The following is a 71,753-nucleotide window of genomic DNA, read 5'->3' as shown; positions in this document are numbered from 1 at the left end:
TGAGTCCTTGTAATTGGCTTATAACTGGAGAACAGCCAAAGGAAGAACTTACGATGATGCTAATGGAAATTTCCCCACCCGACTACCTCGTCTTCCTCCTCCTTCCTCTTGTATTCCTGTTGTCTCTTGGTTAGCTAGAGGTAGGACGCTAACAATTGGTATCAGATTCCAGAACTCCTGGCTTCGCTTCCTCGTCTGACGAACACAATGGCCGGTTCTACGGAGTCCGGTCTCGCTGGTGCGTTGGAGGCGCAGGCGAAGACTCTGGCCACGCAGGCCAAATTGCTGCAGCAGATTTGTGATCGGCTGGACGCCCAAGACCGCCATTGGGAGTCCTTGGAAAGGTCGGTCGCGACCAACGCTCGTTCCATCGCTTCGTTGTCAACAACGATAGGCGGGTTGGAGGCTGCGACAGTTCAATCAGATGCTGCCAAGGCTCTCTCGATGCAGATTGAGTCTCGTTTGTCCGACATGACGTCGTCGACATGGCAGAGGATTGACGCAGTGGATGCAACATTGTCTGCACGGGTGGTTGCCCTTGAGTCGGCTACGGCGACGCTCGAGGCTTGGAGACCTGGTGTCGAACGCTCGGTGGGCGCAGTTCATGCATCCATGGAAGGGTTGCGTCTAGATGTGGCGAGGCTTGCCGACCGCTTGGATCAAGGACCACGCGCGTCGACTCCACTGCGACCCAGCATCCTCGGTCCATACGCAACGACAGGGGGGCGCCCACCTGCTCCTACGTTCAACGTCGAAGGCCCGCGAGGGCACCGCACCGAACCTTATCGTCGGGGGGGTGGCCATGGGTATGCCTATACCCAAGGTCCACTCCCGAACAATGGTATGTTTGATGGTCCTCCTCCTCCTTTTGTTCCCATGGTGCAGTCCTTTCCACCAGATGGTTTTGGGGATAGCACACGTGACCAATTCGTTCATGGTTTGGGCAACCTTCCCAAGGTCCCATTTCCGGGGTTTGACGGTGACAATCCGAAGTTGTGGCAGCGAAGGTGTCACGATTACTTTACCATGTACTCGGTCGACCCTCGTGTTTGGATCAAAATCTCTACGATGCATTTCACGGGGGCTGCGGCACGCTGGCTTCAGTCAGTAGAATGCCAGTTGAGTCGAATCTCTTGGGTGGAATTTGGCCACATGGTTGTTGATCGCTTCGGCAAAGATCAGCATGCAGTCCTTATTCGACAATTATTTCACATACAACAAACCACTACTGTCACTGATTATGCAGAACGATTTACTCAGCTTATAGATCAGTTACATGCCTATAGTCCACATGCTGACCCACTATATTACACAATGAGATTTATGGATGGTCTTAGGGAGGATGTTAGATCAGTAGTTATGGTGCAACGACCAAGAGATTTGGATACTGCTGTGGTTTTGGCTCAATTGCAGGAAGAAGTCGGCGACAAGAGGCGTGATTCTAAAAAGTATGATGGGTCATATCCTTCCAAAATATATCCAAAATCACCTCTGCCGCTGCCACCGCCTCCCAAGACATCTCAGCAGTCCAAGCCTGATAGTGCATCAAATATTGGTGTGTCCAAGATGGGTTCTACTGATGATAAATTGGCATCTCTGATAGCCTATCGAAAGGCGAAAGGACTGTGCTACAAGTGTGGTCTTCCTTATATACGGGGTCACAGGTGTGCTGATAATGTGCAGCTTCATGTGGTTGAAGAGCTGTGGCAAATATTGCAAGGGCAGGTAACAGAGGAGGACAATTCGTCAGAAGAGATAAATGCCCTATGGTTGTCCCAAGCTGCTGTTAGTGGCAAGGCTGCTCCTAAAACCATGCAGTTTGTTGGACACATTCAGGGAATGGATTTGTTGGTCCTGTTGGATTCGGGCAGCTCACATTCCTTCTTGAGTACACAGGTGGCTGATCATGTGACAGGTCTCTCTATGTTGCCCAAAGCACTGTCAGTAAGAGTGGCAAATGGTTCTCTACTCTCTTGTACACAGGAGTTGTTGGGAGCTGCGTGGTCGCTTTCAGGTTATGAGTTTAAGTCCAACCTGCGGGTGTTACCATTACAAACATATGACTTGATTATAGGCATGGATTGGTTGGAAATGTTTAGCCCTATGTTGGTACACTGGGCTGACAAGTGGCTTGTTATTCCTTATGAGAAAACCTGTCTCAAGCTGTATGGATTACAGTCATCGAAGGGTCAGTGTTCTGTTATTGAGCTGTGTCAGTTACAGGACCTGCCGGAGAAGGACCAGTCGATAATTGCTGGATTGTCAGTCGAGCTGCAGTCACTAGTCCAGAAATTTCAGTCGGTATTTGCCTTGCCCACTGGCTTGCCTCCACAGCGTGATTGTGATCATCACATTCAGTTGTTGCCTGGAGCCCACCCGTTCCACATCAGGCCTTATCGGTATGCGCCAGCACTCAAGACCGAAATAGAACAACAGGTGGAGGAAATGTTGTCCTCAGGCATCATACAAAGGAGCCAAAGTGAATTTTCTTCTCCGGTCATCCTAGTCAAGAAAAAGGACAGCACGTACAGATTTTGTGTTGATTATAGGCACCTCAATGCCCTCACTGTTAAGACTCGTTTTCCTGTGCCAGTCATTGACGAGTTACTAGATGAATTGAATGGTTCAGCTTGGTTCTCTACGTTGGATTTACGTGCTGGATTTCACCAAATACGCATGGCACCACAAGATCAGCATAAGACTGCGTTTCAGACGCATCATGGCCAATTTGAATTTCGCGTCATGTCCTTTGGGCTCACTGGGGCACCTGCAACCTTCCAAGGAGCAATGAATAAGACACTTGCGTCTTTACTAAGAACATGTGTGTTGGTATTTTTCGATGACATATTGGTTTATAGTCCAACCTGGGAGTCTCATTTACAGCACCTAGAAGAGGTTTTGCACTTGCTGTCTCGTGATCGTTGGCAAGTCAAGTTGTCTAAATGCTCATTTGGAAGACAACAGATTGCATATCTTGGCCACATCATCAGTCAAGCTGGAGTGTCCACTGATCCCTCCAAAGTGGCTACCGTGGTGTCTTGGCCAGTCCCTACAACCTGCAAAGAACTGAGGGGGTTCCTTGGCCTGGCAGGGTATTATCGAAAGTTTGTGAAGAACTTTGGAATCGTTGCCAAGCCACTTACTGATTTGCTTAAAAAGAACTCTGTGTTTGTATGGACTTCCACCCATGACACCGCCTTTCAGACTCTTAAGCAGGCACTGTCATCAGCACCAGTTTTGGCACTGCCTAATTTTACCAAACCCCTTTCAATTGAAACCGATGCTTCCGGCAAGGGTATTGGTGCTGTCCTACAGCAAGAGGGCCACCCTTTAGCATTTGTCAGCAAAGCTTTGGGAGCAGCCAGTCTATGATTGTCCACATATGAAAAGGAATATCTGGCCATCTTGTTAGCTGTCAATCAATGGCGCTCGTACCTGCAACATGCTGAGTTCTACATTTTCACTGATCAACGCAGTTTGTCTCATTTGAACGAACAGCGTCTTCATACACCGTGGCAACAAAAAGTCTTTACTAAACTACTTGGGTTGCAGTACAAGGTGATATATAAGAAGGGAACAGACAATAATGCGGGCGACGCATTGTCCAGACGACCACATGGAGCTGATTTGTATGCATTGTCAGCCACTTCTTCGACTTGGTTGCAGGCTGTGATAGATGGATATCAGCAGGATGCAGAAGCACTAAGGTTGCTGACAGAGCTGGCTGTGGCTGAAGTTCCACCTTACAGTTTGCATAATGGTGTGATCCGATACAACAACCGTGTTTGGTTGGGATCTAATGTTCAAGTACAGACTAAAGTCACTACTGCACTTCATTCCAGTGCTATCGGAGGTCATTCTGGGTTTCCTGTCACGTATAGCAGAATTAAGCAGCTCTTTTATTGGCCAGGAATGAAGGCTTTCATCAAGAAGTTTGTAGCTGCCTGTGAAGTGTGTCACAAAGCTAAGCCTGATCGGTCCAGGTATCCGGGTTTGTTGTAGCCGCTGCCTGTGCCTCAGCAAGCTTGGCAGTCTATCTCACTTGATTTCATTGAAGGGCTGCCACGTTCTAACACATATGACACTGTGCTGGTCGTGGTTGATCGTCTGACCAAATATGGCCATTTTATACCTTTGCATCATCCCTTCACTGCTCTCAAGGTCGCTCAACGCTTCATGGATACTGTGTATCGTTTGCATGGTATGCCAGAGTCCATAGTTTCTGACCGTGATCGTGTATTTACAAGTACACTTTGGAAGGAATTGTTCAGATTGTCAGATACACAGCTGCTCATGAGCTCGTCTTATCACCCACAGACGGACGGCCAAACAGAACGGGTTAATCAATGTTTGGAGACATTTTTGCGCTGCTTTGTGCAATCGTGTCCGACCAAGTGGTCCTTGTGGCTGTCAGTGGCGGAATATTGGTATAATTGTTGCTTTCATACATCGCTGGGACGATCACCATTTGAGGTGCTCTATGGCCGTTCTCCTCGACACTTTGGTCTGACAGTTGCAGACTCAGTGTCTCATGCTGATCTGAATTTATGGCTCTCTCAACGTGACCTTATGCTTCGTATGGTCCAACATCATTTGCTTCGGGCACAGCAACGAATGAAGCATCAAGCTGATAAAAACCGATCAGAACGTGTTTTCAATGTTGGTGACATGGTTTATTTGAGGCTGCAGCCCTACGTTCAGACTTCAGTGGCCACCAGAGCTAATCACAAGCTGTCATATAAATACTTTGGGCCATTTCAAATCTTGCAAAAAGTGGGCACCGTCGCTTACAAGTTGCAGTTGCCAGATTCTGCTACGGTTCACCCAGTTTTTCACGTATCCCAGCTGAAATCATCGCCGAGGCCTAACTGTTTGGTCAGTTCAACACTCCCTGATACTGCCATTCAGTATCCTTTACAGGTGCTCCAACACAGGACTATATCACGCGGTGGGCGACAGATTGATCAAGTGTTGATCCGATGGTCTCATTCCGACGCTGCTTTGGATACATGGGAAGATGAAGAGGCGCTCCAACAACGGTTTCCCAAAGCCGCCGCTTGGGGGCAAGCGGCTTCTCAAGAACGGGGGTATGTCAGGAAGCCCAGGTCGCAGGAGCAGAAGCGGCATGTCCAAGTAAATGTGGAGCGTGAGAAGGAAGAAGTGGTTCAAGACAACGATTCGCTGATGGGCCGTGGCCGTCGAGTCCGCAGGCCCAGTGGGCGCTTTCCATCTGATGTGTGGACCAATTGAGTCCTTGTAATTGGCTTATAACTGGAGAACAGCCAAAGGAAGAACTTACGATGATGCTAATGGAAATTTCCCCAGCCGACTACCTCGTCTTCTTCCTCCTTCCTCTTGTATTCCTGTTGTCTCTTGGTTAGCTAGAGGTAGGACGCTAACAGGATTCGGTGGGTTTTGCCAGAATTCCAGTTTTCGCTATGTGGTGGTTTCGAATTCCGGTGACCGGTTAATTTTTTAAATATTAAAAAATATAAAGAAAAATGTATAAAAACCTAGACGTTTTTAGGAGTCCATAAATATATTTTTTATGTGGAAACTCATCTTTTGGTGTAAAAAATAAATTTGTTTAGATCCGTTAACAAAATATTAGAGCTTCAAACAAAAGCACGTGAGTCACGCGACCAAACTCACCCTCTCTCTGTGCTTCACTCCCTCAGCTCTAAAGAAAACAGACGACTTCGACGGCGAGATCAGCTCGGTTGTGCCTCATTCTTGCTGAGAAAGCAACGGATCTCGGTACATTCGGTGAGAAGTGAGGTGACTAGGAGTTCGGTGAGAGCAGTTCGTTTCCGACGGGATCTCCTCATTTCCCGGCGATATTCGCTCGTTTCTCGGTGAACCCGACATGAAAGCCTTGGTTTGTGTTGTTTCACGGTTGTTTTCGCCATTTTTTGGAAAAACCTATCATACATGTTAGTGAGATAGTTGTTAGTTGGTAGTTGTCAGTCGAATTTGTTAGTTAAAAGAATTATTTCACGTTAATTAAATGAGCAGTATATATGTTAGTGCTAGTTTGCTATATGCTTTTTTCGTGGTATTCCTTAGCGGCGGATTTTTGGGTTGTAGATATGTGAGAGATTAGGTTTTTAGGTGGTATTTTGGGTAGCATAACAGACAACAAGTGGACTTATTTCATATTTTCCTTATTATATGGCGTGTCATTATACGAAATGCATTATGACAGCAAGATTTAGTGAAGATTTGTTATGTTAGTGAGGCATCCACAAGAAAGTTGATAGTTTAACATTTGCATTGTTGTATGTAAAATGTCAGACCTAGTGTGGGAGCATGGAGAGAAGATTGGTCAAGGTTTCAGCCTTTCAGGTGCAGGTATTGTTATGCAGGAAAGAGTGGTGGCGGTGCTACTCGTTTCAACGAACATTTAGCACATCGAGGGAAGGATGTCAAGAATTGTTCATCCTCTCCACTTGAAATTAAAAAAATTATTTGCTAGTGAACTAGACCAGACAAAGGAAAAGAAGAGGCATAGAATTTGGTAGAGGCAACGCATAGATGAAGTCGCAAGAACTCAATATGATGAAGAATAAGGTGATGATTATGATGTTGAACTTCAGGGTGCACTACATCAGTCTTGAGAGGAGCATGAGTTCAAACAAAGAGTTGGTGCACGATATGATAGGGATGTTATTTTTCCATATGCTTCTACAGTCTTTTAGGTGTGTTGCTTTTTCAGGTGTGTAAAGCAATTACGGACAATCCGGGCGATTGCTTTATATGACATCTGATGGCGCATTTAATGCACTTATAACTGTTATTGTTGGTTGTTACGATTTCAATCGTTGATGTGCAAGGGCAGACTGTCCGGGCCAAGAGCGCGAACCGTTCACATGTGGAGAAAGTTGGCAAACAGGGGCGGATCCAGGACCGAGGCTGGCGAGGTTGCAGACCCGGTCCAGAAGCCCGGTCCACGTCGAGGAGATGTATTCGTCACCATTTTATGAGGCCTCGTCGAATGATATTTTCAACCACAACCGCAGGGCAGAACCTTGCGCAAATGCACCTCTGCAATCCCATGTCGTCCCACCAATGAATGACAGAATGAGGGGGTGTTGGGGTTGAGAGGGAGGGCCCACTCATGGAGAGGAAGGACACTGATAGAATCACCAGCCGGGGAGAGAGCTCATGTCGCCATGGTAGTGCAGGTATCCAAAATAGGACAAAGGTTGGTCGCGAGACTGGAGTGACCAGTGATCAGCTGAGGGTGGACGCCAGACTAGAGCTTGTTGAGGGTGGCCTCACGAAGTAGGGGAGGAAGCTCTATGTTGTGTTGTTTTCATGGCAACGATGACTAGAATGGGAGATGATCACATCTACTGGTTTCTATATGTAGCTAATCCTGAAATGGCTGCTAGTCGACAACCGAAGCTCATGCACGTCGGCATATAGCTAGGCGACATACAACAACTGATCAGTAGTTCGAGTCGTAACATTTTGCGTCAGATTTGTTAGTGTGATCTGATAGTTTGCGATTCTCGCATCACACGTGTTTGGAATTCGCACATTCTCTTCGTGACGACTCTGTTCAATCATATTATTGTGGTCATCTTCCATCTCTCCAACACATAATTCAGCCCCCCTTTTAATTTGTTTCTGGATCCGCCACTATTGGCAACAAATAGGAAGTGATTAGTGGCTATAAATACAACCCCAACCACCTCCATTAATCACATCTAAGCATTCTATTTATCCACATTTAATACAAGAGCAAACACATCACTCCAAGACACATTCAAAGCTCCCAAACTCTCCAAGTGCCATAATTGTGACTGGTGACATTAGTGATTAGTGTCTTGGAAAGTGTAGAGAGAGTATGATCTTGTGTTTTTTTCTTGTTACTCTTGTTCCTTGGCTTTCTTGATCGTGCTTTCCTCATCTCCTTCTAAACTCTTAGTGACTTGTAAAGCTAGCAAGATACACCTAATTGTGTGGTGATCCTTGCGGGTCTAAGTGACCCTCGAGATTAAGAAGAAGCACTTAACTGGTCTAGGTGACCATTTTAGAGATGGAAAGGATCTAGCCTACATTGCCTACTCAACGGGGAGTAGGTTCTTCGAAATTGAACCTCGGAAAACAAATCATCATGTTCATTTGTGTTGATCATTACTTTACGATCTGTTTCTTCCTCTCCCCTCTCTAAAGTTCTCTTGCTTACTATTTTGAGTTAGCTCCTAAAGTGATCAGTATTGATTGAACAACTCGTGGCAAGAAAAAATCTCTTCCGCACTCCGATTATATTCATACTCGTTCTAACGCTAACCTCGAGCGAAGATTGTGTTCAAAGTTTATATTTTTCAAGTTTCTCCTATTCACCCCCTCTAGGCAACTTTCACTTCCCTATCTGCCAATTCGTCTAGTTGTGCTAAGGACTGACCTATGTGCTCGTGTGTGCTTTTACTGTATTCACTAGAGAATTTGGAAAGCTCTGGTATCCTAGCTGAAAGGGAATTAGGCTTACACCTAGTTCCTAAATAATTTTGGTGGTTGAATTGCCCAACACAAACAATTGGACTAACTAGTTTGCTCTAGTGAATAAGTTATACATGTATCAAAGGTTCACAACAAGCCAATTAAAAGACCAAAGTTGGGTTCAGAGAGCTAAAGGCATCCCGAGAGGCTCTCTGGTCTGGCGCACCGGACTGTCCGGTGGCGCATCGGACAGTGTCCGGTGCACCAGGGGACCTCGCGCAGAACTCCTCAGCCTCGGGAATTTTCAGAAGCCGGCGCGCTATAATTCACCGGACTGTCCGGTGTACACCGTCCAAGAAGACGCGGCTCTGGAACTTGGCAGCCTCGGGAAATCATAACGGCTGCTCCGCTATAATTCACCGGACATGTCCGGTGTACACCGGACTGTCCGGTGTAACAGCGGGGCAACGGCTACTTCGCGCCAACGGTCGCCTGCAACAGCAATTAATGCGCGCCAGAGCGCGCAGGCGTCAGGCACGCCCATGCTGGCGCACCGGACACTCTACAGTACATGTCCGGTGCGCCACCGGACATCCAGGCGGGCCCAAAAGTCAGAACTCCAACGGTCAAATTGTAACGGCTTTGGTGACGTGGCTGGCGCACCGGACTGTCCGGTGCACCATCGAACAGACAGCCTCCACCAAACGGCTAGTTTGGTGGTTGGGGCTATAAATACCCCCAACCACCCCGCATTCAAGTCATCCAAGTTTTCCAGCTTCCAACCACTATACAAGAGCTAGCATTCATTGCAAAGCACACCAAAAGAGATCAAATCATCTCCCAACTCCACACAAAGCCTTAGTGACTAGAGAGAGTGATTTGTAGTGTTCATTTGAGCTCTTGCGCTTGGATCGCTTCTTTTCTTTGGCATTCTTTCTTGTGATAAAACCTTCACTTGTAATTGAGGCAAGAGACACCAATTGTGTGGTGGTCCTTGCGGGAAGTTTGATTCCCAAGTGATTTGAGAAGAGAAGCTCACTCGGTCCTGAGAGCACCTAGAGGGGGGGGTGAATAGGTGATCCTGTAAAAACTTAAACTTATAGCCACAAAACTTAGATTAAGCGTTAGCACAATAATTGCCAAGTGGCTAGAGAGAACTCAAAACACGATAACCACAAGAAAGCAATCACAGAGTTGACACAGTGGTTATCCCGTGGTTCGGCCAAGTACAAAACTTGCCTACTCCACGTTGTGGCGTCCCAACGGACGAGAGTTGCACTCAACTCCTCTCAAGTGATCCAATGATCAACTTGAATACCACGATGTTTTTCTTTCCTTTGATCTTTTCCTGTTTGCGAGGAATCTCCACAACTTGGAGTCTATCGCCCTTACAATTGAGTTCACAAAGAAATACGGAGTAAGGTGGGAATGAGCAACGCACACAAGACTCGAAAATCAGAGCAACAACACGCACACAAGTCGCAACAAGAGCTCGCAACGCAACACAAAGAGTTCACAACTCCACAAGAGCTCTATATGCTATCACAATGAACCGAAGGCGTGAGATTGATGTCTTGGTGCTTAGAAGAGTTGTAGGAATGCTTGGTGTTCTCCTCCATGCGCCTAGGGGTCCCTTTTATAGCCCCAAGGCAGCTAGGAGCCGTTGAGAACACATCTGGAAGGCTATCCTTGCCTTCTGTCGTCGGGCGCACCGGACAGTCCGGTGCACACCGGACACTGTCCGGTGCCCGATTTGTTTCCTTAAACAGCGCATCCGACCGTTGCTGTCTGAGTCAGATCTGCGCACCGTTGGCGCACCGGACATGTCCGGTGCACACCGGACAGTCCGGTGTAGCTTTCCGACCGTTGGCTCGGCCACGTGTCGCGCGCCGATCGCGCGGCCGACCGTTGGCCCGGCCGACCGTTGGCTCACCGGACAGTCCGGTGAATTTTAGCCGAAGTCACCGGAGAAAAACCCGAGAGCGGCTGGTTTGCTCTGTGCTGGTCTGGCGCACCGGACACTGTCCGGTGCACACCGGACAGTCCGGTGCCCCAGTCCGAAGCAGCCTTTGGCTGTACACAGCCACTCTCCACTTCTTTTCTTTTCTTCTTTCTCCTGTTTCTAACACTTAGACAAGATGTTAGTACACAAAACTAATGTACTAAGGCTTAGAAACATACCTTTACTTGTGATTTGCACTTTGTTCATCTATGGGCATATTTTCACATTTAAGCACTTGTGTTTGCACTCAATCACCAAAATACTTAGAAATGGCCCAAGGGCACATTTCCCTTTCAATCTCCCCCTTTTTGGTGATTTATGCCACACAACATAAAGCAACTAGAACAAGTGCAAAATCACTTCAAATAAAAACTGACTTTGAGTTTTATTCAATTTTGGCATATATGGATCATCTTTTGCCACCACTTGGTTTGTTTTTGCAAATCAAACTCAAATCTCTATCTCTAAGTCAAACACACATGTTGAAGCATAAAGAGAGTCATTCCAAAAGAGATTGATCAAAGATTTCAAAAACTCCCCCTATTTCCCATAGTCAAAACTTCTCCCCACAAGAAGCCAACTTTTGACCAAGAGTTTTGAATAAACCAAAAGCTCTATTCTACTATTTTCAAAATCTCTCAAGTGGTAGCTGATCCATTTTTCACTTTAGCCTTTATTTTCTCCCCCTTTGGCATCAAGCACCAAAACGGGATCAATCTTGGCCCTTTTTAACCCCATTGCCTCACCAAAGTCTTCAATTAAGAGCAAATGGCAATAAGATGTCATGAGATGAACTTGGAATAAGTTACCCTCTCATCGGAGTGCAGTGGAAGTCTTTCATGGTCCAAGTCCACCTTTCCCTTTCAATCCACCTTCGAGACTAAATCAAGCAAACTCAAGCAAATGGTTAGTCTCAAAGGGTCAAGTTGTAACACATCTCCCCCTAAACATGTGCATCACTTTGCAACGGACTTGTGAGGTCCAGGGAGTGTTTGTACAACTTGAGCACCACAATAAGCAACAAAATGCAGAATGAACCTGATCAAGGGCATAAACACATGTATGCTACAATTCAATCCAAGTTCCGCGAATCTAAGACATTTAGCTCACTACGCAGCCTGCAAAAGGTCTTCTCATCTAGAGGCTTGGTAAAGATATCGGCTAGCTGGTTCTCGGTGCTAACATGAAACACTTCGATATCTCCCTTTTGCTGGTGGTCTCTCAAAAAGTGATGCCGGATGTCTATGTGCTTTGTGCGGCTGTGCTCAACAGGATTCTCCGCCATGCGGATAGCACTCTCATTGTCACATAGGAGTGGGACTTTGCTCAGATTGCAGCCAAAGTCCCGAAGGGTTTGCCTCATCCAAAGTAGTTGCGCGCAACACTGACCTGCAGCAACGTACTCGGCCTCAGCGGTGGATAGGGCAACGGAGGTTTGTTTCTTAGAGTTCCATGACACCAGGGACCTTCCTAAGAATTGGCACGTCCCCGATGTACTCTTCCTATCGACCTTACATCCGGCATAGTCGGAGTCTGAGTATCCAACTAAGTCAAAGGTAGACCCCTTTGGATACCAGAACCCGAAGCAAGGCGTAGCAACCAAATATCTAAGAATTCGCTTCACCGCCACTAAGTGACACTCCTTAGGATCGGATTGAAATCTAGCACACATGCATACGCTAAGCATAATATCCGGTCTACTAGCACATAAATAAAGTAAAGACCCTATCATTGACCGGTATGCTTTTTGATCAACGGACTTACCTCCTTTGTTGAGGTCTGTGTGTCCGTCGGTTCCCATCGGCGTCTTTGCGGGCTTGGCGTCCTTCATCCCAAACCTCTTTAGCAAGTCTTGCGTGTACTTCGTTTGGGAGATGAAAGTGCCGTCCTTGAGTTGCTTCACTTGGAACCCAAGGAAGTAGTTCAACTCGCCCATCATCGACATCTCGAATTTCTGCGTCATCACCCTGCTAAACTCTTCACAAGACTTTTGGTTAGTAGAACCAAATATTATGTCATCGACATAAATTTGGCACACAAACAAATCACCATCACATGTCTTTGTAAAAAGAGTTGGATCGGCTTTCCCAACCTTGAAAGCATTCTCAATTAAAAAGTCTCTAAGGCATTCATACCATGCTCTTGGGGCTTGCTTAAGTCCATAGAGCGCCTTAGAGAGCTTACACACATGGTCGGGGTACCGTTCATCCTCGAAGCCAGGGGGTTGCTCCACGTACACCTCCTCCTTGATTGGCCCGTTGAGGAAAGCGCTCTTCACATCCATTTGGTACAACCTGAAAGAATGGTGAGCGGCATATGCTAGCAAGATACGAATTGACTCTAGCCTAGCCACAGGAGCAAAAGTCTCCTCAAAGTCCAAACCTGCGACTTGGGCATAACCTTTTGCCACAAGTCGAGCCTTGTTCCTCGTCACCACCCCGTGCTCGTCCTGTTTGTTGCGGAACACCCACTTGGTTCCCACAACATTTTGCTTTGGACGAGGCACCAGTGTCCAAACTTCATTGCGCTTAAAGTTATTGAGTTCCTCCTGCATGGCCAATACCCAGTCCGGATCTAGCAAGGCCTCCTCTACCCTGAAAGGCTCAATAGAAGAGACAACGGAGTAATGCTCACAAAAATTAACTAATCTAGATCGAGTAGTTACTCCCTTGCTAATGTCACCGAGAATTTGGTCGACGGGATGATCCCTTTGAATCATCGCTCGAACTTGGGTTGGAGGTGTCGGTTGCATCTTCCTCCATCACATGATCATCTTGTGCTCCCCCTTGATCAATAGCCTCCACTTGAGGTACCTGTACGTCACCTTCGGTTGGGGGATGCACCATAGTTGAGGAAGAAGGTTGATCTCGTTCATCTTGTTCCTGTGGCCGCACTTCTCCAATCGCCATGGTTCGTATAGCGGCCGTCGGAACATCTTCTTCATCTACATCATCACAATCAACAACTTGCTCTCTTGGAGAGCCATTAGTCTCATCAAATACAACGTCGCTAGAGACTTCAACCAAACCCGATGATTTATTGAAGACTCTATACGCCTTTGTATTTGAGTCATAACCTAACAAAAACCCTTCTACTGCTTTGGGAGCAAACTTAGAATTTCTACCCTTCTTCACTAGAATGTAGCACTTGCTCCCAAATACACGAAAGTAAGATACATTGGGTTTGTTACCGGTTAGTAACTCATACGAAGTCTTCTTGAGGAGGCGATGAAGATAGACCCTGTTGATGGCGTGGCAAGCCGTGTTCACGGCTTCCGACCAGAAACACTCGGGGGTCTTGAATTCTCCAAGCATTGTCCTCGCCATATCGATTAGCGTCCTGTTCTTCCTCTCTACCACACCATTTTGCTGTGGTGTGTAGGGAGCGGAGAACTCGTGCTTGATCCCTTCCTCCTCAAGGAATTCCTCCACTTGAAGGTTCTTGAACTCGGACCCGTTGTCGCTCCTTATCTTCTTCACTTTGAGCTCAAACTCATTTTGAGCTCTCCTGAGGAAGCGCTTGAGGGTTCCTTGGGTTTCAGACTTATCCTGCAAAAAGAATACCCAAGTGAAGCGGGAAAAGTCATCAACAATAACTAAACCATACTTACTCCCTCCTATGCTCAGATAGGCGACGGGTCCGAAGAGGTCCATATACAACAGCTCCAGGGGTCTTGAAGTGGTCATCACGTTCTTGCTGTGATGCGCTCCTCCCACTTGTTTACCTGCTTGACAAGCTGCACAAGGTCTATCTTTTTCGAAATGCACGTTAGTCAAACCTATCACGTGTTCTCCCTTTAGAAGCTTATGAAGGTTCTTCATCCCCACATGTGCTAAGCGGCGATGCCACAGCCAGCCCATGCTAGTCTTAGCTATTAAGCATGCATCTAGACCGGCCTCTTCTTTTGCAAAATCAACTAAATAAAGTTTGCCGTCTAATACACCCTTAAAAGCTAGTGAACCATCACTTCTTCTAAAGACAGACACATCTACATTTGTAAATAGACAGTTATACCCCATATGACATAATTGACTAACGGATAGCAAATTATATCCAAGACTCTCTACTAAAAATACATTAGAGATAGAATGCTCATTAGAAATCGCAATTTTACCTAACCCTTTTACCTTGCCTTGATTCCCATCACCGAATATAATTGAATCTTGGGAATCCTTATTCTTGACGTAGGAGGTGAACATCTTCTTCTCCCCCGTCATATGGTTTGTGCATCCGCTATCAATAATCCAGCTTGAACCCCCGGATGCATAAACCTGCAAGGCAAATTTAGGCTTGGGACTTAGGTACCCAACTCATGTTGGGTCCTACAAGGTTAGTGCAAATATCTTTAGGGACCCAAATGCAAGTTTTGTCTCCCTTGCATTTTGCCCCTAACTTCCTAGCAACAATTTTCTTATTCTTTCTACAAATAACAAAGGAAGCATTTAAGGCACAATAAATTGTAGAAGGTTCATTCACTATTTTCCTAGGAACATGAATAACATTCTTTTTAGAAACAACATTTTTCCTAGTAACATTTCTATTATTCACATAAGAAGAACTAGGAGCAAACATGGCATGAGAATCATAAACATATGAATCAAAAGCATCATAACTCCTATTTGCATTTCTAGTATGTCTTCTATCATGATACAAAAAGGCATGGTTCCTTTTAGCACTAGTAGCCATAGGGGCCTTCCCTTTCTCCTTGGCGGGAATGGGAGCCTTATGGCTTGTTAAGTTCTTGGCTTCCCTCTTGAAGCCAAGTCCATCCTTAATTGAGGGATGTCTACCAACCGTGTAGGCATCCCTAGCAAATTTTAACTTATCAAATTCACTTTTGCTAGTCTTAAGTTGGGCATTAAGACTAGCCACTTCATTATTTAACTTTGCAATAGAAGCTATGTGTTCACTACAAGCATCAATATCAAAGTCTTTACATCTATTGCAAATAACAACATTTTCTACACAAGTTGTTGATTTACTAGCTATTTCTATCTTAGCATTCAACTCATCGTTAATGCTCTTTAATTTTGAAATTGTCTCATGGCATGAAGATAATTCACAAGTAAGCATTTCATTTCTTTTAACTTCTAGAGCATGAGATTTTTGAGCTTCTAAAAATTTATCATGCTCTTCATACAATAAATCCTCTTGTTTCTCTAAGAGTTTATCCTTCTCATTCAATGCATCAATTAATTTATTAATTTTGCCAATCGTAATTCTATCTAGACCTTTAAATAAACTAGAATAGTCTATTTCATCATCGTCACTAGAATCATCATCACTAGAAGAAGCATAAGTAGAGTTTCGGGTACTTACTTTCTTCTCCTTAGCCATGAGACACGTGTGACGCTCGTTGGGGAAGAGGGCCGATTTGTTGAAGGCGGTGGCGGCGAGTCCCTCATTGTCGGAGTCGGAGGAGGAGCAATCCGAATCCCACTCCTTGCCTATATGCGCCTCGCCCTTGGCTTTCTTGTAGTGCTTCTTCTTCTCCCTTTTGTTCCCCTTTTCCTGGTCACTTTCATTATCAGGACAGTTAGCAATAAAATGACCAAGCTTACCGCATTTGAAGCATGATCGCTTCCCCTTGGTCTTAGTCTTGCTCGGCTGTCCATTGCGACTCTTTAGCACCGTCTTGAATCTTTTGATGATGAGGGCCATCTCTTCATCATTAAGACCGACCGCCTCAATTTGCGCCACCTTGCTGGGTAGCGCTTCCTTGCTTCTTGTTGCCTTGAGGGCAATGGGTTGAGGCTCATGGATTGGACCATTCAACGCGTCGTCCACGTACCTTGCCTCCTTGATCATCATTCGCCCACTCACAAATTTTCCAAGAATTTCTTCGGGCGACATCTTGATGTACCTAGGATTTTCACGAATATTGTTCACCAAGTGAGGATCAAGAACGGTAAATGACCTTAGCATTAGGCGGACGACGTCGTGATCCGTCCATCGCGTGCTTCCGTAGCTCCTTATTTTGTTGATAAGGATCTTGAGCCTATTGTATGTTTGTGTCGGCTCCTCGCCCCTTATCATCGCAAATCGTCCGAGCTCGCCCTCCACCAACTCCATCTTGGTGAGTAAGGTGACATCATTCCCCTCATGAGAGATCTTGAGGGTGTCCCAAATCTGCTTGGCATTGTCCAAGCCGCTCACCTTGTGATACTCATCCCTGCACAGAGAGGCTAGCAACACAGTAGTAGCTTGTGCATTTTTATGGATCTGTTCATTAATAAATGAAGGGCTATCCGAGCTATCAAATTTCATTCCACTTTCTACAATCTCCCAAATGCTTGGATGGAGAGAAAATAGGTGAGTACGCATTTTGTGACTCCAAAATCCGTAGTCCTCTCCATCAAAGTGAGGAGGCTTGCCAAGTGGAATGGGGAGCAAATGAGCATTTGAGCTATGTGGAATGCGCGAATAATCAAAAGAAAAGTTTGAGTTAACCGTCTTTTGTTTGTCGTGGTCGTCGTTGTCCTTTTGGGAAGAAGAGGACTCGTCGCTGTCGTAGTAGACGATCTCCTTGATGCGCCTTGTCTTCTTCTTCTTCCCATTTTTGTGCCTGTGACCCGAGCCCGAGTCGTTGTACTTGTCATCCCTTGGCTCGTTGACGAAGGACTCCTTCTCCTTGTCGTTGATCACAATTCCCTTCCCCTTAGGATCCATCTCTTCGGGCGGTTAGTCCCTTTCTTGAAGAGAACGGCTCTGATACCAATTGAGAGCACCTAGAGGGGGGGTGAATAGGTGATCCTGTAAAAACTTAAACTTATAGCCACAAAACTTAGATTAAGCGTTAGCACAATAATTGCCAAGTGGCTAGAGAGAACTCAAAACACGATAACCACAAGAAAGCAATCACAGAGTTGACACAGTGGTTATCCTGTGGTTCGGCCAAGTACAAAACTTGCCTACTCCACGTTGTGGCGTCCCAACGGACGAGAGTTGCACTCAACTCCTCTCAAGTGATCTAATGATCAACTTGAATACCACGGTGTTTTTCTTTCCTTTGATCTTTTCCCGTTTGCGAGGAATCTCCACAACTTGGAGTCTCTCGCCCTTACAATTGAGTTCACAAAGAAATACGGAGTAAGGTGGGAATGAGCAACGCACACAAGACTCGAAAATCAGAGCAACAACACGCACACAAGTCGCAACAAGAGCTCGCAACGCAACACAAAGAGTTCACAACTCCACAAGAGCTCTATATGCTATCACAATGAACCGAAGGCGTGAGATTGATGTCTTGGTGCTTAGAAGAGTTGTAGGAATGCTTGGTGTTCTCCTCCATGCGCCTAGGGGTCCCTTTTATAGCCCCAAGGCAGCTAGGAGCCGTTGAGAACACATCTGGAAGGCTATCCTTGCCTTCTGTCGTCGGGCGCACCGGACAGTCCGGTGCACACCGGACACTGTCCGGTGCCCGATTTGTTTCCTTAAACAGCGCATCCGACCGTTGCTGTCTGAGTCAGATCTGCGCACCGTTGGCGCACCGGACATGTCCGGTGCACACCGGACAGTCCGGTGTAGCTTTCCGACCGTTGGCTCGGCCACGTGTCGCGCGCCGATCGCGCGGCCGACCGTTGGCCCGGCCGACCGTTGGCTCACCGGACAGTCCGGTGCACACCGGACAGTCCGGTGAATTTTAGCCGAAGTCACCGGAGAAAAACCCGAGAGCGGCTAGTTTGCTCTGTGCTGGTCTGGCGCACCGGACACTGTCCGGTGCACACCGGACAGTCCGGTGCCCCAGTCCGAAGCAGCCTTTGGTTGTACACAGCCACTCTCCACTTCTTTTCTTTTCTTCTTTCTCCTGTTTCTAACACTTAGACAAGATGTTAGTACACAAAACTAATGTACTAAGGCTTAGAAACATACCTTTACTTGTGATTTGCACTTTGTTCATCTATGGGCATATTTTCACATTTAAGCACTTGTGTTTGCACTCAATCACCAAAATACTTAGAAATGGCCCAAGGGCACATTTCTCTTTCAGGTCCGAGGGACCGTTTGAGAGAGGGAAGGGTTGAAAGAGACCCGGCCTTTGTGGCCTCCTCAACGGGGAGTAGGTTTGCGAGAACCGAACCTCGGTAAAACAAATCATCGTGTCTCACTTCGCATTTGCTCACGATTTGTTTTGTGACCTCTCTCGCGGACTCTATTATATTTCTAACGCTAACCCGGCTTGTAGTTGTGATTATTTTTGAGAATTTCAGTTTCGTCCTATTCACCCCCCCTCTAGGCGACTTTCAATTGGTATCAGAACCCGGTGCTTCATTAGAGCCTAACTGCTCGAAGTGATGTCGGGAGATCACACCAAGAGGGAGATGGAGGCCGGCGACAAGCCCACTATAAGCCAAGGGAGCACTTCATCGGAAGAGTCCCGCACCAAGAGGAAGGAGAAGAAGAAGGACTCCTCCAAACGGAAGGAGAAAAGATCTTCTTCTTCTCACCACAAAGAGAAGAAGGAAAAGTCTTCTTCCCACAAGTCGCATCGAAAAGGCGACAAGCACAAGAGGATGAGGAAAGTGGTCTACTACGAGACCGACACTTCATCAACATCAACCTCCGACTCCGATGCGCCGTCCATAACTTCTAAGCGCCAAGAGCGCAAGAAGTTTAGTAAGATCCCCTTACACTATCCTCATACATCTAGACATACTCCATTACTTTCCGTTCCATTAGGCAAACCGCCAACCTTTGATGGCGAAGATTATGCTATGTGGAGTGATTTAATCAAATTTCATCTAACCTCTCTCCACAAAAGTATATGGAATGTTGTTGAGTTTGGAGCACAGGTACCATCCATAGGGGATGAAGATTATGATACGGACGAGGTGGCCCAAATCGAGCACCTCAACTCTCAAGCTACAAGCATACTCCTCGCCTCTCTAAGTAAGGAGGAATACAATAAGGTGCAAGGGTTGAAGAATGCAAAGGAGATTTGAGACCTTCTCAAGACCGCGCACGAGGGTGATGAACTCACTAAGATCACCAAGCGGGAAACGATCGAGGGGAGCTCGGTCGCTTCCGTCTTCGCCAAGGGGAGGAGCCACAAGATATGTACAACCGGCTCAAAACCTTGGTGAACCAAGTGCGCAACCTCGGGAGCAATAAATGGGATGATCACGAGGTGGTTAAGGTTATTTTGAGATCACTTATTTTCCTTAACCCCACTCAAGTTCAATTAATTCGTGGTAATCCTAGATACACACTAATGACTCCCGAGGAAGTAATCGGGAATTTTGTGAGCTTTGAATGTATGATTAAAGGATCAAAGAAGATCAACGAGCTTGATGAACCCTCCACGTCCGAAGCACAACCGGTGGCATTTAAGGCGACGGAGGAGAAGAAGGAGGAGTCTACACCGAGTAGACAACCAATTGACGCCTCCAAGCTCGACAATGAGGAGATGGCTTTAATCATCAAAAGCTTTCGCCAAATCCTCAAGAAACGGAAGGGGAAGGACTACAAATCCCGTTCCAAGAAGGTTTGCTACAAGTGTGGTAGGCCCGGTCACTTTATTGCTAAATGTCCATTATCAAGTGACAGTGACAGGGATAACGACAAGAAGGGCAAAAGGAGAGAAAAGAAGAGGTACCATAAGAGGGGTGGTGATGCCCACGTGTGCCGCGAGTGGAACTCCGACGAGAGCTCCACCGACTCCTCCGACGACGACGAGGATGCCGCCAACATCGCCGTCACCAAGGGACTCCTCTTCCCCAACGTCGACCACAAATGTCTCATGGCAAAGGACGGCAAAAAGAAGAAGGTTAAATCCAAATCCTCCACTAAATATGAGTCTTCTAGTGATGATAATGCTAGTGATGAAGAGGATAACTTGCATACCCTTTTTGCCAACCTTAACATGGAACAAAAAGAAAAGTTAAATGAATTGATTAGTGATATTCATGAAAAAGATGACCTTTTGGATTCCCAAGAGGATTTTCTAATTAAAGAAAACAAGAAACATGTTAAGGTTAAGAATGCTTATGCTCTAGAGGTAGAAAAATGTGACAAATTATCTAGTGAGCTAAGCACATGCCATGACACTATTGCCAACCTTAGAAATGAAAATGCTAAATTAATTGCTAAGGTTGATTCTCATGTTTGTATTGATTCAACTTCCAATTCTAGAAATGATAATGTTGATTTGCTTGCTAGGATTGATGAGTTGAATGTTTCTCTTGCTAGCCTTAGAGATGAGAATGAGAAATTGTTTGCTAAGGTTAAAGAATTAGATGCTTGCAATGTTACAATTTCCAATCTTAGAGATAACAATGAAATTTTGCGTGCTAAGATTGTTGAAATTAATTCTTGCAAACCATCTACATCTACTATTGAGCATGTGTCTATTTGTGATAGATGTAGAGATGTTGATATCAATGCTATTCATGATCACATGGTATTAATTAAACAACAAAATGATCATATAGCAAAATTAGATGCAAAAATTGCCGAGCATAACTTAGAAAATGAAAAGTTTAAATTTGCTAGAAGTATGCTCTATAGTGGGAGACGCCCGGGCATCAAGGATGGCATTGGCTACCAAAGGGGAGACAATGTCAAACTTCGTGCCCCTCCTAAAAGATTGTCTAATTTTGTTAAGGGCAAGGCTCCCATGCCTCAGGATAACGAGGGTTACATTTTGTACCCTGTCGGTTATCCCGATAGCAAAATTAGGAAAATTCATTCTAGGAAGTCTCACTCTGGCCCTAATCATGTTTTTATGTATAAGGGTGAGACATCTAGTTCTAGGCAACCAACCCATGCCAAGTTGCCTAAGAAGAAAACTCCTAATGCATCAAATGATCATGACATTTCATTCAAAACTTTTGATGCATCATATGTGCTTACTAACAAATCCGGCAAGGTAGTTGCCAAGTTTGTTGGGGGCAAACACAAGGGCTCCAAAACTTGTGTTTGGGTACCCAAAGTTCTTGTTTCTAATGCCAAAGGACCCAAAACCGTTTGGGTACCTAAAGTCAAGAACTAAAATTGTTTTGTAGGTTTATGCATCCGGGGGCTCAAGTTGGATCATCGACAGCGGGTGCACAAACCACATGACAGGGGAGAAGAAAATGTTCTCCTCCTACGAGAAAAATCAAGATCCCCAAAGAGCGTTCACATTCAGGGATGGAAACCAAGGTTTGGTCAAAGGTCTTGGTAAAATAGCTATATCTCTTGACCATTCCATTTCAAATGTTTTTTGTAGATTCCTTAGATTACAATTTGCTTTCTGTATCTCAATTATGCAAAATGGGCTACAACTGTCTTTTCACTAATGTAGGTGTCACTGTCTTTAGAAGAAGTGATGATTCAATAGCATTTAAGGGAGTATTAGAGGGTCAGCTATACTTGGTAGATTTTGATAGAGCTGAACTCGACACTTGCTTAATTGCTAAGACTAACATGGGCTGGCTCTGGCATCGCCGACTAGCACATGTTGGGATGAAGAATCTTCACAAGCTTCTAAAGGGAGAACACATTTTAGGACTAACAAATGTTCATTTTGAGAAAGACAGGGTTTGTAGCGCATGCCAAGCAGGAAAGCAAGTTGGTGCCCATCATCCACACAAGAACATCATGACGACCGACAGACCGCTTGAGCTACTCCACATGGATCTATTTGGCCTGATTGCCTACATAAGCATCGGCGGGAGTAAGTATTGTCTTGTAATCGTGGATGATTATTCTCGCTTCACTTGGGTGTTCTTTTTGCATGAAAAATCTCAAACCCAAGAAACCTTAAAGGGATTCTTAAGACGAGCTCAAAACGAGTTCGGCTTAAGGATCAAGAAAATTAGAAGCGACAACGGGACGGAGTTCAAGAACTCACAAATCGAAGGCTTCCTTGAGGAGGAGGGCATCAAGCATGAGTTCTCTTCTCCCTACACGCCACAACAAAATGGTGTAGTGGAGAGGAAGAATCGAACTCTATTGGACATGGCAAGGACCATGCTTGATGAGTACAAGACTTCGGATCGGTTTTGGACCGAGGCAGTCAACACCGCCTGCTACGCCATCAACCGGTTATATCTACACCGAATCCTCAAGAAGACATCTTATGAACTCCTAACCGGTAAAAAGCCCAATATTTCATATTTTAGAGTCTTTGGTAGCAAATGCTTTATTGTTGTTGAAAGAGGTAGAAAATCTAAATTTGCTCCTAAAACTGTAGAAGGCTTTTTACTAGGATATGATTCAAACACAAGGGCATATAGAGTCTTTAACAAGTCCTCCGGACAAGTTGAAGTTTCTTGTGACGTTGTGTTTGATGAGACTAACGACTCTCAAGTAGAGCAAGTTGATCTTGATGAGATAGGTGAAGAACAGGCTCCGTGCATCGCACTAAGGAACATGTCCATTGGGGATGTGTGCCCTAAGGAATCCGAAGAGCCTCCACATGCACAAGATCAACCATTCTCCTCCACGCAAGCATCTCCACCAACTCAAAATGAGGACGAGGCTCAAGTTGATGAAGGAGAGGATCAAAGAAATGAGCCACCTCAAGATGACGATAATGATCAAGGGGGAGATGTGAATGATCAAGACAAGGAGGATAAAGAACCAAAGCCACCACACCCAAGAGTCCACCAAGCAATCCAAGGAGATCACCCCGTCGACACCATCCTCGGCGACATTCATAAGGGGGTAACTACTCGATCTCGTGTTGCACATTTTTGTGAGCATTACTCTTTTGTTTCCTCTATTGAGCCACACAGGGTAGAGGAAGCACTCCAAGATTCGGATTGGGTGGTGGCGATGCAAGAGGAGCTCAACAACTTCACGAGGAACGAGGTATGGCATTTAGTTCCACGTCCTAATCAAAATGTTGTTGGAACCAAGTGGGTCTTCCACAACAAGCAAGATGAGCATGGTGTGGTGACAAGGAACAAAGCTCGACTCGTGGCCAAGGGGTATTCACAAGTCGAAGGTTTGGATTTTGGTGAAACCTATGCACCCGTAGCTAGGCTTGAGTCAATTCGTATACTATTGGCCTATGCAACTTACCATGGCTTCAAGCTCTACCAAATGGACGTGAAGAGTGCCTTCCTCAACGGACCGATCAAGGAGGTGGTCTATGTTGAGCAACCTCCCGGCTTTGAAGACAGTGAGTATCCTAACCATGTCTATAGGCTCTCTAAGGCGCTTTATGGGCTCAAGCAAGCCCCAAGAGCATGATATGAATGCCTTAGAGATTTCCTTATTGCTAATGGCTTCAAAGTCGGCAAAGCCGATCCTACTTTATTCACTAAAACTCTTGACAATGATTTGTTTGTATGCCAAATTTATGTTGATGATATCATACTTGGGTCTACTAACGAATCTACTTGTGAAGAATTTAGTAGGATCATGACACATAAATTCGAGATGTCTATGATGGGGGAGTTGAAGTATTTTCTAGGATTCCAAGTCAAGCAACTCCAAGAGGGCACCTTCATTTGCCAAACGAAGTACACTCAAGACATTCTAACCAAGTTTGGAATGAGGGATGCCAAGCCCATCAAGACACCCATGGGAACAAATGGGCATCTCGACCTCGACACGGGAGGTAAATCCGTCGATCAAAAGGTATATCGGTCGATGATTGGTTCATTGCTTTATTTATGTGCATCTCGACCGGACATTATGCTTTCCGTTTGCATGTGTGCAAGATTCCAATCTGACCCTAAGGAATCCCACCTTACGGACGTAAAACGAATCTTGAGATATTTGGCTTATACTCCTAAGTTTGGGCTTTGGTACCCTCGGGGATCCACATTTGATTTGATTGGTTATTCGGATGCCGATTGGGCGGGGTGTAAAATCAATAGGAAGAGCATATCGGGGACTTGCCAGTTCTTGGGAAGATCCTTGGTGTCTTGGGCTTCAAAGAAGCAAAATTCAGTTGCTCTTTCCACCGCCGAAGCCGAGTACATTGCCGCAGGCCATTGTTGCGCGCAATTGCTTTGGATGAGGCAAACCCTGCGGGACTACGGTTTTAAATTAACCAAAGTCCCTTTGATATGTGATAATGAGAGTGCAATCCGCATGGCGGATAATCCCGTTGAGCATAGCCGCACTAAACACATAGTCATTCGGTATCATTTTCTTCGGGATCACCAACAAAAGGGGGATATCGAGATTGCATACATTAACACTAAAGATCAATTAGCCGATATCTTTACCAAGCCACTTGATGAACAATCTTTTACCAAACTTAGGCATGAGCTCAATATTCTTGATTCTAGGAATTTCTTTTGCTAATTTGCACACATAGCTCATACGTATACCTTTGATCATGTCTCTTTTCTATGCTATGACTAATGTGTTTTCAAGTCTATTTCAAACCAAGTCATAGGTGTATTGAAAGGGAATTGGAGTCTTCGGCGAAGACAAAGGCTTCCACTCCGTAACTCATCATTCGCCGTCACTCCAAGCAACTCTCCGTCTTTGGGGGAGAAAAGGACTCCGCCTTTGGTATAATCTTCACTAGTTTATTTATGATCAAAGGGGGAGAGAGTACTTCGAGGGCTCTAATGATTCCGCTTTTGGCGATTCATGCCAAAGGGGGAGAGAGTATGAGCCCAAAGCAAAAGGACCACACCACCACCAATTTCAAAACCTTAGTTTTTCAAAAGAGTATCTTATTGTGTTCAAAAGGGGGAGAAAGTAAGCCCAAAGCAAAAGGACCGCACCACCACCAATTTCAAAACCTTAGTTTTTCAAAAGAATATCTTATTGTGTTCAAAAGGGGGAGAAAGTAGTATTTCAAAATGATATATCAAAACCCTCTTGAACACTAAGAGGAGGATCTCATTTAGGGGGAGTTTTGTTTAGTCAAAGGAAAAACATTTGAAACAGGGGGAGAAAATTTCAAATCCTGAAAATGCTTTGCAAAATCTTATTCATTTACCTTTGACTACTTGCAAAAGAACCTTGAAAAGGATTTACAAAAGAATTTGCAAAAACAAAACATGTGGTGCAAGCGTGGTCCAAAATGTCAAAAACAAAGAAACAATCCATGCATATCTTGTAAGTATTTATATTGGCTCAATTCCAAGCAACCTTTGCACTTACATCATGCAAACTAGTTCAATTATGCATTTCTATACTTGCTTTGGTTTGTGTTGGCATCAATCACCAAAAAGGGGGGGATTGAAAGGGAATTAGGCTTACACCTAGTTCCTAAATAATTTTGGTGGTTGAATTGCCCAACACAAACAATTGGACTAACTAGTTTGCTCTAGTGAATAAGTTATACAGGTATCAAAGGTTCACAACAAGCCAATTAAAAGACCAAAGTTGGGTTCAAAATAGAGAGCTAAAGGCATCCCGAGAGGCTCCCTGGTCTGGCGCACCGGACTGTCCGGTGGCGCACCGGACAGTGTCCGGTGCACCAGGGGACCTCGCGCAGAACTTCTCAGCCTCGGGAATTTTCAGAAGCCGGCGCGCTATAATTTACCGGACTGTCCGGTGCTCCAAGAAGACGCGGCTCTGGAACTTGGCAGCCTCGAGAAATCATAACGGCTGCTCCGCTATAATTCACCGGACATGTCCGGTGTACACCGGACTGTCCGGTGTAACAGCGGGGCAACGGCTACTTCGCGCCAATGGTCGCCTGCAACAGCAATTAATGCGCGCCAGAGCGCGCAGGCGTCAGGCACGCCCATGCTGGCGCACCGGACACTCTACAGTACATGTCCGGTGCACCACCGGACATCCAGACGGGCCCAGAAGTCAGAACTCCAACGGTCAAATTGTAACGGCTTTGGTGACGTGGCTGGCGCACCGGACTGTCCGGTGCACCATCGAACAGACAGCCTCCACCAAACGGCTAGTTTGGTGGTTGGGGCTATAAATACCCCCAACCACCCCATATTCAAGGCATCCAAGTTTTCCAGCTTCCAACCACTATACAAGAGCTAGCATTCATTGCAAAGCACACCAAAAGAGATCAAATCCTCTCCCAACTCCACACAAAACCTTAGTGACTAGAGAGAGTGATTTGTAGTGTTCATTTGAGCTCTTGCGCTTGGATCGCTTCTTTTCTTTGGCATTCTTTCTTGTGATAAAACCTTCACTTGTAATTGAGGCAAGAGACACCAATTGTGTGGTGGTCCTTGCAGGAAGTTTGATTCCCAAGTGATTTGAGAAGAGAAGCTCACTCGGTCCGAGGGACCGTTTGAGAGAGGGAAGGGTTGAAAGAGACCCGGCCTTTGTGGCCTCCTCAACGGGGAGTAGGTTTGCGAGAACCGAACCTCGGTAAAACAAATCATCGTGTCTCACTTCGCATTTGCTCACGATTTGTTTTGCGCCCTCTCTCGCGGACTCTATTATATTTCTAACGCTAACCTGGCTTGTAGTTGTGATTATTTTTGAGAATTTCAGTTTCGTCCTATTCACCCCCCTCTAGGCGACTTTCACTAGCCCCTACGGGTATGCGATAGTGTCGAACCAATGATCATAAGACTTTTGATATAATTATCCCAATCTGGCCACACTTACTCCGAGCCTTTCTCATAACAGTTCAACCATTTCTTCCCTAATTTTTACAGCGTTCAGTGACAGTCCACTCGTCATTGGGATTTGGGGCTCATTTGCCCAATCATTATTATGCCAGCCTTCTTTCCACGACTAATCGAAAACAATGTTCGGCCTGTGATCGCATGGCGCGCTGCGGCATTGATATATAGGGGAAGAAATGTATTGCTGTTGTGGTGCGTAATAAGTTGGTGTGTTGTGTGCAGCAATAGGTTCCACATACTCTCATCCGAACGATCCACCCTAGGTGACCAGACGGTTTGCGTGATGATGGACAACCTGAGTATATACCCGGACCGTATGGTCATGTTTATTACCACTGGGGCACATGGTGGTCTTGGCACAGTTCCGGGCTTTCGCATATCTGACTGTACGTGTTAGGGCTGGACGGTCCAAGATTAGTTGTGGACGGTCCGGTCACATCCAGTGTCGTCGATCTATCAAGTAGGGATAACGGTGGTAGTATTTGTCCTAAATATGAATTCATCGACATATCATACAATGGCTGGGTTGCGAAAATCCCTATTTATTGCCAATGTATTAGGTACAAATATCCTATTACTAGTTTCGTATGACGGGAAATTATGAGCAACATATTTCTCAAATGTGTGTGTTAATTTTGTAATTGTTTGTTCCAACCCCCTATTTCGTTGTTTTATATGATTTTGCTGTTGATCTACATATTGTTTAATAGATTAGTTGTCATCAACTTTACTTACATTGGGGATTTGAAGTGAAGGTAGGAGAGATGCGATCTCGATCTCTCTATGCTTGGTAATCTTCTGGTAGTAATCTATCGTGAATTGTGATAAGAATTTCTCTGCCACCTCCTCTTAAACCTTGGCGAGTTGGTGGCATGCATCCTCTTCCACTTGGCTCATGAGAGTCTAATATTGCTGTTGCTCGTTGACCGACAGATTCTCAACAATTGGCTTAAGGATATTATCTTGGGTTACGTTGGTGCGATCTCTAGAACCGACCATATGTGCCCGATTATAATAGATCTAGAACACACTTGCTCCCAGCGGAGTCGCCAAAAAGTGTGTTCAGGCCGATTTGGTACCAAACACTAGAATGAACCACTTAACGATGCTCTCTGCGAGAGCGCGAACGGTCCGCAATGTAGGACTGAATGGTCCGCGACCTTATTGTAGGAGCTGCTCCTTCTCTATGTGCTTTTGGATGGTCCACGCCTAGAGTCGGACGATCTGCGTTGGCATAATCTTCTTCACAGAAGCTTGAATCTCGCTTCCCGGGGAGGAGAGATCCTAGGGTTGTCTTAGGATCGGTGTTGGTCACTTTGTTTTTGATTACTGTGAACCAAAAACAAGGCAACACAAATGTTAAACGTTAAGAACCTTCGTCCTTCGAAGCATTATCTCCTTTCGATATAATGATCCTCGGACGAAGGTCATGAAGAACAAGTCTTCATCATTCACAAATATAAAAATATACTTGAAAAATGTGATGTCATGTCACATTTATTTCATAATAAATATATAAACATTATCAAAGTTTATATTACATTGATACCTTCGTCTTGTTTGAAGGTGATGACGCGAGGGCAATTACAATCCAGCGTGAACAACACGGGGGTACCGTTCACCTATTTATAGATTTGGGACGCAGCCCAAGTAAAAGTACATCCATGAGCTTTGGTACATACATATTATCCCAATACAAGCAATATAGACTAATTAGTCTTTTTCTTTTTAACTCAACACCATGCTCGACCTTCGTAACCACATTGAGCCAAAGCTATCATCCTTCAGCGCTTTACACATACTTGTAGTAGATTCGACATTTAGTTTTCGTTGCTTATTGCCAATTTCTCCATTCTGGGGACCTTTGGCAGAGAAGGAGATCCCCAACAATCGGCATCCACTCAAGACGCCTCTAGATGATGTTGAGTCGAAGAGATGTGGAGAAAATAGGTCGAGTAAGACTAATACTAGGACTAGATTACTTATACTCCTAATGCATGAAAAGAACAAGACAAATAAGATAAATATGATAAAGTGGTTTGATTAGATCGATCGTGGTGGCGTCAATCAACTGTTTCCCTTTGTTTATATAAGAGGAGGTCTGGACCCATTATAAGTTGGTTCTCAAATAAATCTTGCAAGAAATCAGAAACCTTAGCTGATTCTGTTCTTGCGCGCACCATCCGGACTATCTGGATGTCGTTTTCGGTGCTCAATTGATATCTAAAAGTCACAGTTCTGTAATTCGTCTAGGCAACGTGTGAGAGTCATATCCTATCTAGCCCATACATTCCTCCTTCGCCTCAGCACTGACAGAGCTACATGAATACCAAAAAGAGGGCCATGCTTGCATATTGAAGACTCCCTTAAACTTAGCGATGGCCAATCTTCGTCTCCGCGACAATTTTTTTCTCCACGGGATCCCATAAATGCTTGTAACAGACATTTCTTCTCTATCTTATTTCCCATAGGAATAAATCCCCATCGAAGATCCCTGTTCTCTCTAAAATTATAACTAAAACATACTTTCTTTGTTATCACTGTAAAACATTGTCACTTATACATATTGTCAGATTTAAAAAAATCATTATGTGTACATCAAGTAAACATACTTGTATAACGAGTAATATTTTGGCAAGGTAATTATTTATTTTATCATTAACTATCACATAAAAATATCATCACATGTAAGTTTAACGGGTCCCCGTAGGTGCTTCCCCATACATGTTCCTGATACTACCATGAGAGAATTTTTTCTCGCAGAAGAATTCCATACGAAAAATCGAGAATCGTGCCCATTCCCATCTATACTTGAGCTATCTCTAGAAAATATCTTTTATTTTAAATTTCACTATATAAGCAATATTATCTATAATGCTAAGATCATATACATGATCTACTAGACATAATCTTAGAGGATGTTTTGCTTGACCAACCTATTAATAGTGTGTTTAATTGGATGTATAAGGATAGATGTAAGGGGACGTCACAGTTTCTATAGTGTTTGAAAGAAAGTTAAGTGGAGGTAAGACAAATAACAGAGTAATTTTTTGGTGTCGACGTGATTCCAAAAAATTGAGGAGACGGTTTCGCATTCGTCTCACTGTACTTTGCCAAACACACCCTAACCTCTCCGGTTCTCTATATTTAAATTGTAAAAAACTGAAATTACATACAAATAAGGATTAGTTAGCTTTAAATCTATACATCCACTGTGTGTTTTTCTATATATATATATATATATATATATATATATATATATATATATATATATATATATATATATATATATATATATATATATATATATATAGTTTATATATTAGGAGCCCTGTGCGTCCAATAACTAGAGGAAGCCCAGGTCGGACGGTGCAATCCGGTCGAGTCGGACCACATCCAGACGTCTATAAAACAAGACCCGGAGTGCTAGGGTTCAGTTTTTACGCTCCTCCCCGATTCATTAGCGACACCGCGTGCGACGACTGCGGTTGCCCCAGAGCGTGCGCGACGGTGGATCCCCAGCCGGTGGCCGCAACTCCATGACCTCGACGCACGGTGGCGGAGGTTCCTCGATCCGGAGTAGTGGCGGCAGTTCCCAGGTCGGTGGCGGCGGCTCCCCGATCCAGAGGGCGAGCGACAGCGGGGCCCTTGTGCGGGCAAGCGGCGGCGTCCCCGAGGTCCCGAGGAGGCGGCACTTCCAAGGCCGGCGAGCAAGCGACGCCCGTCGACGTGCGAGTAGCGACGGCGACGCATGAGGCGCGATCTTCGAGCGAGCGACGTCACGGAAGGCCCGAGATGCGCGCAGCGATGATCGCGCGTGACATCCTCTGATCCGGCGCAGTTTTCTTTTCGATTATTGTGTTTTATGCCTATCACATGTATTATTTACGCCAAAAACTGTACGATTTTATGCTTAAACACAGAGTTCGTATATCAGTTTACTGCATGCACATTGGAAAGGCAATTCCTTGATTTATGCTGTTCGTAGTTTGCGCGCATGCAATGGAAACTCTCACGATTTTTGGCATAATTTTTGGATCTGTATAAAAATAGAAACCGCATGCATGCGGCTGCCATATTTTCGGATCTGTCATAAAAATAGGATAGTAATAACAACCTACTAGAGCTATCAACCTCGCACATTGATTCGGTATTTACGCTTATAATTTAGTGATTTTATGCTCAAAACTTAAGGTTTTTACGCTCCATCCGGGGATGCGTCCACCAGTGAACAACATGCCAGATTTTTTACGCAGTGTGACGAATTGCATAAATACCTACACAGCGTGGCATATTTAGTATGAGTATATATCATAAAATGGTTATTACGATCTATCTGCATGGCTGTTGGAGCGATCCTAAATTTATGGAGGAAATAAAGCATTTAAAGTAGAAACCGCCACACATATCTTTCCTAAATTTACGCGCATGCAAGGGAACGTGTTTGACTCATGCATGCATGTTGCCATAATTTTTGGATCTGTATAACCGCATGCATGCGGCTGCCATGTTTTTCGGATCTGCCATAAAAATAGGATCGTAATAACAACCTACTAGAGCTATCAACCTCTCACATTGGCTCGGTACTTACGCTTATAATTGAAGGATCTTATGCTCAAAACTTAAGGTTATTACGCTCCAACCCGGAGATGCGTCCACCAGTGAATAACATGCCAGATTTTTTACGCAGTGTAACGAATTGCATAAATAGCTACACCATGTAGTATAATTTGTATCAATATATATCATAAACTATGTTTAGCTGCATGGCTGTTGGAGGGATCCTATATTTATGAAGGAAATAAAACATTAAATACGATTTTTTGTTTATATGCGTGCAATTTATTTCCTTTCGTTGCACATTATTTTTTATCATAAATTCGTGTGCATACAGCTGGTAACAGATTTTTACGTAGTATACTGAATTGCATAATTATCTACACAGGATAGCATATTTAGTAGCAGTATATAACATAAAATGGTCCTTACTAGTCTAGTTGCATGACTGTTGTAGAGATCCTAAATTTATGGAGGAAATAAAGCATTTAAAAATAGAAATCGTCACATGTATCTTTCCTAAATTTATGCGCATGCAAGGGGATGTGTTTGACTCATGCATGCATTCCTTTTTTTGCGCGCAGAGACGTGGGCGCGGTTGGTGCAATCGACAGCCTGGTCTAGTCGGTGCGCTGGGTTGAACCAGGTTGCAAGGATGATCGACCTGAGCTTTCTTTAACTATTGGAAGCCCAGGGCTCCCGTTATACCTACCATATATATATATATATCCTGTTCTTTATATATCTCTGTGTTTTATACTTGGAAATCATAGCAAAGTATGCGTATTAAGGACGAAATTAATGCCCATACCCCTCTCATTGTCCCATCAAACTCGCTACTGGCCTCGGGCCCGCCCGTCGTGAGGTCCGAGCTCGATGCAGCCGATCCGGCGGCGGCACCGAGGCTTTGCACTCCTCTGTCTCTCCGCCGCCCTCCTCGCTGCCGCCACTCTGCTCCCCGGCGCCGCCGTCGCCGAAGGTGTCACGCCCTCCGAGGCGCGCCGGCTCCGCGACGAGGTAGTGCGGGCCCTCAGATCCGCCGCTCCTAACTCTTCTACGTATTGCTAGTTTTGTGGCTTCGAGCGCCAAGCGAGTGCTTGGTGATTTTAGCGTTTAGCGTGGAGGTGTGAGTAGTATGGTGTTCGATTGCAAGGGTGGAAGTGTCGGCCTGCTTGCTTAGGGAGCTGATTTAGGAATTTAGGTTGATGATTGAGCGAATTTCTAGCTTGCTTAGATTGATTGTCTGTTAATGCCTGATGCGAGTTCGTCAGATCGTGGTTTTATTGTTCTGCTATCGCACATTTGCTTTTGTTCATGCTTGGTATGCTTTACCAATTCTAGTAATGGCGGCTCTGGGCCTGTTTGGTTCAGCTTTTTACGAGGAGCTTTTTTGAGAATCTGGATCTGGCTGTGGAAAGAATCTGAGTATCGTGGAGATTACACACGAAGGAAGATAAAAGAGTCTATAAAGTTTATGACGTAGAAAGTGACGGTTTTCTTCTATCTCAACGACTATGGTTTTGACTAAAGTGATTCTCATAGAAGCTAGGTGTTTGAGAGTCTGTAGCAGACTCTGGTAGCCAGAAGCTAAAAAAAGCTGAAACAAACATGGCCTTACACTTCTACTTGATCATGTGTTAAGCTTGTAGGCGTGTCTCAATTGCATATGTTTCAGTTCACGCTCATTTGAGTAGGCTGCTAGTTACCATGTCTGTGTCACACTGGCTGGTCTTAGCAATCAAGACCAGGATATCAAAGAAGGGCTACTTCGTGGATCTTGAAGCTGATGTTGGCTGGCTGTGGTGGACTTAGTGATTGGCCAAAACTAGGTCAGAAAATTAAGGGAAAATCTATCTATGCTGGCCATCACAAAAATAAAAAAGAGCAGACCTAGTGCCGGAGTGAGTGGGGTCTAGTGAAAAGATAAAATGAGGCAAGCCTTCCCCCGCGAAGGCGGAGAAGCTGCATCGAACCCACGATCTGACTGAGATAGCTCTCACCACTGCATGGCCGTTCTTAGTTGGTGCAGCGATTTGTCTGGCTATCGCAAAAATAAAGGAGAATTTTCCAGTTGAGATGGTAATTGAACTCCATGCTTAGTTATATGGCATGGCCCACAAAACTAAGTAGTTCTTCAAGATTTGCTTCCTTCAAATCTCATGAGTCATGAGCAAAATAAGAAACCAGGACCAAGAGCAAAATAAGAAACCAATGTCACTTCTCTTCATTTTGTAATCCTATTAAAGTTGCTTAAAAAAGATTTCTAATTATACCTCACTAGTTGTTTAATCTAAGTCAATGTGCTAGATCCTTCTGAATATGAAAATAGCCACACGTGAAAACTTACCTGACAATATTAAAATGCTCATCTGCTTGCAAATCGCTTCCTCTGGCAGATGGTAATGTTTACTCAAATAGTCAAGTGCCCAGTGAATGACGATAAGAGTTGAGGTCCAGACGGGTCTGTGGAGGAATGAGCGGCCAAGGGTGGGAAGCTGGGAGCCACTGTTCCCATTCAGCAAACTGGAAGGAGTGAGCCTGGGGTCACACCAGGTGACCTGCCAGGATGCGATGAATGGTGCAGCCAGTGATGCCACGTCGGTGAGCCGGTGAGGGCTGGGATCGAGAGCAGGATAGGTGCCGCCAGGGTTGTTGATTTACTCCTGCCAGCTCTTTGCTAGCTTGGATTGCTATTAGGTAATCCCCGACTCCGATGACGTCATGTGCTCAATCGGAAGGCGAGAGGAGGTGACAGCGAGCCGAGAGTGAGGCAAGAGCTGTGCATGTGACCATGTGTGCCTTGGTATTGAGTCGGTATTGGGCCAGACAGTTAAATGGGCTGCTGGAGTGGTTTATAGCCTGGGAGACTGGGGCCATTAGTTTGGACATGCTGAATTATTGGGGAGGTAACATTTGCTAGCGAAAGACTAGGCCTTGGGCCTAGTGCCTGGTCCCCCCTGTTACCTGGGCTAAAATATGAACCCAAACTACATGGTGCAGCTGCAGTCAGTACAATTCTCTGTGATAAATTCTCCTAAGCAACTTGATTTCCACATAGATTTTTCTTCCACATCAGTCTTTTACGATAGCATGTGTTAATTTGGCAACCGATCATATTCGTAAGCTTGTCTTGGATTGACTCATACCTACAAGGACAAGCTAGCCTTGTTGTTGACCCCTTATTTTATGGCAAGATTTATTTGCTTAAACACTGGCTAAAAAATAGCATCTTTCATGTAGGTGAAAGATATGTTCTATCATGCGTTTGATGGATACATGAAGTATGCTTTCCCACTCGATGAGCTGCGGCCCTTAAGTTGCCAAGGTGAAGACTCCCTTGGTGGTTATGCGCTCACTCTTGTAAGATATTTGTGTGTATTTCATACAATCTGTCACCATTATGGACCTATCACCATTCATGAAATTTGCTTCATTGAACAGATCGATTCTTTGGATACCTTGGCTTTACTGGGTGATAAGGAGAAATTTGGTGCTGCTGTGGAGTGGGTTGGTAAGAATGTCCACTTTGATATTGTAAGTAAACGTGTGGACCATTAAGTGAATTTGGATTTACTAACCAGATATTTCAGACTGGATATTCACTAGAATCAAATAACTGTATTGTATTTGTTTTGCCGATACATGGTCAATTCTTGAGTTTGCATCTAATGTGATGGGTAGATGCTAATTAACAATTATGCATCCATTTGCTAGTCTCTGATTGGCAGCAAGATTGTTAGCTACTAACTGAAACTGAAAGTACTACTGTGTGAATGTGTGATGTAAAACTTAATACAACAGTGAGTTCAAATCTCATTTCCAAATTTGCATGTATTAAAACCTTTGCGGATGTGGTTACACTATCTTACGCACTTTTAGCCAAATACTACCATAATTCTCTCATCTGATAGAAAGTACTTCAGCTCATTTTCAGTATCTCCTGTAGATGTTTGAGAAAAACTCTCTCCTATTGACTGGACAGTTCATAACTTTGCATGTAAGAACTTTTATGCTGTTGGGTCTGTGAAAAATGGTAAATTGGTTTGCTCTATGAGCCATATTTGGCAATTTAGAATATGGTAGTGTAACTGTGCACATTCTTGAAAGTTTGACTTATAGCTTAGGTGAGTCATGATGATTAAGCATATCTGTTGCAGTATATGTTAAATTTTGCATTTCGGAAGCTCTTGATAAATGGTATTTTTGAAATATTATCACTGTAGCTTATAATCTAGTCCCTCCGTTCCAATTGTAAGCCCTTTTAGCTTTGTACTAAGTCAAACTTGTCTAATTGCAACCAAGTTTATAGGAAAATATATCAACATCTACAATATAAAATAAATGTAGTACCAAAATACATTTCTTGATGCATCTAATGAATCTAGTTTGACGTCGAAGATGTTTGTGCATCTTTTGGTAAATTTGGTCAAAGCCAAACAAGTTTGACTTAGGACAAAGCTAAAATGACTTACAATTTGGAAAGGAGGGAGTCCTCAAATAAACTGCCTTGTATGTTGCTGAGAAAATTTAAGTATGTGCCATCGAATACCGTTTGAAAGATTCTCTTGGTAATTTCAATTTTTATGTGTCGTTTCTTCTGTATTGAAACTTGTACTAAGCATGCTATTATATTTATGTAAATATTCTATTGTTTTGGTATTTAGTTTTATGCAATGTAGCTGTTTTACTACTTGATTAAAGGTTGTGTATAGGTTAGAACTTAGAATGCTACCTTTTGGCTACAATGTTTAGCAGCCTATTAACACCACATTTTTCTTTGCAGTATATTCTGCTTGAACAATCATGTTTCCTTACTGTGTATGCAGAATAAAACCGTCTCTGTTTTTGAAACCAACATACGTATCCTTGGGGGTCTGCTATCAGCTCACCTGATTGCCAGTGATTATGCCACTGTATGTTTGTTCTATCACGCACATTCTTTTTTCCTTTACTCAATTTCTTTAACTGGCTTCCTGATAGTTGCTATTCACTTGGTGCTTTACTCTTTGTTCCTTTTTTAGTACTGCTGCAACATGAAATCATTACTGAAGTTGCACTGCAAAAACAAAAGCTAATGTAAGATCATATTGGAAAAGAAGTGGCCATGGAAAATAGTCACCCCCTGGAATTTTGCTTTGTTTTAATTAATACAAAGGAGTTTCAGACCCTGTAAGGAAGTACTTATGCAACCTGTGAGTATCTGGGTTCGATTTCAGATTGGCAGCCTCTCAACTGGAGGTTCTACCAACTGACCTATCACTCAGATGATATTGATATGTCAACATCCACTATCATTATGAATGTGGTTGTATTAAACTATTAATGGGTTAATGATAGGCAGGTCCATTTGTACTCAAAAGTGAGCCATAATACTAGCAAGCTACCTTACCTTATTTTATTTATTGAGAATATGTCATGTTCGGGCGCGTCTACACAAGGCGCCACAGGACTCGTGATGTACGTCGAGCGCAGGAACGGGAAGCGCGACACGCAAGGGACGTACAGGGAGCAAACACAATCAGTGGCTAGGAGGAAAAATAGGATTTTGTTATTATCTGTTAGTTCCTAAAATAGGGGAGTTTGTTCAGTAAATTAGTTGGGCCATAGGCCATATATATACCGTGAGACCGGATGGTAGAAAGCAATCAAGAATATTGACATCTCTATTCTATCTTCTTCCTGTCTACTCAAAGCCGGCGATCAGGGCAAACCCAGCCTGATCGACGAGGACGGCTAGGGGGCATAACCCAGCCGGCGACAACGGACCACGACTACGATCTCCGTAGTCGGGGACCTGCTCACTTGGGCATTACAGCCCTTGACAACCTGGTATCACGATCCAGGGCTTCCTCCTCACGCCGCTCTCCGATTCTGCCATCAGCCGCCACGCCACCCTCACCACCAGCCACCACGCCGTCTTCACCTACTTCCTCCGCGGCATCATACTCCGTCGAGATGGGCGACTCCGATGAACTCAAAACCACCGTGGCTGCTTTAGCTGCCATCGTGAAGTCATTGCAGTCCACTGCCGAGGCCAATACCAGGGCGATCGCAGATCTGGTGGCCCAGCAGACGACGTCTTCCAACAACAGCAGGCCGCCCTTCGGCGAACCCCACACTGATCGTCCCCCACGATTCCAGAAATTGGACTTTCCCCGCTTCGATGGCAAGTCCGATCCAATGCTCTTCATCAACAAATGTGAATCATATTTCCGTCAACAACGCATCATGGCCGAAGAACGGGTGTGGATGGCTTCCTATAACCTGGAGGACGTTGCACAACTATGGTACATGCAACTCCAGGAGGATGAGCATGGCACACCAACATGGGAGCGTTTCAAGGAGATGCTGAATCTACGGTTCGGGCCCCCACTGCGGTCCGCCCCCTTGTTCGAGCTCGCCGAGTGCCGTCGCACGGGGACCGTCGAGGAATTCTCCAATAGGTTCCAAGCTCTATTGCCTCGCGCCGGGCACCTCAGCGACGAACAGAGGGTCCAACTCTACACGGGTGGCCTGCTTCCGCCTCTCAGTCATCAAGTGCGGGTACACAATCCAGCGTCTCTGGCAGCGGCCATGAGTCTGGCACGCCAGCTGGAGCTCGTCGAGTTGGACCGACTGAGCCAGGCGTCTTCCAAGGCGGCACCGCGTGCTATACTGCCAACACCATCACAACGTCCGGCGCCGTTCCCAGCGATCACGTTGCCCACGGCCCCGGGGCCCCCTGCGAAGCCACTCGCGCTCCCTGCGCCACCTGTTCCGGGAGTGGACAGCCAAGTCAAACGCCTGTCCACGGAGGAGTAGGCCGAACGTCGTCGACTTGGGCTCTGTTACAACTGTGATCAGCCTTATACACGAGGCCACAACCGGGTTTGCCGCCGGATATTTTATATCGGTGGCGTGGAGTTTGCTGAGGAGGAAATGACGGACGAGGCCCCCGTGTTCTCTTTACACGCGGTCGTCGGTGCACCGGCTAGCAGCACCATCCAGCTGTGTGTACGGGTGGGCGCTGCGGACTTCATCGCACTCGTCGACACGGGATCCACGCACAACTTCATCGGAGAAGAGGCCGCACGGCGCGCAGGCCTACCCATCGAGCCGTACCCGCGTCTCACGGCCACGGTGGCAAACGGGGAGCGCATCGCTTGCCCGGGCGTCATTCGGCAGGCAGCGGTCCTCATCGACAATCGCGCCTTCAACGTCGACCTATACGTCATGCCCTTAGCAGGCTACGACGTGGTGTTGGGCACGCACTGGATGGCCACCTTGGGTGACATCGTGTGGAACATGGCCGCCCGCACCATGACATTCAAGCAGGCCGGCCAGGACATATGTTGGCATGGCGTCGCGACACCAACCACGCCGCATCTACACGTCGCCGAGACAACTGAGCCCTTGCTGCAAGGGGTGCTCTCATCGTTCTCCGACGTCTTCGCCGAGCCGACCAATCTACCACCAGACCGCGGCCGCACCCACCGCATTGTGCTCAAGCCGGGCGCTGGTCCTGTGGCCGTCCGGCCCTATCGGTATCCAGCTGCTCACAAGGACGAGTTGGAAAGACAATGTTCCGCCATGATCGAGCAGGGAATTGTGCGGCGCAGTGACTCGGCCTTCTCCTCGCCGGTCCTCCTCGTCAAGAAGGCCGATGGTTCGTGGCGGTTCTGCGTGGACTACCGCGCTCTCAACGCGCTCACGATCAAGGACGCTTTTCCAATACCGGTCGTCGACGAGCTGTTGGACGAACTCCATGGTGCCAAGTTCTTCTCCAAGCTTGACTTGCGTTCCGGGTACCATCAGGTGCGCATGCGGCCGGACGACATCCATAAGACGGCATTCCGCACCCATGACGGACTATATGAGTTCCTCGTCATGCCATTCGGCCTCTGCAACGCCCCGGCCACATTTCAAGCACTCATGAACGACGTATTGCGGCCTTTCCTTCGTCAATTTGTACTTGTTTTCTTTGATGACATCCTCATATACAGCAAGTCTTGGGCGGATCACCTTCGCCATCTCCGCGCGGTCCTCAGCACGCTGCGCCAGCACGTCCTCTTCGTCAAGCGTTCTAAGTGTGCGTTCGGAGTTTCCTCCGTCGCGTACCTGGGACACACCATATCAGTGGAGGGCGTGGCCATGGATACCGCCAAGGTGCAGGCCATCCAGGACTGGCCGGTCCCTCGCTCGGCGCGCGCAGTGCGCGGCTTCCTCGGCCTCGCGGGATACTACCGAAAATTCATTCACAACTACGGCATCATCGCGGCGCCACTTACTGTCCTCCTCAAGAAGGAGGGATTTGCGTGGGATGACAAGGCGGCCTCGGCCTTTACCGCGCTCAAGGACGCCGTCACAACGGCACCGGTGCTTGCCATGCCGGACTTCGCCAAGCCGTTCGTCGTCGAGTGCGACGCGTCGTCCCACGGGTTTGGTGCCGTCCTCATTCAGGAGGGACATCCCGTGGCATTCTTCAGCCGACCTGTGGCGCCCCGGCACCGAGCATTGGCGGCCTACGAGCGCGAGCTCATCGGCTTGGTGCAGGCGGTGCGCCACTGGCGGCCGTACCTATGGGGCCGCCGCTTCAGCGTCAAGACGGACCACTACAGCTTGAAGTATTTGCTGGACCAGCGCCTAGCCACCATTCCCCAACATCATTGGGTCGGCAAGCTGCTGGGCTTCGATTTCTCCGTTGAATACAAGCCAGGCGCAACAAATGCTGTCGCGGATGCTTTGTCCAGGCGTGACACAGTAGAGGGAGAGCTGCTCGCCATGTCCACTCCACGGTTTGACTTCATCGACCAACTCCGGCAGGCCCAGCTCGAGGATCCGACCCTCGTAGATCTCCATACCGCGATCACTTCAGGGGACCGAGCAGCACCCTGGTCCATCGTCGACGGCATGGTGCAATTCGCGGGGCGCCTGTACATTCCTCCTACCTCCCCGCTATTACAGGAGATCCTGGGGGCAGTCCATGAGGATGGTCATGAGGGGGTCCAACGTACCCTCCACCGGCTCCGACGTGATTTTCATTTTCCTCAAATGAAGCAATTGGTGCAAGAGCAAGTACGTCAATGCAGTGTCTGTCAACGTTACAAGTCGGAGCATGTGCACCCAGCAGGGCTCCTCCTACCGCTCCCAGTGCCCAATGGAGTGTGGACGGATATTGCGCTTGATTTTGTGGAGGCTCTTCCCCGGGTCCGTGGCAAGTCAGTGATTCTCACTGTGGTGGATCGGTTCAGCAAATATTGTCATTTCATTCCACTGGCACACCCTTATTCAGCTGAATCAGTTGCCCAGGCCTTCTTCAACGACATTGTTCGTCTTCACGGTGTCCCCCAATCCATGGTCTCCGATCGTGACACGGTTTTCACATCCATTTTCTGGCAAGAACTCATGCGCTTGATGGGCACTAAGCTGCGGATGACAACAGCATTTCATCCTCAGTCTGATGGGCAGTCCGAGTCGGCCAACCGCGTCATCCTCATGTATCTACGCTGTCTTACGGGGGACAGACCGCGGGATTGGCTCAGATGGCTGCCGTGGGCGGAGTATCTGTTCAATACGGCCTATCAAACTTCGCTGAAAGATACTCCGTTCAGGGTGGTTTATGGGCGCGATCCGCCGACCATCCGGTCATACGAGCCGGGAGACACCAGGGTGCCAGCCGTCGCAAAGAATATGGAGGAACGCGCAGAATTTTTGGCAGACATGCGCCATCGCCTGGAACAAGCTCAAACATTTCAGAAGCGGCACTATGACCGTGGGCACCGACCGATTCACTATAAGGTGGGCGATTGGGCGCTGCTTCGTCTACGACAACGTGCTGCATCATCCCTTCCACAAGCGGTCAGTGGCAAGCTCAAGCCGCGGTTCTTCGGGCCGTATCGCGTCGTCGAACTCATCAACGAAGTTGCAGTACGTCTGGAGCTCCCACCTCGTGCCCGCATCCACAATGTCTTTCATGTCGGGCTCTTGAAGAAGTTCCAGGGCACGCCGCCTAGCGAGCCGCCACAACTTCCCTTACTGCATCATGGCGCCATCGATCCAGAACCTGAGCGTGTTGTTCGCTACCGGCTCGCTCGCGGGGTCCCTCAAGCCCTCATCCAGTGGAAGGGAGCTTCGTCGGCGTCAGCCACCTGGGAGGACGTCGGGCCGCTACGCGCCAAGTTCCCTCAGTTCCAGCTCGAGGACGAGCTGGTTCTAGACGGGGAGGGAGATGTCATGTTCGGGCGCGTCTACACAAGGCGCCACAGGACTCGTGATGTACGTCGAGCGCAGGAACGGGAAGCGCGACACGCAAGGGACGTACAGGGAGCAAACACAATCAGTGGCTAGGAGGAAAAATAGGATTTTGTTATTATCTGTTAGTTCCTAAAATAGGGGAGTTTGTTCAGTAAATTAGTTGGGCCATAGGCCATATATATACCGTGAGACCGGATGGTAGAAAGCAATCAAGAATATTGACATCTCTATTCTATCTTCTTCCTGTCTACTCAAAGCCGGCGATCAGGGCAAACCCAGCCTGATCGACGAGGACGGCTAGGGGGCATAACCCAGCCGGCGACAACGGACCACGACTACGATCTCCGTAGTCGGGGACCTGCTCACTTGGGCATTACAGCCCTTGACAGAATAGCGGCTTAGGATTGTTCCTTGATGTGGAACATATACTTCAGTTCAGTGACTGATAACTCATTACATTTTAGTTATCACCAGGTTGCTGGTTATCTTTATAGGCACAAGATCATCTGCTCCACTCGTTATGGATATGGGTATTGCGATGAGGCCTCATGAGCTATTTAAAAACATTTATGTATAGTTGTAAAATTTATGTTTTATAGTTGAGGCTATCTAATATATTGAAATGGCTGAATGCTCTGGAATCTGGATTAAGTTCTGCACTTTCCTGATCTTTTTTTAGCCTTTTCTTTGTGATTGTTGCAAGGGTTCTGGAGCCTTTTCAAGTTTCACTAAACGTTTTTTGTACTGAATGTAGAAAAATTGCAGGAAAGCGAAATAATCTACAGTATTTTTTAAATGAAATGCTGGACATTTCACTGTGCTATTTTCATCCACAGTATCATGCCAACTATTGTATGTGCATAGATGAATAAGGCATGTTTCTAATTCTAAACCTGTAAAACTTAACAGGGTTAAACCAACAGATATCTAAATGGATTTTGAGTGTTTCAGCCATCGTATTTTATTCATACCTAAGACTTGAGAAGATTTCAGAGTTATTATGTGTAAGCAATAAAATTAGCATAATGCCTATAGGGGGTCAAAACCAAAAAATACTGTAGACTGATTTTTTTTTGCTTATTGTTATTTGGATCCTAATTGTTATTCTTGTGTATTAAGAGTGCTTCTTGGGCAAAGAGATTTTTTTAAGGCTGAACAGTTCAAATGGTCCAGTTCTTATTGTATCTTCTCGTTGACAGGGTATGAGAATCCAATCTTATGATGACCAGTTACTTCATTTAGCTGCTGACTTAGCTCAGAGGTTGTTGCCCGCATTTGACACTCCTACAGGTTCATCACCTTTTCTATTATTATAATCTTCCTGGAATGACTTCGTTATATCTTGCATCAGAAATTTGATTCCATTTTTTCATTTTTTTTTGTTGTAAATGGACCATTTCCATTGGACAGGAATTGTCACTTGGCGATACACATGGAATTACAAACACACAACTGCATTTGATGCTTTACTATAATAAAAACATAAATATAACAAACACATTGTTTAGTGACGGAAAAAACTTCATGAATCATGAATCGTGATAGTCATATTAACTTGCCTCTCCAAGTTTGCAGACTGAAACTGGATGTCATATAGATGTAGTTATATGTGGTTGTTTCATATTCTCAGTAGTTAATCTTATTTTTACTACACTGTTTCAATGAATGTAATTGTTGGAGACAAGATTTATCTAAGAAATGTGGTTTGCAAAATACAAATTGTGGAAATCATCATTTCAATTGAAACCTGTTTGCACCTGAACCATTTTGGTACTCTTTACTAACACAATTTGGGACATAAATCTGTTCTGAATGTTGTTCAATATCATGAATGAAGTAATTTGCTAAATTAGACCACTGTTTCAACCAACTACATATGGAAATTCTTCATGATACAGACATTTTGCGGGTCAGGCCAGGCCGAAAAAAGCCTGATAGTTTGTGACCCTAAAATCCGTGCCCAACTGTCCATTAATGTCCCTGGGCAGAGTTAGCATGGTGTTTTTGTGCTAGGTCTGGATGGCCCGACCGCTATTTTCCTGCAGAAAAGTAATTGTAGAAATTGTTTCGGGCTGGCCCGGTTTTTCACAGACCTGATTTCCTCTGCCCATGTCTGGCCAACTTGAACAAAATACCATTTTACCTTTTTAACATCATGTCATGTTCTTAATTTATTGTGTCTTTCTTGACTAGTGTTGTCTTTGCAGGTATTCCATTTGGATCTGTTAATTTATTGTACGGAGTCGATGAAAATGAAAGCAAGGCAACCTTCTTTCTTCCTCCCTATTGCTAGCTGTAGAGCTTGGCAAACAGAAATAGTTCTGCATACCTATTAATGTTTTTGAACCTTGAATCTGAATATTAATTTTGTAACCATTAAAAGAACATAAAGAATGTACCCACTGCTGAAAGCTTCCACACAAGATAGGGTCTGGGGAAGGTAGTAGATTGCCTTGCTCTTTATTTTATAAGGAGGCTCAATGGAGAGACTACCAGTGGCGCCAGGGGTACCCAGTGTTTAAACAACTAAAAGAACATATAACTGAAGTTTTGAGACACTTGTCTCTTTTCTGTTCATCGCAATAAACATCACCCTGTCAATCTCACCTAGTTTCCATTCGTGCTCAAATGGGCATAAGCAGTTTTTGAGTTTGACTGCTGAGAGCTGACACTATATTATTCCAGATAACATCAACGGCTGGTGGTGGTACTTTGACACTGGAATTTGGCATATTGAGTCGCTTGACTAATAATACTGGTAATTCTTAATATGTGTAATTGTGCAACATTTTCTACATGTAAACCATGACTGTCTTTTTTTTTGTGGTTTATGTTGACCAGTTAATATGCAGGGGATATTTTATGCAAACTCTTCAAATAGCAATGGCCATGTGCGAGTGTAGACTTAAATAGTCATTATGTAAAAAATGCACATGTATATCTGTCAGAATACTCTATATTAGTTGTTCAGAATACAATGCTGCATAACTTTGACCATTGACCATGAACAAACTTTATAATTGAAGGTAAGTTACCATGTTTGAAGGAAGGAGAGAATGTGTATAATGTGTGGGATGTATTGCATTGAGCCTCTAGGGAGAATATATAGGAGTACATGACTTGGAGTGTAAGAAGCCTATCCTAGAGATAAGGTAGGTTATCCTAGATATAAGGAAGGTATCCCGGGATTACAATCAATCCTAAACCAACCATATCAGGACTTGCCTAATATACTCTAACATGCCTAATATACTCTAACACGCCCCACAGTCGTAGCATTAGCAACATGAACAGACAGGCTGGAGAATGATGGAGATATAACCCCCACAGTCGGAACACCGGTGCGAATGCTGCGACTGGAGTATCCCATGCAGATGATAGCCTTTTGTGCCGATAATGTCGAGATAGCCAAGGACGAGGACGCGGAGCCGTTGTCGAAGTGTCTTGCGTAGGGTAGCCGTGGTCGAGGAAGCTGTCGAGGACGTCGTAGAAGACAAGCCGCACAAGTCGCGGGCGTTGGGGTGGCACGTGGGAAGGTCCGCAGCGCGCCAGAGGACGCCGTGGTGACGGTGGCGCTGAGAAGAAGCCGTAGACGAATGTACGATGCGTCGAGGCAGATGAGGGTGTCGATGCCGGGGGCAACACGTCAAGCAGCCATGGACGATGCGTGTTTCAGGTTTGCAAAGCCTAGAAACGTGTCGTGGATAAATGCACGTGCTGGTGGTGCCAATACCAGACGTACTAGGTAGAGGGCCCCAACCATATGTGCTAGCATCTCAAGGGGCCAACAGAGAAGGCCTCCGCGACGGTTGTGGTGCAGCACGACAGGAGTGCCGGCGCAACGCACGGTTGTCATAGCGGAGTAGACGAAATAGTCGAGGACGAGACAATGATGTTGGCGACGAGGTTGTGTTGGACGAAGCGAAGAGGTAGGCGTGGCAACACATCGAGGTTCCTGGAGTCGCGGTGGCGAGAGCCACGATGCATAGGAAACGAGCCTCAATGACGCCAGCGGAGCGCGATGGCGGTGTTTGTCGGCGAAGAACTCGATGAAAAATGCGGTGCAGACCGGCGACGGTGGCTGGCACGCCTAGGTCAGGCGCAACACCAATGCAAGGTGTTGACGTAGCATGCAGGAGGACCCGCAACGCAGAACAACGGGTGTGCCAACACAGCTCGCATGTGTCGAACAACTTGCTCAAACCGTGCGTGGGAGACACGCACCGACAAAGTCGATGACTATGTAGATGCAACGATGTTGGTTGACGACAGACGGCGATGATGCTGCCCGAGGAGGCAACGCAACAACGACCCTCTTGCTTGGCGAAGCATCGTGCAGTGGACGACAAACGTACCAGGAGGATGGTTCGCCCGCGGTCGGTTGATCAGGCCGACGACGTGCGAGTCGGAGACGACAATGGTGATGTCGATGGTGGAGCCTCCCGATTGGTGGCAGCGACGACGAGCCGGCATAGATGGACGTGCAGACGAAGAGGCGTGACACAGGCAGGTGTTTCCGGTTACGCCACATGCCACGCTAGTTGAAGATGAAGAAGCCGATGTTGTTGAACCCGATGTCGAGGGCGCGCGAGTCGACTAGCGGTGGGCGATGGAGACGCAAACCCGATCACTGATCGGGAAAACAAAAAAAGACGCAGCAGCAACAGATCTGGGGAATTCACTGGGGTACCGAGGCGCGTCCCCTGCGGGCGCGCGGCCCGGCGACGCGACCACGTGGACCCAGCTCGCTGGCGCGACCCCGGTGGCCCCTGCCCTGACAGCGCACGAGCATGGCCACAGCGCGGCGCGACCAGGAGAGGTCGCAGCCCTGGCGCGGGCGCAACGTCCCTGACGCGGCTCCAGCGAGACTGGCCGACAGCGAGAGTCGGAGCCGCCACCATGGCGGCGCATGACCCAGCCGGCGGCGGGGATTCGACTCGGCCACAACCGTCACCACGACAGCGTGTGGAGGTGCCGGATCCAACCGGTGCATGTCGACGGGGGGCGATCTGAGCAACACCGACGGCGAGTTTTCCGATCTGCTGCTACTTCGAGTTGACGCGATGACGATGATGAGCACCACAGATCAGAGGGACCGGCCGCACATCCTACAAGGGCGTTGCTCCCGGCGGAGGACGATCTCCCTGGGGCGGCGCGGCGGTGGCAGCGGAAGACACCTGTTGGATCACCATGAAGGAAGGAGAGAATGTGTATAAATGTGTGGAATGTATTGCATTGAGCCTCTAGAGAGAATGTATAGGAGTACATGACTTGGAGGGCAAGAAGCTTATCCTAGAGATAAGGAAGGTTATCCTAGATATAAAGAAGCCTATCCCGGGATTACAATCAATCATAAACCAACCATATCAGGAGTTGCCTAATATACTCTAACATGCCTAATATACTCTAACAATGTTTAACATAAAATGTCATTTACAGTTTACAGCTTAGATAAGTGGTTATGCTTCTTGGTCTGTTAATTTCATGCTTCATTTGCATTGGTCATGTATATGTATCATACTTAAACAAAAGTTGGCCTCTGAACAGTGATTTTAGTACTCATTATTTATTTGTTGTACCATAATTTTGAAGTCCTCTACTTTTTGCAGTTTTTGAGCGAGTTACAAAAAAATCAGTGCGTGGAATATGGTCACGCAGATCAAAACTCAATCTTGTTGGTGCCCATATAAATGTCTTTACTGGTGAATGGACACAGAAGGTTTGGTTTTATCCTTTCAGTGGTAGTTTTAATTTTTAAAGCAACTGCTAGCATCCTCTCATTAATATTTTAACTCTGTATTTCATTATATTTGTGGAGCCATGCAGCATACTGTCAGTGATGAATATAATGTTGAGATGACGACCTGCTATTTCTGTGTATTAAGTTGACATGTAATTGATAAGACCAATATTTCAAGAACGCACTAGGTGCTAGGCAGACGGTGATGCTTTGCGTAGAGTTTAGTGTTGGCCTAGGGCTGGTGTATTTTTTTGCATGCATCTGGGGTAATGTCTTGTTCAATAGGCATATTTAAATTAAGAATATGACAATTGACAATACCATGCATCCATGAGTTCTGTGGCCATAGGCTTCTGTTTTCCACCTCTCATTTGTCCCAGTTTTATAACTAATTAACTAGATCAAATTCTAGAACCCTTTAGATGAGAAAATGCTTCGGTGTTGTGTGAGATGGTTTTGCCCCACCTAGTGTCTAGGTGCCATGAATCTCCACCTAGGCAACTGGGTTTCACCTTTTCAGACAGAGCTGATAGCCCCATGGACTGGAACCATTTTGTTATGTATGCAAGATGTTGAGTTTTCTTCCTCACTGATTACATGACTATTTTACTATTGTAATTGTTGTTGCATGACACATAAGTATATCAATATTTTTTTATTTTTTTCTGTGATGCTTAAATTTTAAGTTGATTGATCAACATGAACTATTGCTAATGACGTTAGTTTTTTCCCTGGTTGTAGGATGCAGGAATTGGCACAAGCATTGATTCATTCTATGAATATCTTCTAAAGGCAAGGAAAGCCACTATGTTTATTATTTTTGGCGCTCATATTTGTTCATCCCAGTGCCTCGAATAATTTCTTCCTATTTTGTTTTTTAAAACTCACATTCTTACAAAGTATTCAAGGTGTGCTGTACTGAATTACTGATAATGTCTTAAAATGACTTACGCTGCATGTCCTTAAAACTTGTGTTGATATGCTGAAGTTAATGAGCCCGAGAGTTTATAGCCAAGATTGTCTTTATGTTTGTTACCAACAATTCAACACAACTCCAGGGAGCACAGTGTGCACTAAACAAATCTGCGGCTTTAAATGCACGATTCTCAGGTCTTACTTCTACATAGCACACAAATTTTAAGGACCCCAACATAATCTATCTCAATCAGTCTCAGATTAGATTATTGAATTATCCTTGATATATATTCTTTCCTAGAGCTTGAACAAAACTAGGTTCATCACCTAGCTTTGTTCATTCTTCGTTTTCTTTTTACTATCAAGCATTTTAACAGTTAATTTCGTATGTCAACGTTCAACAGGCATATTTATTGTTTGGAGATGAAGAATACCTGTACATTTTTCAGGAGGCTTACAAAGCTGCCATGCACTATCTCCATCATGATCCTTGGTAACGATCCTAATTCCTATTCGTTACAGTTGGGTTATAGGATATAAATCTGGTACTGTTGGATTCACATTTAAAGTTACTTTATATGATATACATTTATGGTCATAGGCGATGTAGTATGAAAGGTAATGATGGTAAAGTAGGGATTTGATGACCACATCTGATATCCGTAGCACAAAAAGGTGTACCTACATGCAAGTGATTATGTTTGTTTAGCTCTGTGGTCATGGCCCCTGTTTAAAACCAAAAATGAAAATTCCATCACAGGTACGTGGAGGTTAATATGAACTCTGGTGCTACTGTTTGGCCACTCTTCAATAGTCTGCAGGCATTCTGGCCAGGGCTTCAGGTTTGGTTACACATATTTCTGATAATTGATGTGGCTTTGTCGCACATATTCTAGATGATTGCTTATGCTGCTTAGATTTAAGGTTTTAGCTGGAGATGTTGATCCTGCTATTCGCACACATGCTGCCTTCTTCAGCGTCTGGAAAAAGTATGGTTTTACCCCTGAAGGTTTTAATCTTGCTACATCCACTGTACAGGTAATGAAACTGTTAAACTATAATAGTCAAGAGTATTAGCATAATCTCCTATCTAAGGTTTGCCATTTGCCTCTCATTATCCCTAACAAAAACAATTTTTACCAAACCTTATGGAAGGATGCACTCTAACCCTTGAACTTCAAACTCTCATATTAGGCCTTTCTACAGGAAAAGGATTGTAGATAAATTGTATGAATCGATTGAAGGGTTAATTTTTTTCCTGTTGCCCTGTGATAGCTGGGTGCACAAAAGTTGAAGGACAGAAGAGACTTACTGATTTATACCTGCACTAATATTTGCTGTTTTCAACAATTCATAGAATGGACAAAGGAGCTACCCGCTACGACCAGAGTTGATTGAAAGCACATATTGGTTGTTCAAGGCTACCAGAGATTACAGGTGGGTTTTTCTTTACAAGGTGAAGATATAATTTATTTTGTTGTATACAAACTTTATGGTTTTGGTTGCAATCTTCCTTACTGTTAGAAAGAAAAGGAGAATTGCTGTCAGTGCAAAATTCACTATTTTTTTTCGATTTTGTTTAGGTTGTGCCTTCAAACTTGGGCAAATTTGCTCTAAACATTCAATGACAATTTAATCTGTCATTTTCTACCTATGTCCTGCTCGTACAACCCAAGATAATCCTGCAATTGTGATTACCCCTGATCAGTGTCTGCTATGCGGCTGTCAAAAGTTGAGTCCAATCTAAGCATATCGTGGTTAAGTTGCAGCACTTGCATTGCCAGTTCATTGACTGTCATTTCAATTGATTATCGCAAGCTGAAAATTCCTGGTGTAATTTCTTTTGTATTATTCGTGTCTGATCCATTTGATTTTGGCCTATAGATACAAAAGTTGCAGGCTTTGATACTTCACTCAGCTGTATCCTACCTATATTCTATGCCCTGGCTTTAATGTTTTATCTTTATATTAATGCAGATACCTTGATGTTGGAAGGGACATATTAGCAAGCCTTCAATATGGTGCCAGATGCCCTTGTGGTTACTGCCACATATCAGATGTGGAAACCCACAAGCAGGATGATCACATGGAGAGTTTTTTCCTTGCAGAAACGGTGAGCATCTCTACAGCAAATGCTTCTGCCAATTTTATCTTTGCCCATATGCTGGTATGCCTACAATATTTCTGGTAGTGTGTCTCGGACATGCAGTGAGGAACTCAGGATCTATATGATCATAGTTTAAAACAGATGGATCAGCTATATCAGCCTTAATATTTTGCATAAAGATGTTAGGGTTTATTATGCTTCACTTTGTACAAAGTATCTCTATGTTTATGTAATTGCAATGTACCCCTACTTTGCATTTTTCCATGAATTCAACAAGTATCCTATTATGATGAAACAAACTCCCTGATTTGTTTCCATTTTGAGTGCTGGACTGAAATCCCACCTCAGAATAATTTTGTTTCAAAATTCCAGCAATTCCCTGCTAATTAAGCTGCTAAATTTACTCCCTTCATCCCAAAAGAGTACACTTCTCATTTGTTTCAAGTTTGACTAAATCTATGCAAAAAGGTATTAACATTTATGATACCGAATAAGTACTGTTAGATTAATTACAGAACATATTTTCATAGTAAACCTATTTGGAGACAAAAATGTGGATACTTTTATATAAACTTAGTCGAACTTAAGAAAATTTGACTTTCACCCAATCTAGAAGTGCACTCTTTTTTGGGACAGAGGGCGTAAATACATGCCATTTTCCTTTATTTATCCTCTATTGCTGAAATCTAACTACCTGCACATACCAGGTCAAGTATCTCTGGCTTCTTTTTGATTTAGCTGCTGGCCCTGACAATATTGTTGAAAATGGACCATATAAGTAAGTATGACACCAGCATCCAGTAAGTTCAGGTGTTTATTCAGACATAGAGTTCACAGTTACAGTGTATCATTGGTTCTGCAGGTACATATTTAGTACAGAGGGCCATTTGTTACCTGTTACTCCTGAGATAGCCTTGGAAGATGAACATTGTTCATATTTTGGAGCATTCTGTAATGGCGGTGCCGACCATGGATATGGTGCTAGTGCTAGTTCTACTAAGCATCGAAATGGAAACTATACCCAATTAGATGATATTCAAACCCCTTCCAGTCACTATTCAATGTCCAATGTGTTGTTTACGCCAGGTTACATCAAGGTAACTCTGATGTGGTTCCTGATTTAACATTTTTTATTTCTTGGTCAGTGCATGTGTAATCTTTGTTGACAGAAAACGGAACAGTAGTCTAAGCTATTTTAATTAGTATTGATATGATCCATGTGGCATAGAATGGTGCTTATGACATCCAGCTGGTTGCAGTTATCAATTAATTGGAGTTAGAAAGCAATGAATATACAGCAAGGAGGGTAGTTGGCTTTCTGTCTCAACGTGGTGTGTGAATATGGCATCTGAAGCTAGTTTTCTACCTTGATCCAGTGTCTTTGTTATTTTGTTGCATGAACAAGAGCATCATGTTTTTCTGGTTTCATTCTTTTTGATTGGATGCTAGTCTTGCTAAGAGAGCTATGTTTTTGGCTCTTCATCTAATACATTAACACTACACGCACGCCCAAAATTCAGACTGCACGCTATTAAATTATGTTTATTTTTCTTTTCTCTAACCTTAACATATCCTTTTTGATAGGGAGTTTGTCCAGGATTGACTCATGCGCAGAAATTTGGGATATCATACTCTGATGAAGAGGATAACTTTATAGAGCAGACTTCTGAGAGTCTTGATCATCATGGTGAATCTGCCATAGAATCTAGCGTCCAAGACCAATCAAGTTCTATTATATTGATCTCTCACCCAGTCGCAAGCCAACAGGATGAGGCTTTTGAGAGCGAGTCTGGAAGTCAAGATCATGCAAATATTGTTGTAACTTCTGATTCTGATTCTGATTCCACAAGCCGTGATAATACTGTTGGCTCTCCCGGAATGAACTCGGAAGAACTTATGGACGACATATAGGGCACCTCTAGACAGGACAAAAGATGAAGAGGTTGCTCACAGTGTTGAGTCCAAGATATCAGCTGACCCTTTGCTCATGTAGCAACCCATTTCTGTGGAATCTTCAGGGTCAATGGCTTGCCGAATGCAGAACAAGTTAGCAAGCAAGCAAAATGTCTGGTAGACGATTCCAGTATCTTGCCAGCTTCAACATCGGAAATTGATATTTACTTTCAGATAGAATATATTACAGGGCGTACATTCACTAATTTGTTCTTTTTTTTCTGTATCGATCACTAATAGATATTATTTTGATTAATAGAGAATGCACGAGTTTTGTACACCAGATGCATATGAAGAGGCGCGGCACACATCACAGGATCTATTTAGTGTAGAACAGAACAGCAAACGAGTTTTAGCGTGTATCTTACAAGATTTTAGATTCGAAAAAATCAAGGATTTGAAGCTAACATGCTCTTGATAGATAAGCAGCAGGAGACATGTTTTCTTTTAGGGTGTGTTTGCGACCCTGTGTCTGGCCAGCTCGACCTGTTCAACTGGTCCAGACAGCTCGACCTGTTCAACTGGTCCAGGCTGAGGCTAGACTGTCCTAGATACTGCAATTTATTTTGTTTGTGCACTTGTACTATATGAGTCTGGTTCATACGATCTGGTGTTTGTCACTCATTATACAGCCGTGCTAGAAGGCTAAAACTACCTAAACGCGGAATCCTTGCGCCACGAGCAGCCAGGCTCCCAGGAAACGGACCCTGATCTCGTTTCTGTGGAGCCAAGCTGAGATGCTAAATTTGTACGCGTACAGCTAGGCTCCTGAGCAAGCCAGACGATGCAAATACGGGAGCTGCAACCCGAGAGCGCAGCCAGGCTGCTGGGCCATGGCGGCAAACACACAGAATGATTGAACGTTAAACTCTAAAGTAGCTCGATGGATTCGAGCTGGAGCATGCATTTACTCAAACAAGGTATGGTAGTATAGATGATACCGTTTGACACTATTTGAAAAGTGAAGTTTAAAATTGAAGTTGAAATAGATGATGTGATAGGAGAGCTGCTGGTAGGCCTGCAAATGGGGTGGATGTAAATGGGTATTTTAGGTGGGTTTAAGAAATGGTTTTGTTTTGATGGGTTGCGATGTGTTTTAATTATTAACGGGTTGGGTTGGGTGTGTTTATTATATATTGCGGGTCAAAATGGTGGATACCCATGGGTATAGATGGATTTGTATGGGTATGGGTTTCCATAAGTATTCACCAATCAGACTACCACCCTAATCAGTACAATTTTATTTCAAGTTTAGAGAAGTCTTTGATTTCTTTAGTCACACACAACACACTATACTATACCATTTTATCAGTACCATTTTATTTAAAAATGTGACCAACTATAAAGTTGCATAACTTTTTGATATCTACAAAATCTATTTTAATAGTTTCTACATCCGAGGCCGTTTACAAAATTTGAATTTTAAATTTAAAAACTTCACACGAATATTTCAATGATAAGACGATTTCAAATAAAAAATTTGACAATTACAAAGTTTCGTTACATTTCAAGACCTACAACTTTTATTTTGGTGGTTTTTCCATCCGAGGTAGTTTGAAAAATTCAAATTTCAAAATTCAAACATAGTTTTGTATGGCAAGATGATTTCAACCCAAAACATTGTCAACTACAAAGTTTCATAACTCTTCAATACCTACAACTTTCATGTTGGTGGTTTTTTCTTTCGAGGTTGTTTTCAAAATTCAAAATTCAAATTTTAAATTTTTTAAATTCAGGCATAGTTTGCGTTGATAATATGACTTCAAATGAAAAAGTTGTCAACTACAAACTTCTATAACTTTTTAAGATCTACAAAGTTTATTTTGGTTGTTTGATCATTCGTTCATCTCACATGATATTTCTAACAATATGCACAAATTCTATATATATCTCTCGTAGTTCCATAAACTATGAGAGAGAGATAGGTTTTATGAACAAATTTATTTTTAGTTTATCATATAAAGAAATGTTCAAAATATAAAATGTATATCATGATGAGTTATACAAATTTGTAGTTGAAAACTTTTTCATTTGAATTAATTTACTGCTTTAAAATGTGATTTTTAAATTGTCTTTGTCTAGTGTTGAAAAAAAGCACTCGGCAAAGAGCTCTTTGTCGAGTGTTATATTTTTGACACTCGGCAAAGAGCTTCTTCGCCGAGTGTTTTATTTTACCAATAGTTTTTTGTGTGGCACTCGGCAAAGAGCTTCTTTGCCGAGTGACCGAAAAAACACTCGGCAAAGTATTTGGTACTCGGCAAAGAGAGAAATTCCGGTAGTGTCTGCCTTATCGGCTCTCTACAGGCTGTACAACTACTAATGCTACTACAGGCTGAACACAGGATAATTAGGCCACAGCACCACCACATGCCATTCAGTTATTTTACTCTAAGTCTTCTACTTCACGTTTAGCAAAGGCTTTTTTTATATATCTCCTTGTTAATTGAATTATTAATTTTGTTTATTTTTCTTTTAAACATAGATGGATTAAGGATCTTTAACAGATGTTTTTTATTCTCTCGAGATCTAAATGTTCATTGACCAAATTTGTCACTGTGTATGCAACTATGTTTTTATATGTTACTGAAACTATCTATAAAATTATCACTGTGTATCAGTGTATGGAGTTGGCTTGATGTGAGACAATAAGCTAAACCCACGGGTTTTTCATGGGTTTCCACCCAATTACGGGTTGGTTTGGGATCAATAATGTTATTGGATGAGTTAGATTTAACTTTCTTCTAGTATTTTTGGTTGGGTGTGGGATGGATATCAAAGTAATTAGATTTGGGTATGAGTGAGAGTGGATTGGATTTTTTGCCATTAGCAGGCCTAGCTGCCAGAGACGGCCTAACAACCTAAAACTTGGGCAAATTTGATCGATAGTAAGTTATACACATGCAAGCTTAGTTATAAAACTCGTATTAATAGATTTATATTTAAAACACCTCAGAGATGATATTAACTTCTTTTAGCAATTTATAACATATTCTAAGAGAAATTAAGAGTCAAAATCTACCTAAGAACCAAAAACTTGGGCAAATTTGATCACAGTCAGTTATACAGTATGCAAGCTTAGTTATAAAACTTGTATTAATAGATTTATATTTAAAACGCCGCAGAGATTATATTAACTTCTTTTAGCAATTGATAACATATATTGTAAGAGAAATTAAGAGACAAAATGTACATTATGTGGCGAAGAAGTTAGCAATCGATAACATAATGTAAGAAATTAAGAGCCAAAATCTATTTCGTATGACTTTTCTAATCAGAATACGGTTACCATTCCTAAATGGGGTATCCTAAAGTTTAAAAGAAAAGGCACTTAGTCCATCTATTCTGAACTACATTAGTAAAAAAAATGTATAATCTTGATTAATTCTATAAAAAAATACACCAACATTTCCGCACCAAATTGATGGATCCTCCCTTAGGAACGTACCAATTTTCTCAACCGAAGCTATAGCCTTCTCGAGATATTGCAAACCGGTAAATTGTCTGACTTCATTGATACTTGGTCGACGAGGAAGACACTGCCGCGCGCCTGCATGCCCGCACGCCCACGGCCCATGCACCGTGTTAGGGGATAGCAACGCGTTTGAAACCTACGGGCACAGGATTTATAAATCCACACCCGCTGGTTTAATATTAAACTCGCACTCGTATTCGTTACCTATGATGGATACAATATGCTACCCATACTCGCTACCCGCGGGTACCTTATACTGCAGGGGCGGACCCAGCCCAAAATCTGAGTGGGGGCCCAACTACTGAGTGGGGGCTTAAATACAAGCTTACTATCTAATGACCTTTTATATCTACAGTAATTAAGATAAAAAGTTCATTGAAACCAAAAATTTGAGTGGGGGCCTGTGCCCCCACTGGCCATAACGTAGGTCCGCCCCTGCCTTATAGAGATTTTACCTGCGGGCACATAAGTAAAGGGCCTGTTTGGTTCAGTTTTTTTCTGACCAGCTTTTCTGAAAATCTGGCTATGAGGAGAATCTGGCTGTGGGGAGAATCTGAGTATCATTACGATTACGTGTGGAGGAAGATAAAGTTGTTCATAGAGCTCAGGATCTAGAGAGTGACGGATTCCTACTATTACAACGACTCAACCGATTATGTGTTTATGTTGATTTTGTATGGTTTTTGCCCCAATGAATTTTATAGAAGCTGGCTGAAAAGCTGAGGGTTTAGCAGTCCGCAGCAGCTTTTGGTGGCCAGAAGCTGCCAGAAGCCGAAACAAACAGGCCCAAAATGTGCCCATTGCCATCCCTACACCGTGTGCCTGCGCTCCCACAGAACGCTTACTCACATCCTCGTTGCCTATTTGTAGTCTTGGATTGGATGCGTTGTGCTCTGAACTCTGAAGTCTAAACCCTAGTATATTGTATCCTTTCTACAGGGCCACACCTCGTACCATGGTCCAGATGGCTTAGGACCTAAATTTGCTCCTGATCCTCACACTGCACTACTAGACCTGAGCATGGGCCGCCTAATCCGATCAATTTGACCTGATCCACCCGAAAAAACCCGACCCTACCCGATTCGATCAATGGACTGGGCGGGTACGAGATATAGTTTTTGACCCGTAACAATCCACGGGTCGGGCACAGGCCATGATTTTTTTGTCAAAACCTGACCCAACCTTAAAAAACCTAACTCAAAGCCAAAATACCTGACCCAACCCGAAAACCCAACCAGACACGCACAACCGGAAAACACGGGCCGATCCGATACTAGGCATGGGTCGGGTATAAGCCGTGTCGAACGACCCACAACCCGAGCTTGATCAGACCCGACCCGATATTTAAACAATTCTACGCACAATTGACAATACACATGCTCAACGGTGATTTTGAGAACACTGCGCGCGGTGCTGACGCGCTATTGTGTAATAAATAACAATACCTACTCTATTTTAAATTATAAAATATTTTAACTTTTTTTTAAAACGAACCAGATTTATTATAAATCTAGATATAATTATATATCTAGTTGTATAACAAATTCTATAAATTTAAAGAAATGACAAGAACGTGTTAAGAGAGTATTCTACAGGCCGGACGATCACGCTTGCGAGAGTGAGTACGTAAGGATGCGACGGGGCCAGCGAAAGCGAGTGGAAAAGGGTACGTAGCTCGTGACCGATCAACGGCCGATAGATATGAAAAAAAGGGAAATTTGGATCCATACCATTAAAAAATCACCACTTTGGATCCATACCATTACTATCTCACTTACATGTGGGTCCACATGAGTCAATGACATGTGGGGTCTATGGTATATATCTAAAGTTTGGATCTTTTAATGGTACAGATCCAATTGTTCCAAAAAAAACATCCTGCACACGGCTTCGGCGACAAAGACCCCTGCACTGCACGCGACGCGCGAGTTCTTAATTAGCCACTCTTTCACATTGCACACGGTAAAACGCGGAATTCACTTCATATTTTGTAAAATGACAGCCACATGTTACGACACAATACCGGAGCGGCCGCACACGCTGCTTTCGAATTAATGCCAAGATTTCGGTTAGTTTAGTTCCTCTCCCAACAAACTAGTACAATTTTAATATACTACTAAAATTGCCCCACGCTTTCAACGTGCATCGCGTTCGCGCGCCGATCGGTCAAACAAGCCGCGCGCGTAGCGCCAGTTTGACACCTTGACTTGTTGCAATGCAGAAGCTTCCACTCGCCGGTCAGCTGCGTTCGTGCCTCGGAACGTATATAAGCGCGGGCGCGCCACCATGCGAGCGCGGCGAGGGACGCACGCGGCACGCCTACTATCTATATCTTGCGCGCGTGCGGCCGGCCGGCCATGGATCCGTTCTACTTCGGCCCGGACCAGCTGGATGCCGCCGCCGTCGACGAGGACTACCTGACGAGCCTCGGCCTGGTGGTCCTCTCGCCGGAGCCAGTGGCGCCGTTGCCTGGCGGCGCATTTGAGGCGTACCAGCGGCGTGCGCCGGCGTTGCTGGAGCACTCCCTGCAGACGATGAGCCGGCGGTACAGTGGAGAGCACAACATGCACCGGAGGATGTTCAGTTACCTGAGACGCGTAGCTCATGACGCCGGCGCCGCCGTGGTGGCGGCCCCAGCGTTCCCGGCGCCCGCGCGCGAGAGCGTTCCCGGCTTCGGGGTTGGCACGTCGCAGGCGCCGCGAAGCTCGCGGTTCCGGAACATCATGCGCGAGCGGCTGCGGCGGGAGCGCCTCAGCCAGGGATTCGCCGACCTCCACGCTCTTCTGCCCCACGGCGCGTCGTCAAAAGTTAGTCACGACACAATCACACAAACACGTGGTGTGCGCGCGTGACATGTTGAGAGGAGAGCAAAACAACCTGTTGACGCACACGCTGCTGCAGGGTGGCAAGAACGACATCGTCGGCGCGGCGGCCGGCTACGTCAGGGAGCTGGTGGCCAGGAAGGAGCAGCTCAGCGCCAGGAACCAGGAGCTCCTAGAGAAGGCCGCGAGCCGCTGGAAGCAGCAGGGAGGCACGAGGAGTGGTGTCGGGCGGGGCATGGTGGTGAAGGTGCAAGCCGAGAGCCAAGACCATTCGATGGCGCTTGGTGCGTTTGTGAGGGTGCTCCAGCGGCTCAAGGCCATGGAGGCCGGGCTGCAGGTGACGGCGATCCGGACGCGCTTCTCCGCGGGAGGCGTGTGGATGAACATCGGAGTGGAAGGCCAGGTACGTACGCGAAAAGCCTAGTTTCATGTCCATCATCACTCACTCTGGATGTGAAATATTCTCCTGAAATTGGACATTAAACGTTTGCTCTAGGTCAAACCCCACGTGAACTTGTTGACCCACCAAATGTTCAGCTCCATGACAAGTCAAAAGCATCATTTCCTGTTGAATAGTACTCAAAACCACGCTAGTACGCAGACAAAATTTAATGAACACATACGTAGTACTCAGCTTAGACATGTACAACACCATTTAATAAGATCTGTTGAGTGATCTTTAGAGGTTAATTGAAAAAATATATAAGAGACGTGCACATTCGCGAAGAGATCGTCTATACATTATTCTCTATGTGTATTCTCTTAAATACATTTATGACATATGGGTTAAGAGTCATATCGTGCCGTCTTTTAGATGTCTTCTTTACTTAAAAATCTATCCATGAACCTAGGATCATACATGCCCTTATCATTACTGATTTCTTTGAGCATTTTATATATTGGTACAATCAATTGATATGGTTGTAATCATGCGTCAATTGAAAGCAAACTGTTTTTGCGTTGTCGTTGTCTGGTGACCCAATTGGAAGACATCGGCTAACATTCTGAAGAACAGATATTTAAGAGTTTAAACAAACAGATACTTTATACGGGAAAATTTAAAATGATATTTTATTTATTTATTTGTATGTTGCTAAGTGAAGACTTGCTTCTCTAAATATAGTTTTTACTGTCGCTAACATGAAGGTATCCGCTCGTGATGTGGACAAGTCAATAACAAACGCCTTGATAGAGCTGGAGGGGAACGATCCAAGAAGCAGCAAGCCCAGATTCAGCTGTCAAGTCGAAACTGTCCAGATGGATTGATCGTGTTTAGTTGTCGATCAACATATAGTAGCAGCTAGAGATGATAGTTTATTCGTTGTGGTTTTAAACCAATTATTTAGACTCCTGCAACTATAATTCATAGAGACAAATCACTGCAGAAAAGTAAAGGTCCGTGGATTAAAGCCACAGCGAAGAGGCTAGATCTTTTTCCAATATCCGCTGAAACACAAGCGGAAGAATTCAATTTATACCATTCTTAAACATGGTGGATCTAAGAAACACCACTAGATATCTAGGTAGTGTTTGGTTGAAGAGCCAAGTAAAACGGAGCCGTTCTGTCCCAGTTTTGTTATTGTTTGGTTACAAAGTAACTAGAACGAAGTGACTTCAATTAGAGAATATTCTCCTCACATCTGGAACCATCCCACTCCAAAAAATCAATGGGACGGAGCCGCTCCGTTCCCAGCCCGCTCCCATAGCTCGCCCTCCCATAGTCCCATCCGTGCGCAGCAGCTCACGCGTCTCCCTCTGCAACCAAACAAAAACAGAGCCGCTACGTTCCAGTTCACTCTGCAACCAAACAAAAAACAGAGCCGCTCCGTTCCAGCTTACCAAACTGTCAGCAACACACTACAAGAGAAGGGAAGCAAGCAAGTGCAAGCGCAGGTTCAGTCGGCGGCGACCTTGGAGCACAAAGACGGCAACCAGTGAGAGACACGTATGAGACGCAAGAATGCTAGAGTAGGGGATAGGAGCAGGAAGAACAGAGAGGCAGAGAGGTGGGAGGAGTAGCGCCGCCGACGAGAAAGCGGCCGCTGCGTGTGTTTTTCCTTTCTGTTCAAGTCCAACTGTCTCGTACAGACTTCCGGCTACTTATTTCTTGGGTTCAGCCCATACACGCGACACTGCGCAGCCCATTACACGGCCCACTCCGGACCGGACACTCACATTCTTGCGCCTCATACGCGTCTCTCGCTGGTTGCCGTCTTTGTGCTCCAAGGTCGCCGACTGAACCTGCGCTTGCACTTGCTTGCTTCCCTTCTCTTGTAGTGTGTTGCTGACATTCCCCACCGCTTGAAATACGGCTTGCCCCCAAGCCGTTGATAGTGTAGACAAGTATGAAGGGTTGGTGATAAAGTACCAAATTTCTAGACTGTAAGACCAGATTTTAGATTCTTGTTCAACCATAAATGGTATGTATCCCTGATGTTTTTCTTCCTCCAAACTGCCAGATCAAATATATTCGTACCATATGCCCAATCACATACATCAGGGTCAAGTCTCTGAGCTATCATGGGATGTGAGAAGTTGAAATATGTCCTGAAACGCTTACACATCACCCAGTTGTCTTCCCTTCTGCATGTTTCCACAGCTTCATTTACCTTCCCTTCAAGATTGATAGCCCAAAGGGAAGACAAGTCAAGCTGAACAACAATGTCATCATCGAGGAAGACCACCTTGTTGAGGTTGGGGAAAAGCTCAGGCAAATAAATGCGAAGATGGTTCAGCAGGGATATGTATTTGGGGCTTCGAGCCTGCAACTTTGAAGCAATAATACTAGGATTGTCACTTGCACTAGAAACTGTTCCATGATCTCCATGATAGTGATTTCTGACTCCTCGGTGGCTTTCTATAGCCTCTAGTACTGAGACATTTTCTCTTGTCAGCCAGTCAAACTGGTGAACACCTTTTACTTCGACTATTGCAGGAGAAATGGAATTGAGAGCAATCCACGAATGCATCCGAGAATGTGTTTTCGTATCAGAAAGCAAAAATAATAGTTCTGGTGGCAGTAACCGGTTCCGTGCATGGGCATTTGAGGAGTATTCATCAGTAAGGCGCAGAGACAAGCAATGGATTCCTTTGGAAATAGCAGTTGCAGCATAATGTTTATACATCAGTAAAGTAGCACCATCTTCACCATTATCTGAACTCGAGAATTCAGTTGCAAACTCCAAAAATTCATAGGCATAATCATACTTGCCCCCCCTTTTTGCATCTTCTCAGCCATATTCCCCGAACTAACAGCCAACCACTTCAGTCCCTGCGGCTCTCCAATTTCCTTTCCCAGAAAAACGTCCCAACCAAGCTTCAGCTGTCGAATATAAAATGGGGTCACCAAAAATAGTGGCTGCCAAATACCCTTGAACCAGGCACAGTATCTGCAGTTGTAATGCATGTCGCTGCACACATCATAAGGCAGCCAGAATGTCCAAATAGGTGGTGGCCAAGGCGGAAGCCGAACTTTAACACCATCAACCTGAAGACACAACTCAATGAGCAAGACATAGGTGCATCTCTCATCGGCCACAATCAGAGTCCTCTCGAACTGGTTGGTCTCCTTGTTGTTGATCCTAAAGTAGGTCGAGATTTCCATGGGACAGACTGTGTCCTTGGGAACAAAGCAAAAGGACCCGTCGCTGAACACCGCTGAATTGAGGGCGGCATAGTAGTTGTCGCCTGGCAGTATGATGCTGCTCAGGTAGTGCCTGACAAGGTCTAGGTACTCACATATGGACTTGGGGATGGAGTAGAAGATGACACCCTTGGCCATCAGCGCCTCGTGGTGGGTGATGGTGATGGAGGCGGAGTCGATGACGGCGTCGATGGCGACGTCGGAGAGGTGCTTCTGCTCGGTGAGCGGAATGAAGGTCTTGAGCAGCTTCGGATCGACCTCGTCGAGGCTATTGAGCTTGGGCTTGGCGTTGGACGTGGAGTAGTAGCAGACGGACTGCAGGTCCACGAGCGCGTACTCGTCGCTCCAGGTGGCCTCGACCATGGCGAGCATGCTGGTGGTGGCATTGCGGTTGGGGACCATCGTCGAACACGTGCTGGGCGAGGTGTGGAAAACCTCATCCTCTTCCTCGGTCTCCACCAACTGCGGGATAAAGGAAGCTGGAGATGGAGCCGTGTCGATGTAGGGGCCAAGCGGAGGCTTGTCCTCGGGTGGAAGCGTGAAGTAGTCGTGTGCGAGGTGCGCCATGTCGGCCACCGTCGCGGGCTCGCGGCATCCACGTTGTGGTTGAAAGGGAAATGTGCCCTTGGGCCATTTCTAAGTATTTTGGTGATTGAGTGCCAACACAAAGTGCTTAAATGTGAATTTATGCCAATGGATGAACAAAGTGCAAATCATGAGTAAAGGTATGTTTCTAAGCCTTAGTACATTAGTTTTGTGTACTAATATACTTGTCTAAGTGTTAGAAACAGAAAGAAAAAGAAAAGAAGAAAGGTGCAAAGACTTGGCTATGTACAGCCAAGACTCAGTTCGGTCTGGGGCACCGGACTGTCCGGTGGTGCACCGGACAGTGTCCGGTGCGCCAGGCTGCCTCGGGCGAAGAAGCCGCTCTCGGGAATTTGCCGACGGCGTACGGCTATAATTCACCGGACTGTCCGGTGTGCACCGGACTGTCCGGTGAGCCAACGGTCGGCCGAGCCAACGGTCAGCCGCGCGATCTGCGCGGGACACGTGGCCTGGCCAACGGTCGGGAGGGGGCACCGGACTGTCCGGTGTGCACCGGACATGTCCGGTGTGCACCGGACATGTCCGGTGCGCCAGATCTGCAACGGTCAGCAACGGTCGACTGGGCTGTTTAAGGAAAGAAATCGGGCACCGGACAGTGTCCGGTGTGCACCGGACTGTCCGGTGCGCCCGACGACAGAAGGCAAGGATGGCCTTCCAGATTTGTTCTCAACGGCTCCTAACTGCCTTGGGGCTATAAAAGGGACCCCTAGGCGCATGGAGGAGAACACCAAGCATTCCAACAACATTTCTAAGCACCAAGACATCGATCTCGCGCATTCGTTTCATTGTGATAGCATATAGAGCTCTTGTGGAGTTGTGAACTCTTTGAGTTGTGTTGCGAGCTCTTGTTGCTGCTTGTGTGCGTGTTGTTGCTCTAATCTTTTGAAGTCTTGTGTGTGTTGCTCATTCCCTCCCTTACTCCGTATTTCTTTGTGAAACTCAATTGTAAGGGCGAGAGACTTCAAGTTGTGGAGATTCCTCGCAAACGGGAAAAGAGCAAAGAAAAGAAGAACACCGTGGTATTCAAGTTGATCATTGGATCACTTGAGAGGAGTTGAGTGCAACTCTCGTCCGTTGGGACGCCACAACGTGGAGTAGGCAAGTTTTGTACTTGGCCGAACCACGGGATAACCACCGTGTCATCTCTGTGATTGCTTTCTGGTGGTTATTGTGTTTTGGCTCCTCTCTAGCCACTTGGCAATTATTGTGCTAACGCTTAATCAAAGTTTTTGTGGCTATAAGTTTAAGTTTTACAGGATCACCTATTCACCCCCCCCTCTAGGTGCTCTCAATTGGTATCGGAGCCGTTCTCTTCAAGAAAGGGACTAACCGCCCGAAGAGATGGATCCTAAGGGGAAGGGAATCGTGATCAACGACAAGAAGAAGGAGTCCTTCGTCAACGAGCCAAAGGATGACAAGTCCAATGACTCGGGCTCAGGCCATAGACGAAAAGATGGGAAGAAGAAGAAGACAAGGCGCATCAAGGAGATTGTCTACTACGACAGCGACGAATCTTCCTCTTCCCAAAAGGACGACGACAACGACTATAGGAAGACGGTCAATTCGAACTTTTCATTTGACTATTCTCGTATTCCACATAATTCGAATTCGCATTTGCTTTCCATTCCTCTTGGCAAACCTCCACACTTCGATGGGGAGGACTACGGATTTTGGAGTCACAAAATGTGTAGTCACTTATTCTCTCTCCATCCAAGCATATGGGAGATTGTAGAGAATGGAATGAAATTTGATAGCTCGGATAGTCCTATGCTTATAAATGAACAAATCCATAGAAATGCACAAGCTACTACTGTTCTCTTAGCATCTTTGTGCAGGGAAGAATACAATAAGGTGAGCGGCTTGGACAATGCCAAGCAGATATGGGACACCCTCAAGATCTCTCACGAGGGCAACGACGTCACCATGCTCACCAAGATGGAGTTGGTGGAGGGCGAACTTGGGAGATTCGCTATGATAAGGGGGGAGGAGCCAACCCAAACATACAACCGGCTCAAAACCCTTGTCAACAAGATAAGAAGCTATGGAAGCACGTGATGGACGGACCACGACGTCGTCCGCCTAATGCTAAGGTCCTTTACCGTTCTTGATCCTCATTTGGTGAATAATATTCGTGAGAATCCCAGGTACACCAAAATGTCACCCGAAGAAGTTCTTGGGAAGTTCGTAAGCGGGCGAATGATGATCAAGGAGGCAAGATACGTGGACGACGCGTTGAACGGTCCTATCCATGAGCCTCAACCCATTGCTCTCAAGGCAACAAGGAGCAAGGAGGCGCTACCAAGCAAGGTGGCGCAAGTTGAGGCGGCCGGGCTAAATAATGAGGAGATGGCCCTCATCATTAAGCGCTTCAAGACGGCGCTTAAAGGTCGCAAGGGACAGCCAAGCAAGACCAAGACAAAGGAGAAGCGCTCATGCTTCAAATGTGGTAAGATCGGTCATTTCATTGCTAATTGTCCCGATAATGAAAGTGACCAGGAAAAAGGGGACAAGAGGGAAAAGAAGAAGCATTACAAGAAGGCCAAGGGCGAGGCGCATCTAGGCAAAGAGTGGGACTCGGACTGCTCCTCCTCCGACTCCGATAATGAAGGACTCGCCGCCACCGCCTTCAACAAGTCATCTCTCTTCCCCAACGAGCGTCACACATGCCTTATGGCAAGGGAGAAGAAGGTATGTACTCAGAACTCTACCTATGCTTCTTCAAGTGAGGACGAATCTAGTGATGAGGATGAAGTAGATTACTCATGTCTGTTTAAGGGCCTGGATAGAACCAAGGTAGACAAAATTAATGAATTGATTGATGCCTTGAATGATAAGAATGTGCTTTTAGAAAAGCAAGAGGATTTGTTGTATGAAGAGCATGACAAATTTGTAGAGGCACAAAAATCTTATGCGTTAGAAGTTAAAAGAAATGAAGTGCTTTCTAGTGAACTATCTTCTTGTCATGAAACCATTGCTACTTTAAAGAGTGTTAATGATGACTTAAATGCTAAACTAGAAGTAGCTAGTAAATCTAATTCTTGTGTAGAACATGTTGAGATTTGCACTAGGTGTAAAAATTTCGATGTTGATGCTTGTAGTGAACACCAAGTTTGCATTTCTAAATTAAATGAAGTGGTAGCTAGTCTTAATGCCCAACTTAATACTAGCAAAAGTGATTTTGAGAAGCTAAAATTTGCAAGGGATGCCTACACGATTGGTAGACACCCCTCAATTAAGGATGGACTTGGCTTCAAGAGAGAAGCCAAGAACTTAACAAGCCATAAGGCTCACATTCCCGCCAAGGAGAAAGGGAAGGCCCCTATGGCTAGTAGTGTGCAAAAGAACCATGCTTTTATGTATCATGATAGGAGACAAACTAGAAATGCTTATAGGAGTTATAATGCTTATGATGATTTTGACTCTCATGCCATGTTTGCCTCTAGTTCTTCCTATATGCATGGTAGAAATATGTCTAGGAGAAATGTTATTCATCATGTGCCTAGAAAGAATGTTATTCATGCTCCTAGGAAAGTAGTGAATGAACCTTCTACAATCTATTGTGCTTTAAATGCTTCCTTTGCTATTTGTAGAAAGGATAAGAAAATAGTTGCTAGGAAGTTAGGGGCAAGATGCAAGGGAGACAAAACTTGCATTTGGGTCCCTAAGGATATTTGCACTAACCTTGTAGGACCCAACATGAGTTGGGTACCTAAGACCCAAGCCTAAATTTGCCTTGCAGGTTTATGCATCCGGGGGTTCAAGCTGGATTATAGACAGCGGATGCACAAACCATATGACGGGGGAGAAGAAGATGTTCACCTCCTACGTCAAGAATAAGGATTCCCAAGATTCAATTATATTCGGTGATGGGAATCAAGGCAAGGTAAAAGGGTTAGGTAAAATTGCAATGAGCACTCAATTTCTAATGTGTTTTTAGTTGAGTCTTTGGGATATAATTTATTATCTGTAAGTCAATTATGCAATATGGGATATAATTGTCTTTTTACAAATGTAGAGGTGTCTGTCTTTAGAAGAAGTGATGGTTCACTAGCTTTTAAGGGTGTATTAGACGGCAAACTTTATTTAGTTGATTTTGCAAAAGAAGAGGCCGGTCTAGATGCATGCTTAATAGCTAAGACTAGCATGGGCTGGCTGTGGCATCGCCGCTTAGCACATGTGGGGATGAAGAACCTTCACAAGCTTCTAAAGGGAGAACACGTGATAGGTTTGACTAACGTTCAATTCGAAAAAGATAGACCTTGTGCAGCTTGTCAAGCAGGTAAACAAGTGGGAGGAGCACATCACAGCAAGAATGTGATGACCACTTCAAGACCCCTGGAGCTGCTGCATATGGACCTCTTCGGACCCGTCGCCTATCTGAGTATAGGAGGAAGTAAGTATGGTCTAGTTATTGTTGATGACTTTTCCCGCTTCACTTGGGTGTTCTTTTTGCAGGATAAGTCTGAAACCCAAGGGACCCTCAAGCGCTTCCTCAGGAGTGCTCAAAATGAGTTTGAGCTCAAAGTAAAGAAGATAAGGAGCGACAACGGGTCCGAGTTCAAGAACCTTCAAGTGGAAGAGTTTCTTGAGGAGGAAGGGATCAAGCACGAGTTCTCTGCTCCCTACACACCACAGCAAAATGGTGTGGTAGAGAGGAAGAACAGGACGCTAATCGATATGGCGAGGACGATGCTTGGAGAATTCAAGACCCCCGAGCGGTTTTGGTCGGAAGCCGTGAACACGGCTTGTCACGCCATCAACAGGGTCTACCTTCACCGCCTCCTCAAGAAGACGTCATATGAACTTCTAACCGGTAACAAACCCAATGTATCTTACTTTCGTGTATTTGGGAGCAAGTGCTACATTCTAGTAAAGAAGGGTAGAAATTCTAAATTTGCTCCCAAAGCTGTAGAGGGGTTTTTGTTAGGTTATGACTCAAATACAAAGGCGTATAGAGTCTTCAACAAATCATCGGGTTTGGTTGAAGTCTCTAGCGACGTTGTATTTGATGAGACTAATGGCTCTCCAAGAGAGCAAGTTGTTGATCTTGATGATGTAGATGAAGAAGATGTTCCGACGACCGCTATACGAACCATGGCGATTGGTGATGTGCGACCACAGGAACAAGATGAACGAAATCAACCTTCTTCCTCAACTATGGTGCATCCCCCAACTCAAGACGATGAACAGGTTCATCAACAGGAGGCGTGTAATCAAGGGGGAGCACAAGATGATCATGTGATGGAGGAAGAAGCGCAACTAGCACCTCCAACCCAAGTTCGAGCGATGATTCAAAGGGATCATCCCATCGACCAAATTCTTGGTGACATTAGCAAGGGAGTAACTACTCGATCTCGGTTAGTTAATTTTTGTGAGCATTACTCCTTTGTCTCTTCTATTGAGCCTTTCAGGGTAGAGGAGGCCTTGCTAGATCCGGACTGGGTGTTGGCCATGCAAGAGGAGCTCAACAACTTCAAGAGGAATGAAGTTTGGACACTGGTACCTCGTCCGAAGCAAAATGTTGTGGGAAACAAGTGGGTGTTCCGCAACAAATAGGACGAGCACGGGGTGGTGATGAGAAACAAGGCTCGACTTGTGGCAAAAGGTTATGCCCAAGTCGCAGGTTTGGATTTCGAGGAGACTTTTGCTCCTGTGGCTAGGCTAGAATCAATTCGTATCTTGCTAGCATATGCCGCTCACCATTCTTTCAGGTTGTACCAAATGGATGTGAAGAGCGCTTTCCTCAACGGGCCAATAAAGGAGGAGGTGTACGTAGAGCAACCCCCCTGGCTTCGAGGATGAACGGTACCCCGACCATGTGTGTAAGCTCTCTAAGGCGCTCTATGGACTTAAGCAAGCCCCAAGAGCATGGTATGAATGCCTTAGAGACTTTCTAATTGTTAATGCTTTCAAGGTTGGGAAAGCCGATCCAACTCTTTTTACAAAGACATGTGATGGTGATTTGTTTGTGTGCCAAATTTATGTCGATGACATAATATTTGGTTCTACTAACCAAAAGTCTTGTGAAGAGTTTAGCAGGGTGATGACGCAGAAATTCGAGATGTCAATGATGGGCGAGTTGAACTACTTCCTTGGGTTCCAAGTGAAGCAACTCAAGGAAGGCACCTTCATCTCCCAAACGAAGTACACGCAAGATCTGCTAAAGCGGTTTGGGATGAAGGACGCCAAGCCCGCAAAGACACCGATGGGGACCGACGGACACACCGACCTCAACAAAGGAGGTAAGTCTGTTGATCAAAAAGCATACCGGTCAATGATAGGGTCTTTACTTTATTTATGTGCTAGTAGACCGGATATTATGCTTAGCGTATGCATGTGTGCTAGATTTCAATCCGATCCTAAGGAGTGTCACTTAGTGGCGGTAAAGCGAATCCTTAGATATTTAGTTGCTACGCCTTGCTTCGGGCTCTGGTATCCAAAGGGGTCTACCTTTGACTTGGTTGGATACTCAGATTCCGACTATGCTGGATGTAAGGTCGATAGGAAGAGTACATCGGGGACGTGCCAATTCTTAGGAAGGTCCCTGGTGTCGTGGAACTCTAAGAAACAAACTTCCGTTGCCCTATCCACCGCTGAGGCCGAGTATGCTGCCGCAGGACAGTGTTGCGCGCAACTACTTTGGATGAGGCAAACCCTCAGGGACTTTGGCTACAATCTGAGCAAAGTCCCACTCCTATGTGATAATGAGAGTGCTATCCGCATGGCGGAAAATCCTGTTGAACACAGCCGCACAAAGCACATAGACATCCGGCATCACTTTTTGAGAGACCACCAGCAAAAGGGAGATATCGAAGTGTTTCATGTTAGCACCGAGAACCAGCTAGCCGATATCTTTACCAAGCCTCTAGATGAGAAGACCTTTTGCAGGCTGCGCAGTGAGCTAAATGTCTTAGATTCACGGAACTTGGATTGAATTGTAGCATACATGTGCTTATGCCCTTGATCATGTTCATTCTATAATTTGTTGCTTATTATGGTGCTCAAGTTGTACAAACACTCCCTGGACCTCACAAGTCCATTGCAAAGTGATGCACGTGTTTAGGGGGAGATGTGTTACAACTTGACCCTTTGAGACTAACCATATGCTTGAGTTATGCTTGATTTAGTCTCGAAGGAGTATTGAAAGGGAAAAGGTGGACTTGGACCATGAAAGACTTCCACTGCACTCCGATGAGAGGGTAACTTATTCCAAGTCCATCTCATGAACTCTTATTGCCATTTGCTCTTAATTGAAGATTTTGGTGAGGCAATAGGGTTAAAGGGCCAAGATTAATCCCGTTTTGGTGCTTGATGCCAAAGGGGGAGAAAATAAAGGCCAAAGCAATAAATGGATCAGCTACCACTTGAGAGATTTGAAAATAGTAGAGTAGAGCTTTTGGTTTGTCAAAACTCTTTTATTGTCTCTTTTGTCAAAAGTTGGCTTCTTGTGGGGAGAAGTAGTGATTATGGGAAAAAGGGGGAGTTTTTGAAATCTTTGATCAATCTCTTTTGGAATGACTCTCTTTATACTTTAACATGTGTGTTTGACTTAGAGATAGAGATTTGAGTTTGATTTGCAAAAACAAACCAAGTGGTGGCAAAGGATGATCCATATATGCCAAAATTGAATAAAACCCAAAGTTATTTTATTTGAAGTGATTTTGCACTTGTTCTAGTTGCTTTATGTTGTGTTGGCATAAATCACCAAAAAGGGGGAGATTGAAAGGGAAATGTGCCCTTGGGCCATTTCTAAGTATTTTGGTGATTGAGTGCCAACACAAAGTGCTTAAATGTGAATTTATGCCAATGGATGAACAAAGTGCAAATCATGAGTAAAGGTATGTTTCTAAGCCTTAGTACATTAGTTTTGTGTACTAATATACTTGTCTAAGTGTTAGAAACAGAAAGAAAAAGAAAAGAAGAAAGGTGCAAAGACTTGGCTATGTACAGCCAAGACTCAGTTCGGTCTGGGGCACCGGACTGTCCGGTGGTGCACCGGACAGTGTCCGGTGTGCCAGGCTGCCTCGGGCGAAGAAGCCGCTCTCGGGAATTTGCCGACGGCGTACGACTATAATTCACCGGACTGTCCGGTGTGCACCGGACTGTCCGGTGAGCCAACGGTCGGCCGAGCCAACGGTCGGCCGCGCGATCTGCGCGGGACACGTGGCCTGGCCAACGGTCGGGAGGGGGCACCGGACTGTCCGGTGTGCACTGGACATGTCCGGTGCGCCAGATCTGCAACGGTCAGCAACAGTCGACTGGGCTGTTTAAGGAAAGAAATCGGGCACCGGACAGTGTCCGGTGTGCACCGGACTGTCCGGTGCGCCCGACGACAGAAGGCAAGGATGGCCTTCCAGATTTGTTCTCAACGGCTCCTAGCTGCCTTGGGGCTATAAAAGGGACCCCTAGGCGCATGGAGGAGAACACCAAGCATTCCAACAACATTTCTAAGCACCAAGACATCGATCTCGCGCATTCGTTTCATTGTGATAGCATATAGAGCTCTTGTGGAGTTGTGAACTCTTTGAGTTGTGTTGCGAGCTCTTGTTGCTGCTTGTGTGCGTGTTGTTGCTCTGATCTTTTGAAGTCTTATGTGTGTTGCTCATTCCCTCCCTTACTCCGTATTTCTTTGTGAAACTCAATTGTAAGGGCGAGAGACTCCAAGTTGTGGAGATTCCTCGCAAACGGGAAAAGAGCAAAGAAAAGAAGAACACCGTGGTATTCAAGTTGATCATTGGATCACTTGAGAG

At 45.1% G+C, this 71,753-nt stretch overlaps 3 protein-coding genes and 1 pseudogene across 5 annotated transcripts; 2 read left to right on the top strand and 2 right to left on the bottom strand.

Moving 5' to 3' along the window:
• The first annotated feature begins 32,264 nt into the window (after positions 1-32,264).
• Positions 32,265-52,880, top strand: LOC100193961 (uncharacterized). Of its 3 annotated transcripts, none has more exons than XM_008656187.4 (17): positions 32,265-32,529; positions 34,753-34,872; positions 34,954-35,023; positions 36,339-36,425; positions 42,945-43,035; positions 43,953-44,008; positions 44,431-44,503; positions 47,355-47,464; positions 48,227-48,277; positions 48,805-48,893; positions 49,161-49,242; positions 49,325-49,438; positions 49,758-49,837; positions 50,378-50,513; positions 51,215-51,285; positions 51,370-51,604; positions 52,092-52,880. In XM_008656187.4, exons 2-17 carry the CDS (start codon positions 34,859-34,861, stop codon positions 52,416-52,418), a joined length of 1,686 nt encoding a protein of 561 aa, XP_008654409.1. In that variant the 5' UTR covers positions 32,265-32,529; positions 34,753-34,858; the 3' UTR covers positions 52,419-52,880. The 3 variants fall into 3 exon arrangements, with proteins under 3 accessions (XP_008654409.1, XP_008654408.1, NP_001132501.1); XM_008656186.4 differs by having other exon boundaries at positions 34,954-35,046; positions 48,850-48,893; NM_001139029.1 differs by having other exon boundaries at positions 32,330-32,529; positions 34,954-35,046; positions 52,092-52,738.
• A 5,105-nt stretch (positions 52,881-57,985) lies between these two features.
• Positions 57,986-60,324, top strand: LOC103636607 (transcription factor BHLH148). The gene is made up of 3 exons (XM_008658966.4): positions 57,986-58,739; positions 58,834-59,157; positions 59,901-60,324. The coding sequence occupies exons 1-3, from the start codon at positions 58,290-58,292 to the stop codon at positions 60,018-60,020; spliced, it is 894 nt and encodes a 297-aa protein (XP_008657188.1). The 5' UTR covers positions 57,986-58,289; the 3' UTR covers positions 60,021-60,324.
• On the bottom strand, positions 60,214-63,055 carry LOC109941650 (UPF0051 protein ABCI8, chloroplastic-like). Its single transcript, XM_020542825.2, has 2 exons — positions 62,493-63,055; positions 60,214-60,509 (listed from the first exon to the last, which is right to left on the bottom strand). Coding segments are annotated over exons 1-2 (474 nt in total). The 5' UTR covers positions 62,965-63,055; the 3' UTR covers positions 60,214-60,507.
• LOC103637566 (probable galacturonosyltransferase 13) lies at positions 60,762-62,494 on the bottom strand (annotated as a pseudogene).
• Positions 63,056-71,753: the final 8,698 nt, after the last annotated feature.

This window comes from Zea mays, chromosome 8 (genome assembly GCF_902167145.1).
Source record: "Zea mays cultivar B73 chromosome 8, Zm-B73-REFERENCE-NAM-5.0, whole genome shotgun sequence".
Lineage (NCBI taxonomy): Eukaryota > Viridiplantae > Streptophyta > Magnoliopsida > Poales > Poaceae > Zea > Zea mays.
This window is presented reverse-complemented; position numbering and strand designations above follow the sequence as displayed.

Excerpts from the sequence above, each read along its gene's own strand:
- LOC100193961 (NM_001139029.1), top strand. The coding sequence starts at position 32,389 with ATGCAGCCGATCCGGCGGCGGCACCGAGGCTTTGCACTCCTCTGTCTC. Across the intron at positions 49,838-50,377 it reads AAGGCTACCAGAGATTACAG|ATACCTTGATGTTGGAAGGG; the intron begins GTGGGTTTTTCT and ends ATATTAATGCAG. Across the intron at positions 51,286-51,369 it reads GTTGAAAATGGACCATATAA|GTACATATTTAGTACAGAGG; the intron begins GTAAGTATGACA and ends TTGGTTCTGCAG.
- LOC109941650 (XM_020542825.2), bottom strand. The coding sequence starts at position 62,964 with ATGGCGCACCTCGCACACGACTACTTCACGCTTCCACCCGAGGACAAG.
- LOC103636607 (XM_008658966.4), top strand. The coding sequence starts at position 58,290 with ATGGATCCGTTCTACTTCGGCCCGGACCAGCTGGATGCCGCCGCCGTC. Across the intron at positions 58,740-58,833 it reads CCCACGGCGCGTCGTCAAAA|GGTGGCAAGAACGACATCGT; the intron begins GTTAGTCACGAC and ends ACGCTGCTGCAG. Across the intron at positions 59,158-59,900 it reads ACATCGGAGTGGAAGGCCAG|GTATCCGCTCGTGATGTGGA; the intron begins GTACGTACGCGA and ends GCTAACATGAAG.